Source organism: Triticum urartu, chromosome 1 (assembly GCF_003073215.2).
Source record: "Triticum urartu cultivar G1812 chromosome 1, Tu2.1, whole genome shotgun sequence".
NCBI lineage: Eukaryota > Viridiplantae > Streptophyta > Magnoliopsida > Poales > Poaceae > Triticum > Triticum urartu.
In genome coordinates this window covers 579,296,246-579,361,746 of record NC_053022.1, presented here as the reverse complement: position 1 = coordinate 579,361,746, position 65,501 = coordinate 579,296,246, and the positions used below count along the sequence as shown (strand labels likewise).

At 45.2% G+C, this 65,501-nt stretch overlaps 2 pseudogenes; one reads left to right on the top strand and one right to left on the bottom strand.

The window, feature by feature from the left end:
* The first annotated feature begins 5,470 nt into the window (after positions 1-5,470).
* LOC125533244 lies at positions 5,471-16,810 on the top strand (annotated as a pseudogene).
* Positions 16,811-17,339: 529 nt separating this feature from the next.
* On the bottom strand, positions 17,340-18,374 carry LOC125533243 (annotated as a pseudogene).
* Positions 18,375-65,501: the final 47,127 nt, after the last annotated feature.

Below are 65,501 nucleotides of genomic sequence, written 5' to 3'. Positions count from 1 at the left end.
AGATTTGAGAAATGGTTCCTGGAAGTAGATGGCTCTAGGGAGGTAGTTCATAAGGCCTGGAACACTAAATGTTACTTTACTAAAGCTATTGATATTTGGCAGTTTAATATTAGAAATACCAGGAAAGCCATTAAAGGCTGGTGTGCTAATTATGAGGCAGAGCAAAAAAGGCAGAAACAGGCCCTGGTGGCTGAATATAACTGCCTTGATATTCTTGTTGAGTCTCAACCTCTATCACCTAATTCTAAGCTGAGGATTAAAAACATTGCAGGTGAGCTGAATGATATCTGGAAAAAAGAAGAGATTAAAGCCAGACAGAGGTCCAGGGAGAGGGAGATCCTGGAAGGTGATCTCAACACTGGTTATTTTAAAGCTGCGGCAAGCCAAAAAGGAGGAAGAAATAGATCCTGTTACTGGAAAATGATGAAGGTATTGTCATTGACCCAGAAGGCATTATGAATACTGATGTTAATTACTATAAAAAGTCATTTGGCTTTGTAGATAAAATAGATATCACTCTGAAAGATGACTTTTGGAGTGAGGGAGAATTAGTTTCAGAAGCTCATAACAATATCTTAGATGCTGCTTTTACTAAGAAAGAAATTAAGGCTGCTGTTTTCATCTCATATGCTGAAGGAGCACCTGGCCCGGATGGGTTCCCTTTTTTTATTTTATCAGCAATTCTGGGACCTTATTAAAGGTAACCTATTTGCTTTATTCCAGGATTGGGAGAAGGGAGATTTAGACCTGTATAGACTTAATTTCTCCCTCCTAACCCTGGTCCCTAAAGAGGCTGAGGCAGTTAGAATGGAGAAATTCAGGCCTCTTGCCATGATTAATTGTAGCTTTAAAATCTTTGCAAAATGTGCCACAACAAAATTTGGCCCCATTTGCAATGATTTAATAGCTCCTAACCAGACAACCTTTATTAAAGGGCGTTTCATTGGTGAAAGTATTATTGCTGCACATGAAATTATCCATTCTGTGCACTCTAGCAAGCAGTCTGGCTTTGTTTTTAAGTTGGACTATGAGAAAGCTTATGACATGATAAATAGAGAATTCCTTATGGATATGATGAAGAGGAGGGGTTTTAGTAAGAAGTGGTTGGATAAAGTAGAATCTCTTATCTTCAAAGGCTGTGTTGGTATCAGGATAAATGACAGCAACAGTGAGTTCTTTGTTCCTGTCAAAGGTGCCAGACAGGGAGATCCCTTTCCCCCTCTCCTATTCAACCTAGTTGCTGATGTATTTACTAGGTTTTTAATTAAGGCCTCTGTCAATAACAAAGTTGAAGGTCTTTTCCCTGTTTCAAATCCCGCGGGCATCATTAGTATGCAGTATGCAGACGACACTCTGCTTTTTTGGGGCAAAAACCTTTCTTTTGCTAAAAACCTTAAGTGGTTACTTTGTTGTTTCGAACAGTTGTCTGGGATGAGGATCAACTTTCATAAGTGTGACCTAGTCCCCATTAACATTGACCGTGAGGAAGCAAATTTATTTGCTCAGGTCCTGGGTTGCAAGCTTGGAGATTTTCCTATTAAATATTTAGGAGCCCCTCTTCACTATAATAAGCTTAGAAAAGAGGATTTACAACCCACTGTAGATAAAATTATTAAGAAAGGAGCCGGCTGGAGAGGGAGATTACTTTCTTCTGGTAAACGTCTTACCCTTGTCCAGTCTTGTCTTTCTAGTGTCCCCCGCTATCTTATGGGAATTATTAAATTCCCTAAGTGGGCTATTAACATGATCAACTCTCAACTTGCTCACTGCTTTTGGGATGATTATGAGGGCCATCATAAATACCACCTAGCTGCTTGGGGCAATATTGCCTTGAAAAAACAGTATGGTGGTTTGGGCATTCCTAATATAGCCGATATGAACCTCAGCCTGTTAGCTTTGTGGGCTAAGAGATATTTCAACGATGATGGTAAAATTTGGAAACAAATCATTGACGCTAAATATAAAACTTGCAAACCTAACATTTTTGCTTGCCCTGATAATGGTGCTTCCCCCCTTTGGAAAGGCATTCTTTGGGCTATTAAAGCTTCAAAAATTGGCTTTTCCTGGAAGGTGGGTAATGGCAAGAGTGTTAGGTTCTGGGAAGATAGGTGGACTGGCAATGCTACACTTGCTACTAGCTATTGGAAGTTGTATAATATTGCCAATACTACCAATGTCTCCATCAGTGAAGTGTGGGATGGTGTGTCTCTGAAAATTAACTTTAGGAGATGTTTCTCGCCAGACATGCTTACTGCATGGAATGAGCTTTTTGGTGTAGTCAAGGATCTAAACTTTAATGATAGTGAGGACACTATTATTTGGGATTTGGAGCCTAAGGGCATTTACACTGTTAAATCTTATTATAATTTTGTGAATTTTAGAGGAGTGGCTCAAGACAACATCATGTTGATCTGGAAAGCTAATGTTCCTCAGAGGATCCAGATCTTTCTCTGGTTGGTTGTGAGAAACAAACTACTCACCAGAGACAATCTTCTGAAGAGACAACGTGTGGATGACCCTACCTGCCTGTTTTGTAATGAAGCAGAATCAGTTTATCATCTTTTTTTGATTGTATTGTTGCGAGAGAAATCTGGAGAGAGATTTTTAGCCCCTTGGGATGCACCGTTGAGCTTAACTCGAATGTGCTCCTTGAGTGGTGGGCGAGAAATGACAACAAATCTGCAGATATTATGCTTCATGCAGCTGCATTATGGGCTCTCTAGAGGTGTCGCAACGATATTTGCTTTAATGCTGTGCCATGGCTTGGTATGCAGGTTTTGTGGCAAAAAACAGCTTCCTTTTTAACCTTGTGGGAGATAAGGTGTGCGGATGCAGTCAAGAGGAGAGTTTGACTCCTGGTACAAAAGATGGAGCATTTGGCGCGAGCACCACCTCTTCTCCTCTGGTCAGACCCTGGCTAGGTCTGAACCAATGCGGTGAAAGAACCCCTTGCTGCTGAGGTGGCTTTTCGCTCTGAAGACATGGGAGTGATCCTTCTTCTCTGGAAAACTATGCTGGTTGTAGCCTGTAATAGGAGGGTCTTTCCCGCTATGTGTTTCCGTGTGCTCCTTCAGGGAGTGTAGACTGTGTGGTGTTTTTTCCTTTGTGCTGCCCCTTCCCCCCGGCGTGCTTTGTAGCTCTTAAGAGCATCTCCAACAGCCGCCCAATGCGCGGCGCCCAAAAAACAGGTTTACAGCGCGCAAGTAAATTTTTTTAGGGCGCTAGAAGACGTTTACTCCAACAAGCGCTGCAAAATATGCTGCGCGCGCGAGTCCAACGGTCCCAATCAAGCGGTCCCATCTGCAGCAGCACAGAGTTTGCAGCGCGCGCGACCGGGCGCACTAAATATGCTGCGCGCGATGCCTTTTTGATGCGTGCGCTGCATTAGTTATAGCGTGCACGCGTTTTTTGTGCGGCTTCTGGAGATTTCAAACCAGGTCCGCGCGCGCTAAAAGCAGCTTTTATATCGCACGGCGCTCGTATAACGCTTCTGTTGAAGATGCTCTAACAAAACGGTTTCGGTGGTTTCGTTATTTGCAATGGAACCGGGGCGTTTTAGCCCTTTTTCCTCTAAAAATGATGGGTTTGGCCCCCCTACGTCCTGCGATGGCGGGGCTAATGCAAGCCAGACTCGCCGTCGGCGTGACGGGTGGACGCTGGCGACCAAGGAGGAGTGGAGGCGGTGGTGGATCCTCGGCCGGGCAGGGCAGCGACGTGCCGGTGCGGGAGGCGGCGCAGGCGCTGTTGGTGCAGGAGCAGAGAGTGGAGCGCGGCGGCCCACCATCACCATGTCCATGCGCGAGGTCGTACGTCCACATGCTCCAGCAGGCCAAGCTGCCGCCTCCATCCCTGCACCTGCACGCTTCTCCACGCGGCGCCATGCCTAAGCCGCCTCCTCCTCCTGCTGCTGCTGCTGCTCATGTCCACGTCGTCCAGCTGCCGTAGGTAGGGGGATCGGACAGTGAATGTGAAGGCCGATGAATGAATGAATCGCAGCGCAGGAGCTGTGATGGAGACGGGACGTCACCTCGCCGGTCGGCCTGGACCAACTCCGGCCATCTGCATGTATGCACCCTGTATCGAACGTACGTGTCGGGTGGGTGTCGATGAGCGCTCTCACGATCGACAGCCATGCATGAATGCCAAATTAATCTCAGTTAGATTAGACTAGATGTCGTTGGACACATGCATGACTCCTACAGTACGGATGCTTGCATGGCTACTTTTCCATCAATTTTGGAACGGAGGGAGTAGATGCAAACTTTGTCCATCTGTATCTGCATCTCGCCATCTCCGTATATATATATATATATATATATATATATATATATATATGTATATATATATATATATATTCAGTGAGACACTTGGAGATTTCCAACAGAAAGTGTGTTGATGAACTAATAGATCATATACCAGATGAGCCGTCGTGACGTACTACGTAGAAAGACAAGACCGAAAGAGGCAAGAGATGTACGTACTACGTACTACCCCAGTTAGACATATGTTCGTATGTGTCTGTGGAATGCGATGGATGGATGTGACGGAGACGGGACGTCAGCTGGCCCAGACATGTGCATGCATGCACGCGTACGTGTGGTGTCGGGTCGATGTCGCGCACGCGGTGGTCGTCCATGCAACTCAAGCCCAGCAGCTCTACGACGATGTTCCCCTCAAAAAAAAAAAAGCTCTACGACGATGTTCATGCTGCCGCCCAACCGGCCGGCCAGCCGGATCATCACGCACGAAACGCATGCATTGCATACACACCTGACCTGCACTGCACTGCACAGCACAGCACACGGCAGGGTGACCGCCGGATCATTACAATCTACAAAACGCATGCATGCATGCATGCATTGTGGAGTGGGGACGGGGCTTGCCTGCGCCCCGGCGTGCGCCCATCTGTGCGCCGCTGACACGCGTCACCCATCCATGCCTCCCCCTCTCGTGGCCCTTTTTAGCCGCAGAAAAAAACCCCGAAATACCCATCGACTAGTACACCGCTGCCCCGTCGTATTCCTCACCTCTTTCACTTCCCGTAGAAAAAATGCTACTGTAGTACTACTGCCTTCTTTCCCCTCGAGAACTCAGACATGGAACAAGCATGGAGGACGGAGAGGATGAAGCCGTCGGATGTCCTCCCCCTGCAGCTGCGCCCCTTTCCCTCTCACCGGATGGCAATTCCCCCCGCCGGTGGCCTCATCCTTGTCTCGCCGGACGCGCAGTGGATCACCAGCTCGAGCGCTCCGTCCCGGACATGGAGGAGCTGGATCCTGGGAGCTGAGCTCCGCGACGCGCCTGACCAGCTCGAGCGCTCCAGCCCGGGACCGGGAGGAGGTGGATCCTGGGTGGCGCAGCTGCCTCAATTAGCTCGAGCGTGGCAACCCGTACCCGTACATGGAGGCGGTGGATCCCGGGTGGCGCAGCCGCTGCCTTGAGCGTGCTGCAGGTCAGCCGGAGGCGGCGGACCTGGATGCTGGAAGCTCCTCCGGCTCGCGATGGAGTGCTCCGGCCGTTCGTTTGTCCGTTCGGAAGGATATTCAGCTCTACCTCCACGGCAGACACGACACATCCACACAGGTATACTCTCTTGTTGCTTTGTTGCTCTCGTGAGCTCTGATTTATTGCTTGTTTATAGAGGTAATCTGATTACTATCCCACGGGAGACAAGCACCAACTATGCTTATGTGCATAGAGATAATCTGATTACTATCACATTCAATCCATGGTGAATAACAAGTTAAAAGTAGTGTCAACTATGCATTTGATTAAATCGACTTCAATGCATAGGGATAATTGATCGATTTCTGTTTCAATCCATGGCCAATAACAAGAAAATTAGTGTCAACCATGACATTGATTAAATCGACTTCAATACACGAGACAAAAGTTTGTACACAACAAATTGAGTATCTTATGGAGCGAATGTGAGAAATCTTGTCTGGTGTGAGCAGTCATTTTTCGTTCGATCTGCCGTAAGCACGTAGGGTGATGACGGGGTAGGAAAGGTGGACCAAGATGGCAGAAGGACGGCAGCCACGCCATAGCTACAAATCGTTCATAGCAAATTTATTAACTTGGCTCCGGTTCATGGAAGAAGACTTGATTCTGCTCTGTCATCATAGTAGAGGTAGAGGTTCCAATGCTCTGTTGCTGCAGAGCTGAGTTGTGCAGTTGGAATTCAATGCATATGTGATTTTCTGGATGGCCCTATGTGCAGAAATGTAGCAAAGTTCAATGATGCAGAAGTTTCAAAATGATAAAAAAAGTTGACAATGTAGAATGCTTATACCATTAGTGTATTGTATTGTTGGTATCCTGCCAGCATTCTTGGGTTCTGTGGCATCGAGATTGTATTTCCAAGTGACGATTGAATTGAAGGATTTAGCAATGGGTTGTACTGCAAGTACGGTGCAACCATTTGATTTGTCATAAACTCCAAATGACCCTATAAAAATGATAGATACATGTCAGTAAAAGTAAATTTTCTATGTGAAACAAGCAAGATCATTTTATACTCTCGATATGCTTTCAGGTTGTACTCGTAAAGAATCACTGGCCTTCTTTTTCTGCGTTGTTTTTGCTATCTCAAAGCCACCAGTTGGTTGCAGTGACATTGAGACTGTATTACCAAGTGATGGCTGCACTGAAGCATTTAGGAATGGGTTGTACTGTAGTTGCGGCACACCCATTTGATGTGCCATAGTTTCGAAATGACCCTATAAAAAGTGATTGATGAATGTTAGCAAAATTTATTTCTATGTGAAACAAGTGTGACAGTTTTATACCGTTGATGTGCTTGTAAGTTGTGCCTGTAGAGAATTGTTTGTCTTCTTTTTTGTTTTTCCTTTCACCAAGCCACAAGTGGGTTGTGGTGACATCAACATTGTGTTACCAAGTGATTGCTGCATTGAAGCATTTAGGAATGGGTTGTACTGCAATTGCGGTGCACCCATTTGATTTGTCAGAAGCTCCAAACGACCCTATAAAAAGTGATAGATAAATGTGAGTAAAATTAAATTTTCTATGTGAAACAAGTGGGACAGTTTCAGACCATTGATGTGCTTTCATGTTGAACTTGTAAAGGATCATTTTTCTTCTTTTTCTTCTTTGTTATTGCTTTCTCCAATCCACCAATGGGTCTTGCTGATCCTCGTGCAGTCTTCTCCTTCTCCTTAATACCTCTCGGCTTGGCAAGCCCCTCGTTGTGTTTTGAAACTCTACTAGAGTCGATAAGTGGACCTGCAACTATAAAGTGAAATGCAAGTCTTATACAAAACTGTATGCAATTAGTAGTACAATATATACCTTGTGAAACAGACGAGTTGCCCAAATCTGGATCAGGAGGGTCAGGATCAGTTCTTATTTTCAAGTGTTTCTCCACAGCTTGTGCTAGCTGCTCTGCGCATTTAGCAACCATATCATATGTTTCGTCGGATTCAGAGGCACGAGCAGCTATTTTCACAAACATTCTGCACAACTCCTTGTAGTAGTTTGACATTTTTGCTTTTCGATCCTCATGCAGATTGCGATTGCTTGTTATCTCTAGAACTTTGGCATCTATTGTCCACCTTTTCAATATATATTGTTCAGGGATATGCTTGATATTATTGATATCAAGTACCTTTAAGCAATGACGGCACAAAATTCCAGCGAATTCAAACTTCTTACAACTACAATTCACCTTTTGTTCATTTGGAGCAAATCTAACAACATGCTCACGTTTTGTGTCATGAAATTTTACCATATAAACCTTCTGCTCTGTATCACTGTCATCACAAAGGAATGTGTCATAGTTCAGGGTCAGAAGCACTTCCTCCTGAAATATCTTGAATATTGCTGGAGTATATGTAGTTACAGCTTGCCTTAATATATAGCTTGATTCTGCCTTCATCTTGGGAGTAGTTTGTGATGCCTTGAAGTCACACTTCACTTCTTCAAATCTTTTATCTGCAACAAGCCGTTCGAAATGCTCGAAAAAAGTAAGCATGTCATACTTAATACTGATGTAACGCTTCAGTTCATTGTTCATGCTTTCACTTCTTTGGGTAGTGCTCATGTGGGCAGAGAATGTATTTCTACCATACACTAGTGCCCACTGTTCCCTTTTCTCGAACAACCTTTGAAGCCATGTATTCTCACGTAGTCCATGCTTATCAAGCATATCATTCCATGCACTTATAAATTCTTCTTCTTCCTCTATGTCATAGATACAATGCTGGAAATCACTATTGAACTTCTTATATTCTGGAACAACTCCACCAAGGTGCTTGCAAGCATTTTGATTCATGTGCCACACACAAAGTCTATGGTGAGAGTGAGGTAGGACTTCACTGATTGCCTTGGCCATTGCTGCATCTTCATCAGTTAGAATTGTCTGTGGATGTTTCCCTGACATAACTTTTAGAAAAGTTCTAAAAAGCCAACCAAAACTTTCAGCAGTTTCATCATAGAGAAGTGCAGCACCAAACACAATAGTTTTCTTGTGATTATTCACCCCAACAATCAAACCAAATGGACGCCCATCATTTAGTTTCCTATATGTGGTGTCAAAGCTTATGACATCACCGAAAGTTGCATAGTCTGAGACCATTTTGGAGTCAGCCCAAAAAATATTAGTTATCAAATCGTCCTCATCTACTTGAATTGAATAAAAAAACTTGACATCTTCTGCTACCTTCTTCTCCATGTATTCTAACACTCCCCCTGTATCACCTTTCGCTGCTTGTAATGTTCTTTTCGAGTACAACCGATTTTTCATGTCTTGCGGGATAAAACCAAGGTTCTCCTGTCCACATGCTTCTTTGGCCATAAGATCAATAGTTGCTTTATTTGAAATGCCTACAGACTTTGCGACCTCTGCAGCCGCTATCTGTGCATCGGTAACTTTTCTGTGAGATCTCAAGTATTGGGCCATGGTTCCAGTAGCAAGAATGTGGTTATGTGTCTCCTCAAATTCATACACCTGATAAAATCCATTCCTAAGACTTATTTTCATATGTGCATTACATCCACATCGTGATTCAGGCCTACTATAACTGAATGTATCTTCTCTCTTATCTTCAGCTCGAGTTCCTAGTAGTTGAAAATATTGTCTTAGTGCATCTAAAAATTATTATACTCCAAACAAATTACAAGTGGTCAATACCTTGACGAGAACAGAAAAATGTCCTCTGTTGTATTGTATTAGAGTTCTTTACTTTATGCTTACTGCCTCTCCGGACGCTAAAACCCATAACTTCAGCATACTTGTTATAAAAGGAATAAGCCTCCTCATCAGATAAAAAATTCATTCCAATCTTTGGTACTCTTTCATTAATACGATCTTTCGCATTGGTAGCTGCGGTTTCTTGCACATCCTGTATCAATTAATATACATTTTTAGTTAATACACAGATGTAAAACAACCATGTTTATTTGCATTGCAAGATGGAGACTAGAAAGATGAAAGGAGGATATGAAGAATACAAGTGAGAATCTCACTTTTGGTGTTTCTGATCCATTATCATCATGGTTCCCATGACCACTCCCTGGAGAAGCCATCAGGGAGGACAAGAAGATCCTTCTTCAATCTCTAGGTCGCTCCAGACTCGAGACGTTGCATCTGCTTGACGCCACTGATTGATGAATGATAAGAGTCAGCTAGTTGTTTCAGCAGTCTCTGTTAATCTTTGTATTTTCTGATTGATTCCAATGCAGCAGCGTGAGATTTGGAGACAAGGATGCAGTCCTCTGTATCCCTGATTATTGGCGGGATTAAGAGATTTGATTTGACGGGATTAAGAGATCTGATTGGGTGGGATTATTTCCCTCCATTTTTGTATTCAGTTTTGGTGATCTGCAAGTATTACGGGTCCAAGTGAAAGAGGTGAGGAATACGACGGGGCAGCGGTGTACTAGTCGATGGGTATTTCGGGATTTTTTTTCTGCGGCTAAAAAGGGCCACGGGAGGGGGAGGCATGGATGGGTGACGCGTGTCAGCGGCGCACAGATGGGCGCACGCCGGGGCGCAGGCAAGCCCCGTCCGTGGAGTGGAGTGGTACACCTGACCTTTGATTGCTTGTCTCCTCTCCTACCACGACGCCTGCCTGCCTGCTACGTACTAGTACTCGATTGTCCACATTATTAACTGCACCCGAAAGTAATAATAACATTCCAATCTCTTCCAGGGAAGAACAAGTAATGAAGCAACGATTCTCGTAAATGTCTTGATGGATTGGCTATCTACGAGCACTCCAAATCGCCCAAAGTAGGACAATCATCTGCGGACACATGCATCTTCATGCATCGCAAAAAGCCACTTCTTGCCATTGGGAAGCAGTAGCACATCATATTCCCCGTGTAGGTTGTGGGATAGTGATCCAACGCGCACCCTCGCCCGCGGGAATGGGCCAGCCTGTTCGTGTGTTCTGCATTTTTTCTGTTTGGCTTTGTTTCATGTTTATTTTTCTCTTAAAATTCATCAACTTTTTCTAAATAATCCTTCGAACTTATGATTTGTCCAAAATGTTGAACAAATTTCAAATTCATGTATTTTTTTTAAATTAGTGAATATTTTTTGAATCTGAAAACAACTTTGGAAATTCATGAATATTTTATCAAACTCGTCAACATCGTGTTTGAATCTCAAGTTCATGTTTTTTATTTAGTGATTTTTTCTGAAATTAGTGAAAAAGTGAACTCACAAATAGTTTTTAGAATTCTGAATATTTTTTGTATTCGCCAACATTTCTTGAAAGTCATGAACAGTTTTTAACACACATTTGTTTAATTCATATGTTTTTTTCGAATTAACATTGTTTTGAAGTGACAAACACTTTTAGGGAATCATGAACATTATATAGTTCAGGAATCGTTTTCCAAATCTATGAACATTTTATAAATAGCAAACATTTTTTGAAGTCACGAACATTCTTCAGAATTAACAAACTCTTTTTAAAACTAAGAATTTTTTTCAAAAACATATTTTTTTATATCTGCAGCATCTGGTTTTTTAGCCCGTTTTTGAAAAAGAAAATAAAAAATTCTCTAAACCGGCCAGACCTTTTGGAGGAGAAGCAACAAAATGGGCCGGCCTACAAAGCGGCGTCTCGTCCGGCCGTTACCGAGGAGGACTCTTGTGGCTCGGTTTCTGCGGCGCAGCCGCAAGCAACCGATCGAGGAGGCCGCCGCCCCGACCCTGCTGCCTGCTGCCTCCACAGAAACCCCGACACGATCAGGCGACTTGGTCAGGCCTCCAGAGAAACTCCGACTCAAAAACCCACACCCTGCTCCCTCCAAAGAAAGAAGGAAAGTATCTCTAGCAGATAAAGCTTTCAATCTGCTGGAAGATCGCCGGAGGTACTAGGTAGTAGTACGTTACAAGCGAGTCTTCTTTGCTGCTCCTCGTCCTCATCCTGTACGTACGTGTCTAGTACTAGTACTAGTAATATTCTTCATTAATTCTTAATAATTGTTTTTGTGTTCCATTTGATTCCTTTTCAGCTTGTTGCATACTTACATTTGTTGCCTGAATGAATGGCTTCCTTACATTCGTATCATCATTCATTCATTCATTGAAACACAGGGATTTCTTCTTCTTGCAACTTGCAAGTTAAGGATGACGGCATCCAACGCAAATTCCTCATGTAATTGGTAACTCATTCTGCTTTTTGCCTATTCTATTTCTATTCTCCACACCTTACATATATCTATATGCTCAACCCTTCGGAATTTTTTTTATACACAAGTTCGAATACCCAGTCCTCGGAGGGGGCAGCTGACCAGGGTGATAACCTTTCGAGGCTGTTCACGGACTTCGCCGTGGACAACACGTTCGCAGAGGCGCGTATCAGGGCCGCTTTCTACCCCAAATTCAAAAATGACAAGTCCGATCAACAGGTTTTTAATCAACGCTTACTTTCTAAATCTTCCACTGCTTAATTAATTGCACTTTGGGACTCCCGGCCCATTTAGATTTTGGGAATGGGGTTTTAATTAAAAACCTTTAGTGGGAACCCAACCTTACCCCCCCTGTTTTGTGATGGCAGACACGGACTCGGATGATTGAGATGGTGTCGTGTGGCTCAGCTACCATGGAGGTATGTTTGATTTCTTCTTCTTTTGCCGTTTGGTTAATTAATTACTGGTTTTATTTTAGCTAACTGCTTGCAGTGATGACGGTTAAAATGTGTTCACCCTACAAAGATAACTTTTTCTCCAGGTTACGCTCAAGCATTCAGGATCTCTATTCATGTATGCCGGTCACCTTGGTGGAGCATATTCCAAGAACAGCTTTGGAAATATGTAGGCGCCGCTAGTTTGTCTTCTTGTTCTTTGTTTGTTGAGCTGTTTATTTAACCGAATGAAGGTGTAATTCCTTACTTCTTTGGGGATATGTAGCTACACTGCTGTGGGCGTTTTTGTCCTGGACCGTATGTTTCGTGAAGCTTGGGGGAACGAAGCACCTAGAAAGCAAGCCGAATTTAACGATGTTCTTGAGGTATCCCATGCATGCCAGTGCAACTTTCTCAACAACTACATGCCTTTTTGCTCTCTAACCTTTCTTTGATACATACTAGTTTATTGGAATTTTAAACACTCATCAAGAATGTTAAGTTTACTATTAGGGCTTTTCATCGTTTGCATTTCTGCTTGTCAGCTGTTTTCTTAAAATTACTGATTTTGCCGCCGTTCTGTGCTTCTAGAAAAAACGGATAAACATTTCAATGGAACTTGTGACGGCTGTATTAGGAGACCATGGGCAAAGGCCAAATGATGATTATGGTATGATGCCTGATTACTTCACCTATTTAACCGTGACATCAATTTTCAGTCCATGAATTTTACCATTCTTGCTAGTCCTTTTTTTGCACAAAATCTCTTTTGAATGCATATTTATATCTTTTATGTTGGCCTTTATGCAGCCGTGGTTATAGCTGTAACAGAGTTAGGTCATGGAAAACCAAGGTTCTATTCTACTCCACAAGTGATTGCCTTTTGTCTAGAATGGCGCCTACCAACAAATCATGTGTGGCTATTTTCCACAAGGTGGTCATCTGACAAGTTTATGTTTCCTACGCCGAAGTATTTGACTGCCTTGCTTGATATAAGTTTCCATTCTGAAGCTGTTTGAGATGAGATGCATCTTCATAATTGTTCTTTTAATGAGACTACAAGAGGGTTAAACAGTTTGTTGCCACTAATTTAGTTATTAATATTCCTTGTGTATGAGCCATTATTATTGCCGTGCCCTAAAAAAGTGCATATCTCTTCAGTCTTCACTGCTGGGTCTTCTCCTAATATTATTATTCTTTATCTTTACATCTTTGCAAGGAAATCTCAAAGTAGGAAATGCATACTAGTAGGAAAAGTTAATATCTCTAAAGCAAGGCCGCTCACATGTAGGATGTGGTATTCAAGAATTTTTCTGCCATGTGAAATATGTGTAGTTTTGTCAATTGTGACTAGTTTAAGTTTAAATTGTGGTTGGTGCTCTTGTATTAAATTGTGGTTTGCTACCTCTGACATCAATGGTCCTGAATGTGTTAATAGCCAAATGGAGAATTGGGGAACATCAGTAAGTAAACAGAAAGAGCTTTGCAAACTGTTGGATGAATGGTATATTACTAACTTCTTTCTCTTCGTTCATAGGAGTTTTTTTTTACCAAACTACATATGTTTCTTTTAATTTTATTGGTTTGCCAAACAAAATAGGGCTGTGTATATTACAAGCAAGTGCGGAAATAAGCCACCCTCGTCCTCGACGTATCTTAGCGAGGCAGAGCCTTTCCTTGAACAATATGCTAAAGCAAACCAGGATTTGATAGGGGCTACCGGTGACTTGGTTCAACCGTCTAGTCCTACTACGTCCCTTCAATGGTGTTTCAAAACCCGAGGGCCTTATCGTCTTCTTTCCTGGTAAATTCTGTTTTTCCTTATAACAGTTTTTAAGGTTTACGTTTCATCTTGAGTTGCTTTCAGTCATTAGAATAACTGAGGATATTGCTCTCAAGCAAGATTAAAAAACTTGATGAATCATCATTCGTATAGGTCATCTTTTCACTGCCAAGTTTCAATTTAATGATGATTTTCTAATTCCCATTATGTCCTTGTTATATTATTTTGTTCTCCGTCAGGTATACCTGGTTGTGCAAAGTCTGCTCTATGCAAGGAACTATTGAAAATGCCTGGTGGCCTTGGTGATAATCGCCCTCTTCATTGTTTGATGGGAGATCTTATTAAAAAACGTATGCAGCATTTGGCAGTATTCTTTGGTTGATATGTTTATATCATAGGACCAAAATATAGATTCAATACACTTCTATTTTGCCCTTTTTGCAAACTATCTGCCCTTACAGGATACTGGCAAAAGGTTGCTGACGACCAGAAAAAGGAACCATTTACAATAACCCTCGCTGACAAAAACGCACCAAATGAGCAAGTGTGGAGGCAGGCAAGATTGCTACTTTCAAATTACAAGATGGAGTCAATGTTATTTCTTTCACATGCTACATACAGTTTAGAAAGAAAGAACTGAACTTGTGGTCCATTTATATATTGTAGATTAACGATATGTGTGGGACCACAAAAGCGGCTGCTGTTCCTGCTGTTCCTGATTCTGAAGGTAATTAGTTATCTGTATTCTTTATAAAAAAATTTTATTTCATGCTTTTTCTGCCACTTGACATAAAAAAACAAACCCCAGATTATTTAGATTCTACTAGAAGAATGTTATTCCCGTCTTCACTGTCTATATCTCTATTTATGAAGCGTTTGTAATTTTTCTTCATTTCCTTGAAACTGCAGGCACCGATACAAATCCATTTTCTTTTGAGGCTCTTGCTGTTTTCATGTTTCGTGTACTCCAGCGGGTCAATCATGAGGTATACAAATCCATTTTCTCTTCAAGCTCTTGCTGTTTTCAAGTTTTCTGTATATTGTAAATTGTCCTCTAACATGTTATGACTACATATCTACATATAAAGGGAAATCTGGACAAGGCATCACCGGATGCTGGTAAGGTTTTGCTAAGGTTTTACAACCTCTATGATGGCAAGGTATGCCCTTTCCTAAAAATACAGTTTGAGATCATATTGGAATGTTATACCATGTTATCAGTGTTGCATTCAAGAAAAATGCACTTCCAGAATCGACGAGAATTCGAAGGCCAACTGTATGAGCGTTTCGGCTCCTTGGTTAAGATGCCTCTCCTCAAGCCAGATAGGTAGAGATTTTTACATATTCCTGAAGCCAGAGAAACATGCCATTTTTGTTGGTCTTAAAAAAACTTGTATTTACTGAACTGCTACCTGGTTCTCCTATTTTTAGAGCTCCATTGCCTGGTGATGTCAATAGTATCTTAGACGAGGGGCTTAGCGGCTTAGCTTATTCATATTGCATCGAAGCAGGCATTTAAGAAGGTATGGAACTGCTACCTCTTAACCCCCGAGTACAAATTAAGCTACTGCTGTGTCAGCTGATAATGTTCGCAGAACTAGTGTGGAATAGTCAAATAGTCATCAAAATCATGATTCTTTATAATCTGGCTGATTTGATCAATAATGTCGAATCAGAGTGGAGCCATCGGAATGGGCACAGTGGGGGGAGAGGTTGCGCGAGATCTTGTTTGAGAATGCTGATTATCTTAAATCCATTCAGGTAAACATATCTCATGTATTTATTTGTCAGTGAAAATCTGTATTCTTTTCAGGAAACACTTAACTTTATGGACTGACGTGTTGTATTGATTTGAGTCGAAGTACATACAGTAGGCTTACAAGAGAACATACACAAACCCTAAACTTGGTTGGAAACACCATATATTAATTGTACCACCGTCTCTACTTTCGGGCACCTACACTCACACATTTGGGTACCAACCTAATCCATTGGGTAATAACTAATAACACCCTTTTTACAGTCACAAGTTTGGAATATTAGCCTTAACATTTAATCTCATCTCTGATTTAGCAATAGCAATTGAGATGACTTTACATTGCTATGTGAGGTGCTTTGATCAGGAGGGAGTTATTGGCTAGCAATAGCATTCACCGATCCTGCCTACCAAAAGTCTGAAACCATCAAAGTTTACAATTTCAGCGCACAGAAAGATGTTCCCTGAGGAAAAAGATAATTGATTTCTTTGGCTCTAATGTCTAGGTTCCGTTTGAGGCTGCGGTGAAAGAAGTAGTGGAACAGTTAAAGGCTGTGGCAAAAGGTGATATCAAACCACCTGATATTGCCAAGCGGAGGTTGGGCAATATCGTTTTTGCTGCTGTTACATTATCCCTGGCAGACGTATTGGGCCTTGTCCGGAAGGTAACAAGTGTATGCTCATCTTATATGGTATATTCTCCAATAAGATGTATTGGACGATGCTCTGAATCTAACCGGATCATGCATATTGCACAACTGAACTCAACAGGTTGCAGAGAAGGACACTGATGTCAACAATTTTCTCAACGGCCTAAAATTAGAGGATAGCCTGAAGAACAAGGTGCATGTCACCCTCGCCCACAAAAGGGCCCATGGTGTAGCCGCGGTTGCAAGTTATGCGGTCTACGAGAAGCAGGAACTCCACGTATCGTTTAATGCTTTCTTCTACACCGAGAACATGGCTGCCCTCGAGGCACAGATCGGAACGGTAAATGGTGAGACTATTGTCTGCAGAAATGATTGGCCACATGTTACTCTATGGACAGCCGCAGGCGTGGCACCAAAGGAAGCAAACACACTGCCACAGCTGGTTTCCCAGGGAAAAGCAAAGCGGGTGCTGGTCGACCCTCCTATCACCATCTCTGGAGTTGTCGACTTGAACTGTTCTTAGATTAGATATATTTGTGGTGCAAAAGTGAATATAAGAGTCAGGAGTCATTAGGTAGCTGATGGTGGTGACGGCTTTGTCAATGTTAGTTTAAATTTCATGCCACAAAGTCCTCCATATTACTGTTCACAATTTGTATGAGGCTTTTGGAGCTTGATCTCTAAACACTTGAGCAGTGAATGCATTACCACAACCTCGTTTCCTTTTGATAGTATCGACATATTTATGGACTTCTTGGACCACATAAATATGAAAATGAGTCTTGAGGCTTGACCAACACTTATCCTCGGCATCTTGAAGGGTAGTTGAACTTTCCTAAAATATACTCAAGCAAAACATTAGTCCAACAATATGTATGTTGACATGATACCAAAACCATAAAGGGAGTGGATGTGCTTTCACTCTTGTTCCTTGACTTGACAACAGATCAAGGCTCCTGCCCTAGATCTTCCCCCTCAAGAACCGTTACGCTAGATCATTGCACATCCTGAAACACTCCCAAAGGCATTCATATGTAGTCATATTATTCAGTTTATCGGGTGGTGCACTTATCCTTCTTGAACCGGAGCTTCCCCTTGAGGTTATCGAACTCCCAAATGTGCTCTTGCATGTGCACGTTACCCAAAATGGACGGCCCCACCTCCCGACCCCAAAAGCCGAGGCACGCAAATCTGGGCACCACCTCCGGCATGAGCATGCCTGTGGGGCTTGGCTCCAGCCTCGCGCCGCCCTGTAACACCAGCACCAACTTTGGCACAATTACTTCGGGCGCCAGGTTCACGCCGTCCCACTTGTAGCAGTGTTCAAACCCGGTCACCTCGTCCACCTTCTCCAGCATTGGGTCTAGGTGCCTCGCGAGCACCCGCGTCACTACACCGTACGCTAGCTCCATCACCAACGTCATGGAGGTGCCCATGTCCGTGTTCAGTCCGACGTGAATGCGGTAATCCCACGCCTCTGACGGGATGTTGTCTAGGCACTGCCCGTTCTTGAACACGCTCGTGACTTGCGCGTCCAAGGTAGGCGCATTCATCAAGTACACGATGTTCGTCTCACTGGCCCCTTCGCCAGCCTCCATGGTCATGTTCGGCCCGAAGATCAGGTAGCTGGAGGACTCACACCCGTTGTGCGTCGCCAGCACGCACAAGGAGAAGAGGCCATGGAAGCTCTTCCTAGCGATGGTGCGGAATGACATGGCCTAGTTGCCCAGCGTCAGCATGCCGTCGTGCGTCACCACGCTCCCGCTAGCCTCGTACGTAGAGCACCCCAACACCAGCCCCGACAACCGCGCCTGCCGCCCGCCCGAGACCGCCACGTCGTCGTCTCATGCCCGCAGATGTCGCGGGTCACCGTGCTGTCCAACACCATCTGGTCGTAGCTTCATGACTCGTTGTGGTCAGGCGTCTTGCACGCCACATGCGGAAAATGGCCGCAGTGAGAAAATTTTGTTACGATGGGAAAATTTTGTTTTTGCCATTCTAGATTTTGCCAATTTTCCTTATGCCACTCTAGATTTTGACATTTCAGTATTGCCACTCTTAGCTTTTGAAAATATCACAATTGCCATTATGTGGCAATAGCAAATTAATTTTATTTCACTTTTGCCACTCTAGCTTTTGACAATGTATCACAATTGCCACTCTAATTTATTTTGGTTTTGCCACGGAATGGCAATTGTGATAATTGTCAAAAGCTAAGAGTGGCAGAACTGAAATGTCAAAATCTAGAGTGCATAAGGAAAATTGGCAAAATCTAGAGTGGCAAAAACAAAATTTTCTCTATTACGATCGTCACCGAACTTTAAGCGTGCGGACCCTACGGGTTCGAGAACTATGTAGACATGACCGAGACACGTCTCCGGTCAATAACCAATAGCGGAACCTGGATGCTCATATTGGCTCCTACATATTCTACGAAAATCTTTATCGGTCAGACCGCATAACAACATACGTTGTTCCCTTTGTCATCGGTATGTTACTTGCCCGAGATTCGATCGTCGGTATCTCAATACCTAGTTCAATCTCGTTACCGGCAAGTCTCTTTACTCGTTCCGTAACACATCATCCCGCAACTAACTCATTAATTGCAATGCTTGCAAGGCTTATAGTGATGTGCATTACCAAGTGGGCCTAGAGATACCTCTCCGACAATCGGAGTGACAAATCCTAACCTCGAAATACGCCAACCCAACAAGTACCATCGGAGACACCTGTTATAACGCCCTCGATGCGGCTATATCTCCCACGTGTCGAAGCACGACTTAGAGGCATAACCGCATTGAAAGCAATGTCGCAAGTGAGGTAATCTTCACACAACCCATGTAATACATAAGGGAAAAAGATACATAGTTGGCTTACAATCGCCACTTCACACAATTACAGGAATAAAGCATTACATCATTCAAATACAATCAGGGTCCGACTACGGAGCCAAAATAAAAGAAGACTACCCCAGATGCGACAAGGTCCCCGATCGACCCCAACTGGGCTCCACTACTGATCAACTAGAACGAAACAACACAAAGGACAAGATCTTCAAAGAGCTCCTCCTTGAGCTTGGTTGCGTCATCTGCACGGACTCATCGGGACCTGCAAGCTGGTTTTGGAAGAATCTGTGAGTCACGGGGACTTAGCAATCTCACACCCTCGCAATCAAGACTATTTAAGCTTATGGGTAAGGTAAAGGTATGAGGTGGAGCTGCAGCAAGCGACTAGCATATATGGTGGCTAACAAACGCAAATGAGAGCGAGAAGAGAAGGAAAAGCACGGTCGAGAAACTATGATCAAGAAGTGATCCTAGAACGACCTACGTCAAGCATAACTCCAACACCGTGTTCACTTCCCGGACTCCGCCGGAAAGAGACCATCACAGTTACACACACGGTTGATGTATTTTAATTAAGGTCAACTTCAGGTTTTCTACAACCGGACATTAACAAATTCCTATCTGCCCATAACCGCGGGCACGGCTTTCAAAGTTCAAATCCCTGCAGGGGTGTCCCAACTTAGCCCATGACAAGCTCTCACGGTCAACGGAGGATATTCCTTCTAGCAGGAAGACCCGATCAGAATCGGAATCCCGGTTACAAGACTTTTCGACAATGTAAAACTAAACCAGCAACACCACCCGAATGTGCCGACAAATCCCGATAGGAGCCACACATATCTCTTTCTCAGGGCACACTCAGATTGTCCTAGGTACGGGTAGGCCAGCCCAGAGTTTCCCCTGGTGGCCACCGGCAGCTGACAGGTTGGACCAACACTCAGAGAAGCACTGGCCCGGGGGGGGGGGGTTAAAATAAAGATGACCCTTGAGTCTGCAGAACCCAAGGGAAAGAAAAGGCTAGGTCGCGAATGGTAAAGCCAATGTTGGGCATTGCTGGAGGAGTTTTACTCAAGGCGAACTGTCAAGGGGTTCCCATTATTACCCAACCGCGTAAGGAACGCAAAATCCGGGAACATAACACCGATATGACGGAAACTAGGGCGGCAAGAGTGGAACAAAACACCAGGCATAAGGCCGAGACTTCCACCCTTTACCAAGTATATAGATGCATTAATTATATAAGATATATTGTGATATCCCAACAAGTAAACATGTTCCAACAAGGAACAACATCTCCATGTTCCAACAAGGAACAAACTTCAATCTTCACCTGCAACTAACAACGCTATAAGAGGGGCTGAGCAAAGCGGTAACATAGCCAAACAACGGTTTGCTAGGATGAGGTGGGTTAGGGCTTGGTTCAACAATATGGGAGGCATGATAAGCAAGTGGTAGGTATCGCAGCATAGGCATAGCAAAAGAGCGAGCAACTAGCAAACAAAGATAGAAGTGATTTCGAGGGTATGGTCATCTTGCCTGAAATCCCGCAAGGAAGAAGAACGAGTCCATGAAGGAGACAAACGAACGTAGATGAACGGGTCCACACAAACGCGACGTTATCGAATCCAACCCGAAGAAGCAAACACCGGAAAGAAGCACACAACATAGTAAACAACCACCACATAGACATGGCATGATGCACAACCAAGTATGATGCATGTCCGGTTTAAAGAGGGCATGGCATGGCAAAGTGCACAAGCAATCCTACAAATTAAGTGGAGCTCAATATGCAACGGAGTTGCATATTGAAGAAAACACCACATGACTTATTTAGTTCTCTCTCGTTTATGTACCCAACAAGATTAAATGTTGTTAGCATGGCAAGAGATGAAGCATAAAGAAACTATCTATCTAGGCAAGTTTAAATGAGGCCGGAAATAACAAACAACAATTCCGGAAACTCCTCATGTGCATATTTTTAGGTTTGGTACTGTTCTGTCCTAAACACAATTTTAGAGGTATTAAACATGCAAAACAAGTACACCATGTTAAACTACGCATTTTTCTACCCCATTTACATATAAAGTTTATTAAAAACCGAGCTACGGTTATTTAGTTATGAATTTAATCATTTTAACATGGCAATAGGCAAATATAAGCAAACATCATTTTAATCATTTCAAACATGCAAGAAAGTTGGATATTATTATCCTACACAAAATTCTAAGCAACTTTCATATATTAAGTTTTTACATATGATGCATGGTTTGAGAGTTATAATATGCATGAAGTATAGAGTTCAATCTGTAAATATGCAGTGCACTGGTAATTAGGAAATTCGCAGGTCAGGGAAAAAAATGCTATCGGGCCGAAACTGCAGGCTGGCCCAACAGTAGAAATAAGACAAAAGGAGGGGCGCTGTGGGTGGCCTCACCCATGGGCTTCAGCCCGTTTGAGGGGGAGGGGGTAGGCCGGCTCGCTCGGGCGGAGTTGGGCCAGGGTACTGAAGATGCGGGGCAGAATGAGGCCGAGGAGAGGTGGGCCGCTGGGCCTGGAATCGCGACGAGGCCGAGTCCAGGCGCCGTGGATCTGGCGGTTGACTCGATCGAGTCAACGTGGTCGAGCGGTCGCTGGCGCTGGTCGTCGTTCTGAAAGAGAAAAGGCAGCGACGGGTACAGGGCGCCGCGGGAACAGGCAAGGGCGGTGCAGGGCCGGGACGGCGCGGGATCCAGCCGTAGAGACGAGCTGGCGTCAAGGTGCGGCGGCGCTCGCGGGGTCTAGCGAGGACACGTCTTGAGGCGGGGTCGTGGGGCTCCGGCAGCAGGGAGGTCGCTGGCGGTGGGACTCCTCCTGTTGACGACCCAAGACAGAGGGAGTGATATGAGAGCGAGCGAGAGAGAATAAAACGCGGGGAAGGAGGACGAGAAGGGCGACAGAGCTCCGGCCTAGTAGCAGCGGTGGTCGACGGGCGCGCTGAAGCGATGGATCGAGCCTTGCTCGGGCGGACAGGGTCTCAGGCGAGTCGAGGTGGGGTTGAGGGCGACGAGGAGAAGCACGAGGTGCTCATGCGGCCGGAGTGGCACCGGGGCTGGTCCTGGTGGTGCTCGACGATGCAAGGGCCCCGGTGGTGCTGCTTCTTGCCGTGGCGCGTGAGGAAGCAGAGGAGCTTGTGCGTGAGGCTGCAGGTGCAGGGTCCTGGTGAAGCGGTCGCTGGTGACGGGAGGAGGCGCTGACTTGCTGGAAGAGCAAGGTAAGGAGTAGGAGGCGCCAGGGAAGGAGAGGAGGCCGAGGGGATCGGTCCAGTGGCTGGTGGCAACGACGATTTGGTGCGGATCTGGATTGGGAGGAGTTGGTGAATCGAGAGGGGAGCGAGGGGTGCAGTGGTTGGTTTGGAGCGGATCCCGATGGGAGAAGTGGGTGGCAGCGCAGCGACGGGACAGGAGGAGGATTTCTAGGGTTTTCCAAATTAGGTATGGGATGACTATATATATAGCAGGGGAATTTTGGATAGGGGCTAAACCGTCCCTCCGATCGTAATCAGACGGTCAGGAAAAATAGGCTAGGGCGTCCAAATAAGAAAACGGAGACATTTTATAGATGTTTGGGGATGATCCGGACACAACGGTAACGACTGTCCGGGTCGGGTTCGGGACAACTTTTCGGACACGCGCGCGAGGAGGGTCGCAGGCTGACGAGAGAGGTTAGGTAGGGCCTAGCGGTGAGAGGTAGTGCAGAAGGCAAAGGGCTGATAAGAGAGAAGAGGAGAGGCCCGGCGACTGTTTCCGGAGACCGAAAACGTCCGACGTTAGACCGGCTATACTTCCGCTGTAGTTAATCGTTGGGGCGTCAAACGAACTCCGATTGCGATGAAACTTGGCAGGCGGTCTACCTACACTATAACAAGACCGCACGCCAACTCTCATCCCATTCCGAGAATATTTTCCGGCCACTTATAAAATACTATTTTGGACATGTCGCGGGCGCGTGCAAGTGTGTCTGGGCTCAGAACGGACAACATACGGACTGGGGGAACCCGAACGAATACAAGTTTTGAAAACATGATGATGCAATGCACATGATGACATGACAAAGATGCAACACGTAAGTGAATTACATGGCAAGGACAACGAATAACTGGAGGACACCTGGCACATCGGTCTCGGGGCGTCACAACACTCCACCACTACGAGAGGATCTCGTCCCGAGATCTAGAATGGCACCGGAGGGAAAACGGAGGAGGAAGAGGAAGAGAGGAGGTAAAACTAAGTTGCTCCTTTGACAAACGAGTGAGACCAAAGAACCTTGAAAAAGGTTAAACCATTTCGAGAAAAGAATACAACGGAGATAAATGAAGTTGAAAACACTCTATTAGCAAAGAGGAACAAGGAAGAACAACTTTGGGCAGCACTCCGGTTGAGAAGAAAAGGAATAGAATATGAACTTGGTAAGATGAGGAGATACTTGACGAAATCACAACATATTGCCTTCAGAACAAAAGAATAGACGATAAATAATTGAAATAGGAGAACGGAGAAGAAAATGCCAACTTCTGCCACAAAAGAGCTTGAAAAGGCATCCTTAGGGGAAGGGTCGAACGAAATTGTTGGAAAACCAACAACGAAAAGAATAAGCTTGAAATGGTCTTATGCAATACATCTCAAATTATGAGGTGACAACCTGCCACTCACGGGAAAAATAATTGGATTGATATGAACAAGGAGACGAGAAAATATTTCACCGGGAGGGTAAAAGAAGAACTTGGGTCACTTATGAGCACCATAGATAGCAACAATCCTTAGGGAAGGCTTTAGGTGAAACATGACACAAGATAGCTCCAACTAGTTGGTTGGTGGATTTAAAATACCTCATTCTTAATAACATGTGAATCATGAAACATGAACTCAAATTATCAAGAATGACATAATACCACCTCCAATGATAAGGTAGAAAGAATTGTACTCCGGATTGCAAGATGAAGAATGCTTGAGCTCCTCTGAAAAGAATGTCGATGAACCCTTTGAGAAGGAATTAAATCTTTGATGAACCATCATGTTGAGCCTCCATGAAGACCTCCGAAAAACAAAAGGAAGATCAAACGGAAGGAAAGAGAAGTTGAAAACACAAGGTGAAACCTTGCGATGATTTAGATGAATCTTCGTGGTGGCATACTTGAAAGAGCTTGGAACTCCGGGAAAAGAAAGGAATAAAGCATCTCAAGCCGAGAATGTGATATGATGAACCACTCCGAAAAGAAGAAATTAGAATGCTTGGATGAAACAAGAATAAGAATTATGTTATGCGTATCCTTCACCAATTTAGATTGATGACAAGCAATGGATTTGGCATACTACTTATTCTCGTAGAAAGGATTAAGATAGATATGGAGCAAACTTGAGAAGGTATTGAACGAACCACCGGAAGGGTCGAAACAACGAATAAATTGAGATGGTGACCAAGGAAGAGAACTCTTGAACGGACCACCGTAAGAATTGAAAATGATCGAAGTAGGGGTGAATCACCGGTAAGAATTAGCAAATGAACGAAGGTGCTTGAGACAAACTAGATACATGAGAATGAAGGGATCACGAACTGAATAGAGAATATTTGAATGATGCACCGGTAAAATTGGAGAATGTCAACTGAAAGCTGAGAATGAATACACCTGAATTGATGGACTCCAGATAATCAAACTGAGAAGATTCTTGAATTGCCCCGGATAGGTGAAAAGAATTCTCACAATCAAACAATTATGAGAGGATGGCCTCGAACTAGAACCACGAATCTCTGAGAGAACGGATAAGATTTTGAGGAAAACTCTTCTTCAGTCTTCAAAATCTGAGAATAACCACGAGAAACACCACCATGAATCGTTGAGACACTCCGGAATGATTAAAAGAGGAGAGGTTGAGCCAAAGATGAAAATAATTTGAAAGATCTTGGAGAAAAACATATGACAGATGATGAATCATTCTTACGTCAAACTTTAAAAGAATTTGAGGACAGCTCCGGACAAATAAGAAGAGTCAGGTAAGATCCTGGGAAAAGACCTGTGGGTTAGGGCCCACTGAAAAGATACACCGTAGAACGATTTTGAAAAGGGATTGCACCGGTTGATATAAAAGGCTTGAATGAGATAACATCCTTGAAAGATCTCGAACGAAAGTAGAGTGGAAACATGAATCTTCGAGATATCTGAGCACTCCGGAACAAATGATTAGCTAGAAATGGATGATTGAGAGGTGCACCGGCAAGAAAAACATTTGAAACGAGTTAAAGGATATGATCAACACCAAAAGCTTGAATTGAATCCACCGAAAAAGAAAAGGAATGAGGAATGACGAACTAGAAGCTCCGTTAGAATCTTCATGAGAAACAGCGGGTAAGAACATTGACGGAAAAGAATGGAAACACTTCACATCAATAAGATGGTACTTGATAAAAAAATTTTATCCCCAAAAAAAGGGGGGGGGGGGGGGGGAAAAACAAAGGCAACTTGGAGATGGATGAAACAAACACTATTGAGAAGAACTGATCATTGATCTTGCGGAAGTTGAAATGATCGGATCCACTTGAAGAGAAGCACACCGGTTAAAAAAGGATTGACATAACAATCTCGATTATCAAGGAAGGATTTAGTATCCACATCGGAGTATGTGAACACCACTTAGACAAGGGATGGAATCAACATTTGACTTCGAAGCAACTCGAATACCACAACTAAAAACAAAACAAGGATTGGCTTGCAGAATAAGCCGGAACAAACATATGATAGAGATTTCGTTTGAAGTTTTCATGGTGGGGCCTACACAGGCTCGATCGTACAACACCATCATGTACAAGGCAATGCACATGACATACGAAGCGTCCCCAAGTCGGCATAGCCAAGGACTCTTTAAGACACAACGAGACCACTGTAAAACCAACCGTGAATAGGCGGACCACTAGACGTCGAACCCCAATTTCATATCATACATCTGTCGGAAAGATATCCTAAGAGCTACTTGAATTCCCACTTATAAACTCCCGAAATTTTCCGGTTATGCAATCAGGTGTTGGGGATACAGGGGAAGCATAATATCTCACCCAAACTAGCAAATCCTACATCCAGCTGTATCCGTCCTTCAACACATAACCAAGAAACCTTCGGAAATCTTCTACCTCAACCTTCGAAAAGCATCCGTTATACGAGTTATGGAAATACTCCCGAACTCCCGCCCCAATACTAGGTGGCGTCGAGGTTATCTCACCAACAACTGCATAAAAGAGATTTTCGATGTCGGCGAAATGAAACTCAGGTATTCCAGAACTGCAATGATAAAATTGCGACGACAACACCTCGGAGCTCAACTCCCGGGACACTTCCACAACCCCTAAATGTTAGGAGGCACCAAGAACAATGTTCTCGTCACAAAACCATCGAAACGATTCCAAGATACCTGCGTGATCCTAAATTTTTTTAGTGAAATTTGAGAAGAGAAGAGTCAAAACTCTATGTCAGGATGCCTTACCAGAGCGATGAGGAGACTGGGGAGTAAAAAGAATTCCTAAACTCTCCGATATATAATTCCTAAATGACTCAAAACATTTTTCTAGACTCAACAACGGCTGCTAAAAACGATCAAGCAATGGGGGCTCCTAAGGTCGGGGAAGGCTCTGATTACCAACTTATAACGCCCTCGATGCGGCTATATCTCCCACGTGTCGAAGCACGACTTAGAGGCATAACCGCATTGAAAGCAATGTCGCAAGTGAGGTAATCTTCACACAACCCATGTAATACATAAGGGAAAAAGATACATAGTTGGCTTACAATCGCCACTTCACACAAGTACAGGAATAAAGCATTACATCATCCAAATACAATCAGGGCCCGACTACGGAGCCAAAATAAAAGAAGACTACCCCAGATGCAACAAGGTCCCTGATCGACCCCAACTGGGCTCCACTACTGATCAACTAGAACGAAACAACACAAAGGACAAGATCTTCAAAGAGCTCCTCCTTGAGCTTGGTTGCGTCATCTGCACGGACTCATCGGGACCTGCAAGATGGTTTTGGAAGAATCTGTGAGTCACGGGGACTCAGCAATCTCACACCCTCGCAATCAAGACTACTTACGCTTATGGGTAAGGTAAAAGTATGAGGTGGAGCTGCAGCAAGCGACTAGCATATATGGTGGCTAACAAACGCAAATGAGAGCGAGAAGAGAAGGCAAAGCACGGTCGAGAAACTATGATCAAGAAGTGATCCTAGAACGACCTACGTCAAGCATAACTCCAACACCGTGTTCACTTCCCGGACTCCGCCGGAAAGAGACCATCACGGTTACACACACGGTTGATGTATTTTAATTAAGGTCAACTTCAGGTTTTCTACAACCGGACATTAACAAATTCCCATCTGCCCATAACCACGGGCACGGCTTTCAAAAGTTCAAATCCCTGCAGGGGTGTCCCAACTTAGCCCATGACAAGCTCTCACGGTCAATGAAGGATATTCCTTCTAGCGGGAAGACCCGATCAGACTCGGAATCCCGGTTACAAGACTTTTCGACAAGGTAAAACTAAACCAGCAACACCGCCCGAATGTGCCGACAAATCCCGATAGGAGCTGCACATATCTCTTTCTCAGGGCACACTCAGATTGTCCTAGGTATGGGTAGGCCAGCCCAGAGTTGCCCCTGGTGGCCACCGGCAGCTGACAGGTTGGACCAACACTCAGAGGAGCACTGGCCCGGGGGGGTTAAAATAAAGATGACCCTTGAGTCTGCAGAACCCAAGGGAAAGAAAAGGCTAGGTTGCGAATGGTAAAACCAATGTTGGGCATTGGTGGAGGAGTTTTACTCAAGGCGAACTGTCAAGGGGTTCCCATTATTACCCAACCGCGTAAGGAATGCAAAATCCGGGAACATAACACCGATATGACGGAAACTAGGGCGGCAAGAGTGGAACAAAACACCAGGCATAAGGCCGAGCCTTCCACCCTTTACCAAGTATATAGATGCATTAATTAAATAAGATATATTGTGATATCCCAACAAGTAAACATGTTCCAACAAGGAACAACATCTCCATGTTCCAACAAGGAACAAACTTCAATCTTCACCTGCAACTAACAACGCTATAAGAGGGGCTGAGCAAAGCGGTAACATAGCCAAACAACGGTTTGCTAGGACAAGGTGGGTTAGGGCTTGGTTCAACAATATGGGAGGCATGATAAGCAAGTGGTAGGTATCGCAACATAGGCATAGCAAAAGAGCGAGCAACTAGCAAGCAAAGATAGAAGTGATTTCGAGGGTATGGTCATCTTGCCTGAAATCCCGCAAGGAAGAAGAACGAGTACATGAAGAAGACAAATGAACGTAGACGAACGGGTCCTCACAAACGCGACGTTATCGAATCCAACCCGAAGAAGCAAACACCGGAAAGAAGCACACAACATAGTAAACAACCACCACATAGACATGGCATGATGCACAGCCAAGTATGATGCATGTCGGGTTTAAAGAGGGCATGGCATGGCAAAGTGCACAAGCAATCCTACAAATTAAGTGGAGCTCAATATGCAATGGAGTTGGATATTGAAGAAAACACCACATGACTTATTTAGTTCTCTCTCGTTTATGTACCCAACAAGATTAAATGTTGTTAGCATGGCAAGAGATGAAGCATAAAGAAACTATCTATCTAGGCAAGTTTAAATGAGGCCGGAAATAACAAACAACAATTCCGGAAACTCCTCATGTGCATATTTTTAGGTTTGGTACTGTTCTGTCCTAAACACAATTTAGAGGTATTAAACATGCAAAACAAGTACACCATGTTAAACTATGCATTTTTCTACCCCATTTACATATAAAGTTTATTAAAAAACGAGCTACGGTTATTTAGTTATGAATTTAATCATTTTAACATGGCAATAGGCAAATATAAGCAAACATCATTTTAATCATTTTGAACATGCAAGAAAGTTGGATATTATTATCCTACACAAAATTCTAAGCAACTTTCATATATTAAGTTTTTACATATGATGCATGGTTTGAGAGTTATAATATGCATGAAGTATAGAGTTCAATCTGTAAATATGCAGTGCACTGGTAATTAGGAAATTCGCAGGTCAGGGAAAAAAATGCTATCAGGCCGAAACTGCAGGCTGGATCAATAGTAGAAATAAGACAAAAGGAGGGGCACTGTGGGTGGCCTCACCCATGGGCTTCAGCCCGTTTGAAGGGGAGGGGGTAGGCCGGCTCGCTCGGGCGGAGTTGGGCCAGGGCACTGAAGATGCGGGGCAGAACGAGGCCGAGGAGAGGCAGCCCACTGGGCCTGGAATCGCGACGAGGCCGGGTCCAGGCACCGTGGATCTGGCAGTTGACTCGATCGAGTCAACGTGGTCGAGCGGTCGCTGGCGCTGGTCGTCGTTCTGAAAGAGAAAAGGCAGCGACGGGTATAGGGCGCCGCGGGAACAGGCAAGGGCGGTGCAGGGTCGGGACGGCGCGGGATCCATCCGTAGAGACAAGCTGGCATCAAGGTGCGGCGGCTCTCGCGGGGTCCGGCGAGGACACGTCTTGAGGCGGGGTCATGGGGCTCCGGCAGCAGGGAGGTCGCTGGCAGCGGGACTCCTCCTGTTGACGACGCAAGACAGAGGGAGTGATATGAGAGCGAGAGAGAGAGAGAAGAAAACGCGGGGAAGGAGGACGAGAAGGGCGACAGAGCTCCGGCCTAGTAGCAACGGTGGTCAACGGGCGCGCTGAAGCGATGTATCGAGCCTTGCTCGGGCGGACAGGGTCTCAGGAGAGTCGAGGCGGGGTTGAGGGCGACGAGGAGAAGCACGAGGTGCTCGGGCGGCCGGAGTGGCACTGGGGCTGGTCCTGGTGGTGCTCGACGATGCAAGGGCCCCGGTGGTGCTGCTTCTTGCCGTGGCGCGTGAGGAAGCAGAGGAGCTTGTGCGCGAGGCTGCAGGTGCAGGGCCTGGTGAAGCGGTCGCCGGCGACGGGAGGAGGTGCTGACTTGCTGGAAGAGCAAGGTAAGGAGTAGGAGGCGCCAGGGAAGGAGAGGAGGCCGAGGGGATCGGTCCAGTGGCTGGTGGCAACGGCGATTTGGTGCGGATCTGGATTGGGAGGAGTTGGTGAATCGAGACGGGAGCGAGGGGTGCAGTGGTTGGTTTGGAGCGGATCCCGATGGGAGAAGTGGGTGGCGGCGCAATGACGGGACAGGAGGAGGATTTCTAGGGTTTTCCAAATTAGGTATGGGATGGACTATATATATAGCAGGGGAATTTTGGATAGGGGCTAAACCGTCCCTCCGATCGTAATCGGACGGTCTGGAAAAATAGGCTAAGGCGTCCAAATAAGAAAACAGAGACATTTTATAGATGTTTGGGGATGATCCGGACACAACGGTAACGACTGTACGGGTCGGGTTCGGGACAACTTTTCGAACACGCGCGCGAGGAGGGTCGCAGGCTGACGAGAGAGGTTAGGTAGGGCCTAGCGGTGAGAGGTAGTGCAGAAGGCAAAGGGCTGAGAAGAGAGAAGAGGAGAGTCCCGACGACTGTTTCCGGAGACCGAAAACGTCCGACGTTAGACCGGCTATACTGCCGCTGTAGTTAATCGTTGGGGCGTCAAACGAACTCCGAGTGCGATGAAACTTGGCAGGCGGTCTACCTACACTATAACAAGACCGCACGCCAACTCTCATCCCATTCTGAGAACATTTTCCGGCCACTTACAAAATACTATTTCGGACATGTCGCGGGCGCGTGCAAGTGTGTCTGGGCTCAGAACGGACAACAGACGGACTGGGGGAACCCGAACGAATACAAGTTTTGAAAACATGATGATGCAATGCACATGATGACATGACAAAGATGCAACAGGCAAGCGAATGACATGGCAAGGACAGCGAATAACTGGAGGACACCTGGCACATCGGTCTCGGGGCGTCACACCTGTAGAGCACCTTTATAATCACCCAGTTACGTTGTGACGTTTGGTAGCACACAAAGTGTTCCTCCGGTAAACGGGAGTTGCATAATCTCATAGTCATAGGAACATGTATAAGTCATGAAGAAAGCAATAGCAACAATCTAAACGATCAAGTGCTATGCTAACGGAATGGGTCAAGTCAATCACATCATTCTCCAATGATGTGATCCCGTTAATCAAATAACAACTCATGTCTATGGCCAGGAAACTTAATCATCTTTGATTCAACGAGCTAGTCAAGTAGAGGCATACTAGTGACATACTGTTTGTCTATGTATTCACACATGTATTATGTTTCCGATTAATACAATTGTAGCATGAATAATAAACATTTATCATGATATAAGGAAATAAATAATAACTTTATTATTGCCTCTAGGGCATATTTCCTTCAGTCTCCCACTTGCACTAGAGTCAATAATCTTGTTCACATCGCCATGTGATTTAACATCAATAGTTCACATCACCATGTGATTAACACCCATAGTTCACATCGTCATGTGACCAACACCCAAAGGGTTTACTAGATTCAATAATCTAGTTCACATCGCTATGTGATTAACGCCCAAAGAGTACTAAGGTGTGATCATGTTTTGCTTGTGAGAGAAGTTTAGTCAACGGGTCTGCCACATTCAGATCCGTAAGTATTTTGCAAATTTCTATGTCAACAACGCTCTGCACGGAGCTACTCTAGCTAATTGCTCCCACTTTCAATATGCATCCAGATTGAGACTTAGAGTCATCTGGATTAGTGTCAAAACTTGCATCGATGTAACCCTTTACGACGAACCTTTTTGTCACCTCCATAATTGAGAAACATATCCTTATACCACTAAGGATAATTTTGACCGCTGTCCAGTGATCTACTCCTAGATCACTATTGTACTCCCTTGCCAAAAACAGTGTAGGGTATACAATAGATCTGGTACACAACATGGCATACTTTATAGAACCTATGGCCAAGGCATAGGGAATGACTTTCATTCTCTCTCTATCTTCTGCCGTGGTCGGGTTTTGAGTCTTACTCAATTTCACACCTTGTAACACAAGCAAGAACTCCTTCTTTGACTGTTCCATTTTGAACTACTTCAAAATCTTGTCAAGGTATGTACTCATTGAAAAACTTATCAAGCGTCTTGATCTATCTCTATAGATCTTGATGCTCAATATGTAAGTAGCTTCACCGAGGTCTTTCTTTGAAAAACTCCTTTCAAACATTCCTTTATGCTTTGCAGAATAATTCTACATTATCTCTGATCAACAATATGTCATTCACATATACTTATCAGAAATGCTGTAGTGCTCCCACTCACTTCCTTGTAAATACAGGCTTCACCACAAGTCTGTATAAAACTATATGCTTTGATCAACTTATCAAAGCGTATATTCCAACTCTGAGATGCTTGCACCAGTCCATAGATGGATCGCTGGAGCTTGCATATTTTGTTAGCACCTTTAGGATTGACAAAACTTTCTTGTTGTATCATATACATTTTGGGGAACGTAGCAGAATTTTAAAATTTTCTACGCATCACCAAGATCAATCTATGGAGTCATCTAGCAACGAGGGAGAGAGGAGTGCATCTACATACCCTTGTAGATCGCGCGCGGAAGCGTTCAAGAGAACGGGGTTGATGGAGTCGTACTCGACGTGATCCAAATCACCGATGACCTAGTGCCGAACGGACGGCACCTCCGCATTCAACACACGTACGGTTGGGAAGACGTCTCCTCCTTCTTGATCCAGCAAGGGGGAAGGAGAGGTTGATGAAGATCCAGCAGCACGACAACGTGGTGGTGGATGCAGCAGGATCCCGGCAGGGCTTCGCCAAGCGTAAGCGGGGAGGAGAGGTGTTACGGAGGCAGAGGGAGGCGCCAAGAGCAAGGGGTGCGGCTGCCCTCCCTCCCCCCTCTTTATATAGGGGCCTTGGGGGGGGGGGCGCCAGCCCTAGGAGATGAATCTCCAAGGGGGGGCGGCGGCCAAGGGGTGGCTTCCCCCCCAAGCCAAGTGGGGGGCGCCCCCACCCCTAGGGTTTCCCAACCCTAGGCGCAGGGGAGGCCCAAGGGGGGCGCACCAGCCCACCAGGGGCTGGTTCCCCTCCCACTTCAGCCCATGGGGCCCTCCGGGATAGGTGGCCCCACCCGGTGGACCCCCGGGACCCTTCCGATGGTCCTGGTACAATACCGGCGACCCCCGAAACCTTCCCGATGGCCGAAACTGGACTTCCTATATATAAATCTTTACCTCCGGACCATTCCGGAACTCCTCATGATGTCCGGGATCTCATCCGGGACTCCGAACAACTTTCGGGTTACTACATACTAATATCTCTACAACCCTAGCGTCACCGAACCTTAAGTGTGTAGACCATACGGGTTTGGGAGACATGCAGACATGACCGAGACGCCTCTTCGGTCAATAACCAACAGCGGGATCTGGATACCCATGTTGGCTCCCACATGCTCCATGATGATCTCATCGGATGAACCACGATGTCGAGGATTCAATCAATCCGTATGCAATTCCCTTTGTCAATCGGTACGTTACTTGCCCTAGACTCGATCGTCGGTATCCCAATACCTCGTTCAATCTCGTTACCGGCAAGTCACTTTACTCGTACCATAATGCATGATCCCGTGATCAACCACTTGGTCACATTGAGCTCATTATGATGATGCATTACCGAGTGGGCCTAGAGATACCTCTCCGTCATGCGGAGTGACAAATCCCAGTCTCGATTCGTGCCAACCCAACATACACTTTCGGAGATACCTGTAGTGTACCTTTATAGTCACCCAGTTACGTTGTGATGTTTGGCACACCCAAAGCACTCCTACGGTATCCGGGAGTTGCACAATCTCATGGTCTAAGGAAATGATACTTGACATTCGGAAAAGTTACAACAAACGAACTACACGATCTTTGAGCTATGCTTAGGATTGGGTCTTGTCCATCACATCATTCTCCTAATGATGTGATCCCATTATCAATGACATCCAATGTCCATAGTCAGGAAACCATGACTATCTTTTGATCAATGAGCTAGTCAACTAGAGGCTCACTAGGGACGTGTTGTGGTCTATGTATTCACACATGTATTACGATTTCTGGATAACACAATTATAGCATGAACAATAGATAATTAACATGAACAAAGAAATATAATAATAACCATTTTATTATTGCCTCTAGGGCATATTTCCAACAGTCTCCCACTTGCACTAGAGTCAATAGTCTAGTTACATTGTGATGAATTGAACACCCATGCAGTTCTGGTATTGATCATGTTTTGCTCTAGGGAGAGGTTTAGTCAATGGATCTGCCACATTTAGGTCCGTATGTACTTTACAAATCTCTATGTCTCCATTTTGAACACTTTCACGAATGGAGTTGAAGCGACGCTTGATATGCCTGGTCTTCCTGTGAAACCTGGGCTCCTTGGCAAGGGCAATAGCTCCAGTGTTGTCACAGAAGAGTGTCATCGGGCCCGACGCATTGGGTATGACTCCTAGGTCGGTAATGAACTCCTTCACCCAGACTGCTTCTTGTGCTGCCTCCGAGGCTGCCATGTACTCCGCTTCACATGTAGATGCCGCCACAACGCTTTGCTTGCAACTGCACCAGCTTACTGCCCCACCATTCAAAATATACACGTATCCGGTTTGTGACTTAGAGTCATCCAGATCCGTGTCGAAGCTAGCATCGACGTAACCCTTTACGACGAGCTCTTCGTCACCTCCATAAACGAGAAACATATCCTTAGTCCTTTTCAGGTACTTCAGGATATTCTTGACCGCTGTCCAGTGTTCCATGCCGGGATTACTTTGGTACCTTCCTACCAAACTTACGGCAAGGTTTACATCAGGTCTGGTTCACAACATAGCATACATGATAGACCATATGGCCGAGGCATAGGGGACGACACTCATCTTTTCTCTATCTTCTGCCGTGGTCGGGCATTGAGCCCTGCTCAATCTCGTACCTTGCAATACAGGCAAGAACCCCTTCTTTGACTGATCCATTTTGAACTTCTTCAATATCTTGTCAAGGTACGTACTATGTGAAAGACCAATGAGGCGTTTCGATCTATCTCTATAGATCTTGATGCCTAATATATAAGCAGCTTCTCCAAGATCCTTCATTGAAAAACACTTGTTCAAGTAGGCCTTTATGCTTTCCAAGAATTCTATATCATTTCCCATCAACAGTATGTCATCCACATACAATATGAGAAATGCTACAGAGATCCCACTCACTTTCTTGTAAATGCAGGCTTCTCCATAAGTCTGCGTAAACCCAAACGCTTTGATCATCTCATCAAAATGAATGTTCCAACTCCGAGATGCTTGCACCAGCCCATAAATCGAGCGTTGGAGCTTGCACACCTTGTCAGCATTCTTAGGATCGACAAAACCTTCCGGCTGCATCATATACAATTCTTCCTCAAGGAAATCATTAAGGAATGATGTTTTGACGTCCATTTGCCATATCTCATAATCATAGAATGCGGCAATTGCTAACATGATTCGGACGGACTTCAGCTTCGCTACGGGTGAGAAAGTCTCATCGTAGTCAACCCCTTGAACTTGTCGATAACCCTTAGCGACAAGCCGAGCTTTATAGATGGTTACATTACCATCCGCGTCCGCCTTCTTCTTAAAGATCCATTTATTTTCTATGGCTCGCCGATCATCGGGCAAGTCAGTCAAAGTCCATACTTCGTTTTCATACATGGATCCTATCTCGGATTTCATGGCTTCCAGCCATTTGTCGGAATCCGGGCCCGCCATCGCTTCTTCATAGTTCGAAGGATCACCGTTGTCTAACAACATGATTTCCAAGACAGAGTTGCCGTACCACTCTGGTGCGGAACGTGTCCTCGTGGACCTACGAAGTTCAGTAGCAACTTGATCTGAAGTTTCATGATCATCATCATTAACTTCCTCTCTAGTCGGTGCAGGCACCTCAGGAACATTTTCTTGAGCTGCGCCACTTACCGGTTCAAGAGGTCATACTTCATCAAGTTCCACTTTCCTCCCACTTATTTCTTTCGAGAGAAACTCTTTCTCTAGAAAGGATCCATTCTTGGCAACAAAGATCTTGCCTTCGGATCTGAGGTAGAAGGTATACCCAATAGTTTCTTTAGGGTATCCTATGAAGACGCATTTTTCCGACTTGGGTTCGAGCTTTTCAGGTTGAAGTTTCTTGACATAAGCATCGGATCCCCAAACTTTTAGAAACGACAGCTTAGGTTTCTTCCCAAACCATAATTCATACGGTGTCGTCTCATGTAACATCCCAAATTTTCAATTTGGAATGTTATACAGTAGATCATCATGCATATCATATTTTCTTGCATTTTGGTCGATCCTAGAAATTTCACGCAACTCAAGGACCCTCGGAGAGAGTTGGAGATTTCGTCATTTTCATATTTGAGTTTTCTCAAATTTTGAAAAAGGATCATTTGATTTATTTATTTCATCTTCAATTATTTTTCCAATATCAAAATATGAGAGAGGGAAATAATATGACTTTTCCCAAATCTAGGAAAAATGAAGATTTAATAAATAAATCAAATTTTGGATTTTCCGGTGTTTATTTGCATTTTATTTGGATTAGGGAAAAAAATGCGTTTTCAAAAATTGCATCTAGGCCCCGAGAAAAGTTCATTTTGTTCGACTCATTTTTAGGAGTCGGGGAAAATTTACTTCGGGAATTTTGGAGTTCGTTTAGATCTTCTTTTCTCTGTTTTTCTGCGCGCGTAACTATTTAAAAAAAATACCGCAGCGCCCCGCCTGGGCCAAGGCCCAGCCGGCCTCCCTCCCGCGCGCCGCCGCGCCGCCGCCGCCTCCGAGTCCGGATCGGACTCCACCGCCGCCGCCCCTTGCTTGCCCCCTCCCCCAAGCCACCCTCCCCCCTTTTAAATACCTAGCCACCCCTCTCTCCTCCCCACACCAGCCCGCCGCCCCGCAGCAAGCAGCAGCAGCAGCAGCCGCCGCCTGCCCGCACCGCCGCCTGCCGCCGCCGCCCCGCGCCAGCGCCGCCGCCCGCCGCCTAGCCCCGCCCCGTCGGAGCCCCTCGCCGAGGTAGCGCCGCGCCGCGCCACCCCTCCCCTCGGTTCGGTTTTTTTTAAAAACCATTCCGGTTTCTTTCCGTTCGTTGTTTCGGTTTTTTCCCGAAACCCTAGGATCGGTTTTCGTTTTTCTTTGGTTTAGTTGTTTAGCGAGCGTTCGCCGGACCGTTCGTCCTAATGAACGTGATCACCGGTTATTCTCGGTTAGCAAACGTCCGCTCATTTAACCATTCGTCGTTTCTTTTTGTCGGATTTATTCCGCGATTTTCCGATCGCGATTTCAGATCCGATCTTCGTTCTAGTTTATCTTCTCGCTCGTTTATCGGAATCGGGGATTCAAGCGCCTGGTGTTTCGTTTCGAAACCGCCGTTCCGACTAATCAACTTAAACAAGTTTTTGCTACGGTAAAATTTGACCTAGATTTAACTAGCTAGAACCGAGTTGTTTTCTTCCGCCGTTTGTTTTCCGTTGCTTTGTTCGGTTCGTTCTTTCTTTGCAACCGGAGTTCTTAAGTTGAACTTTCTGGTTCGATCTCTTGTTCGAGTTTTACCTGTGCATTAGACGAGTACTTATTGTATGCTTGTTGTTTGTCTGCGATAGATTACCCGGAGTGCGCCGCCTGTTACTTCGAATCTCTAGGTTTCGCGGATCATCAGCAAGGCAAGTAACACTTTGATCATACCTTTTCTACAGCCCAGTTTTATTGCATTAGATCAATCCTCACACATTGCATGATTAGGATCTAATTAAATTGTGGGATGGGAAGTAGATGAGGTAGTACCTATTACCTGTTTATTATGAAACCTTTGGGAGTTACTTCTACGTTTGCTTATTATGCCATGCTATGCTAGTAGACGTGGATTGGGTGAGTGATATCCATGACAGATGTGAGTATTGTTAATTAATGGTTTATCTAAGGTGGCAACTTAAACACACATCTGGGTGGATTGAGGCACCTGATTTCTATCAGGACTTGCCTGTTTTTCTTTGGACCGCCACCCAGGCTCAAAGGGATCATAAGATCATTCATGCTAGTAACTTCCGTGTGCAGCCACAAGCCATTATGGGCTCTGGCATAGTTGACTAAGTCGTGCGAACTCTTACAGTGGTAGACTAGCAGATGTAGGGGATGTAGGAGGTACGGTCTACCCGATCGTAAGGTGCTAGTGCTTCTGAAAGACTATGTCTCGGTCATCCGTTTCTCAAACACCATGTAGTGCGAGAAATCCAACGGAGGCGATCGAGTCTTGTGGGGAAAAGTGCGCAAACCTCTGCAGAGTGTAATAAACTAATCATGATTAGCCGTGTCCCCGGTTATGGACAGCTTGAGTATCTAGTACTTGAATATCGTGTGAATCTCATCATGTTACTTCTAATTAATATTGTTGGGTTTAATTGTTCACTTAATTGGGATCGGAATGCTGTCAACCATTCTCGATGTTCAACTACCATGATAGTTAAATAAATTTATTCCTTTGCAGTAGGGAAAAACTGGCTTGACGCAAAACTGTAGCCATAGAGCTTTACACCAGCCATACATGCATATAGTATAGCTCATTACTGTTCATTACTCTCTATGTGTTACATTGCCAGCATATTCCATGTGCTGACCCGTTTTCGGGCTGCAACTTTCATGTTGCAGACATTTCAGACGACGAGTAAGGTGCTTTTAGGTCGTGGTTCTATACTCAGTGATGCCGTTGGAGTCGATGGACCCATTCATCTTCCAAGTCTTCCACTGTTATCTTTATTAGATGGCCTTAAACCATATTTATTGTAATAAGTTCTCTTTGAGACATCGATGTAATAAGTGTGTGATTTGCCACTCTGCTATAAATCCTTCGAAGTACTGTGTGGTGTCAGCATTACTAATCCAGGGATGACACCGGAGCACAGAGACTTGATCCATTCAGGTCTGGTCGCTACAGAGATGGTATCAGAGCACACGCTGACTGTAGGACACGACCACTAAGTTAAAGCCATAGACCACTATTCTCTTCTCATTTTCTAACTCCTCATCTTTTCTACTCTTTTAGGATGACGAACGCGAAGATTAAGTACGCTCAACCGGATGAAGGCACACCTTTTGGATTTCACTTGAAGGAAGTCACTAAGTACCTGAACATTGGACTACCAAGCTTCACCGGGACCTTCAACGCCACTCTGCCTGAAGAGGAGCGCTGGAAGATTCAAGCTCACGTTCCGGGAAGAACATTCACGCCAATCACGAAGCCCATAGATAGTGTTTTCAATGAACCAACCTGGAGTCTGGGGAAGAGCATGGCAGCTCATATCACCATAGGACGCATTGGAGAAGTTTACCAAGAAGACCTCAAGGACACTATCTACCAGATTTGCTGACGCCGAGATGAACAATGGGAGTTAGCCAGCACCAAGAAGGATAGATCCATTGCAGCTTTCATCCAGGAGTTAAACCAGCACATTCGACGCCACGAGAACCAGATGTGCAATGATATGATAGAGTTGAAGAATGCGAAGGCAAGGATCATCGAGTTAGAAGGAGAACTGAAGGCTACACGCAAGGACTACATGGACGAGATCGTAGCTCTAGCAAGACACAATGACGATCTTAAGCAGGAGATTGAAGAACTCAAGGGGAAGTTAGCATCCAGGAAGGAAGACATGTACGTCGCATGTCCGGACAACTACATCATCATTGACGACACCGTTTCGGATCCAAGTGAACCCGACTTTGAAGACGAAGCTGGAGCAGACATCATGGAGTCTTCCACCGATTCAAATTTCTAGATGACCCCAAATATTAGCAGTATTTTCCCCATGTATACATTATAGTTCGAGCACTTTTGCGATAGCTAGATCGATTGTATGCTCTTGTTGATTGAATGAAGTGATTTGGTGTGCATTTGCTTATGTGCATTGGGGTAGTGTTATCTCTTAGACCTCACTCTATTCTTAAATCTCGTCTTTTCTAAACCCTCAGATGCCTCCGAGACGTGACAATGGATTTTCCACCGGAGCTCACTCAGTTGATCCAGCAACAGAATCAATTGATGCAGATGTTAGTCCAGAACCAGCAGAACAACAACAACAACAACCCACCACCACCACCGCCACCTGTTGACCACTTAGCCCGTTTTCTTAGGCTGAATCCGCCGGTGTTTTCCAGTAGCACCGAGCCGATAGTAGCAGACGATTGGCTCCGCAAGATAGGAAGGGAGTTGACCACTGCAGGATGCACAGATGGTGAGAAAGTGAAGTTTGCCGCACATCAGCTTGACGGACCCGCATCAGCATGGTGGGAGAATTTCACATCCACTTACCCAGTTGACACTGTCACATGGGATCAGTTTCAGCAAGCTTTCCGCACTGCCCATGTTTCAGCAGGAGCTATGGCCATGAAGAAGCGTGAGTTTCGCAACTTACGCTAAGGAGGAAGGACAGTTGGCCAGTACGTTGATGACTTCAGCAAGTTAGCACGTTATGCCCCAGATGACGTTGCTACAGATGCAACTAAGCAGGAGAAATTCCTGGAAGGACTGAATGATGAGCTAAGCATGCAGTTGATGGTAGCAAGTTTCAACAACTACCAGGAGTTGGTAGATCGTGCCATCATGATTGAAGGGAAGCAACAGCAGATTGAGAACCGCAAGAGGAAGTATGGACAGGGGAAGTATAACTCTGGAGCCCAGCAGAAGCCCCGCTTTACCCCTAAACCGGGAGTGCATTTTCAGCATACCCATGGAGGAGGTAGTTCGCACAACCATAATGGCCACAAAAATGGTAACGGGAATGGAGGAAGCAACGGCCAGGATCGGACCATCCCATCAACCCCAACCAAGAGAGATCTGAGTCAAGTCACCTGTTTCAAGTGTTCCAAGACCGGACATTATGCCAATGAATGTCCTGAAGGCCAGAATGGAAATGGCAATGGAAGCTCTGGGAAGAAGCCGAACCCTTTCAACAGGGGACAGGTGAACCACGTTAATGTGGAGGAGGTTGAAGATCAGCCTGATGCAGTAATCAGTAAGTTTCTGGTTAAGTCATTTACTGCACTTGTTCTTTTTGACACTGGTGCATCGCATTCATACATATCAAGGGGATTTGTGGATAAATATAACCTGCCAACCCAAGCCCTTAGGTCACCCATGTTAGTAAGCTCACCAGGAGCGGAGTTTATGGCTAGACGATGGTGTGATCGGTTACCATTAAGGATTGGAAACTATATTTTTCCCTCAGACCTAATAGTATTGGAATCTAAAGGATTGGATGTGATATTAGGCATGGATTGGTTATCAAAGTATGAAGGGAATATTGAGTGTGCTAGTAAGTCAATTTTGCTTACCACACCAGAAGGACGAAGGATCAAGTATGTATCCCGGCATGTGCCAAAAAGGACACAAGTAAATTGCCTAACAGGAGTCGTGCAGGAGGAAGTACCGGTGGTAAAGGATTTTCCTGATGTATTTCCAGAAGAGTTGCCAGGCATGCCACCGGATAGAGACATTGAGTTTTTGATTGAGTTATTGCCAGGTACAGGCCCAATATCGAAGCGGCCATACCGGAGGCTAGCAAAGGATTTGGTAGAAATTAAGAATCAGATTAAGGATTTACTGGAGAAAGGTTACATTCGCCCAAGTTCTTCGCCTTGGGGATCACCCATACTTCTAGTGGAGAAGAAGGATGGATCATTAAGGATGGTTGTTGATTACCGTGGATTAAATGAAGTAACCATCAAGAACAAGTACCCACTGCCAATGATTAATGATCTGTTTGATCGTTTGCAAGGAGCTAAAGTGTTTTCCAAGATCGATTTGCGATCAGGGTACCATCAGTTGAAGATTCTAGAGCAGGACATACCTAAGACAGCATTCACCACAAGATATGGACTGTATGAGTATACCGTTATGTCATTTGGACTGACTAACGCACCTGCCTATTTTATGAACCTGATGAACAAGGTATTTATGGAGTTTTTGGATAAGTTTGTCGTAGTGTTCATTGATGACATTCTGATTTATTCAAAGAATGAAGAGGAGCATAAGGAACATTTGCGTTTGGTTTTGGAGAAACTAAGGGAACATCAGTTATATGCCAAATTCAGCAAATGTGAGTTTTGGTTAAAGGAAGTTGGATTTCTTGGAAATGTTATATCCGGAGAAGGGATAGCAGTTGACCCCACAAAGGTTGAGACCGTAACCGAATGGGAAGCACCAACGACCGTTGGAGAGATCAGGAGTTTTCTTGGACTCGCAGGATACTACCGGAGGTTTATTGAGAATTTCTCAAAGATTGCGAAGCCTATGACGGAGTTGTTGAAGAAGGATACTAAGTTCAAATGGACTGAGGAGTGTGAGGCTAGTTTCCAGGAGTTGAAGAAACGTTTGGTCACCTCACCAGTATTGATTTTGCCAGATCAGACCAAGGATTATGAGGTGTATTGCGACGCTTCACGTCGAGGACTTGGAGCAGTGCTTATGCAGGAAGGGAGAGTTGTTTCGTATGCTTTACGACAACTGAAGCCTCATGAGTTGAATTATGCCACACATGATTTGGAGTTAGCAACCGTAGTGCATGCATTGAAGACGTGGAGACATTTCCTCATTGGAAATCATTGTGAGGTGTACACGGATCACAAGAGTTTGAAGTACATTTTCACGCAGAAGGAGTTGAACCTCAGACAGAGGAGATGGTTGGAGCTCAACAAGGATTATGATATGAGATTGCATTACCATCTCTGAAAGGCTAATGTAGTAGCTGACGCATTGAGCCGTAAGGGCCATGTCAATACGTTAATGATGGGAGGAATACCCAAGGAGTTAGTAGAAAACCTTCGTGAGCTATGTTTGGAAATAGTTCCGAGAGGCTATGTAGCAGCATTGGATATTCAGTCAACATTGATGGATAAAATCAGAGAGGCTCAGAAATCTGACAAGGAGATTGCTTCTATAAAGGAGAAACTGAGAAAAGGAAAAGCTAAAGGATTTCGTGAGGACGAGCACGACACCCTATGGTTTGAAGACCGTGTTTATGTGCCAAATGACCTGGAGATCAGGAAGTTGATTCTACAAGAGGCACACGATTCACCGTATTCGATTCACCCAGGAAATACCAAGATGTATTTGGATTTGAAGGAAACATTCTGGTGGACCGGAATGAAGAAGGATATTGTAGCATATGTAGTAGTTTGTGATGTGTGTCATAGAGTAAAGGCAGAACATCAGAAGCCAGCCGGATTGTTACAACCTTTGTCGATACCCGAGTGGAAGTGGGATAAGATAGGCATGGATTTTATCACAGGACTACCCAGGACAAAGGCAGGCTACGATTCGATATGGGTAGTAGTTGATCGTTTGACGAAGGTAGCACATTTCATTCCAGTTAAGACTACTTACACCAGTGCTAAGTTGGCAAAGATATACATGACTAGAATCATTTGTTTGCATGGAGTTCCGAGGAGTATTGTATCAGATAGAGGAACCCAATTTACCTCAAAGTTTTGGAATCAGTTGCATGAAACTTTGGGAACCAGACTAGAGTTCAGCACAGCTTTTCACCCACAGACGGATGGACAGACTGAGAGAGTCAATCAGATTTTGGAGGATATGCTGAGAGCTTGTGCACTAGATTATGGATCTAGTTGGGACGATAACTTGCCGTATGCGGAGTTTTCCTACAACAATAGTTATCAAACCAGTTTGAAGATGGCACCTTTCGAAGCTTTATATGGAAGGAGGTGCAGGACACCGTTGTCATGGGACGAAATTGGAGATCGTAAATTCTTTGGACCGGATTTGATTAAGGAGTCTGAACGGAAAGTTAAGTTGATTCAAGATAGGCTCAAGGTAGCCCAGTCCAGGCAGAAGATTACGCAGATTCTAAACGCAAGGAGACAGTTTACGAAACCGGAGACAGAGTTTATCTTCGAGTATCCCCACTTCGAGGAGTTAAGCGCTTTGGAGTTAAGGGAAAATTAGCACCGCGTTTCGTTGGACCGTATAAGATCTTGCAACGTATGGGAGAAGTCGCTTATAAGTTGGAATTACCAGAGGGACTGTCAGGAGTTCATGATGTATTCCATGTTTCTCAGCTGAAGAAATGTCACGCCGAAATGGCGGAGGTACCGCTAAGAGATACAGTGCCACTTAAAGCAATTCAGTTGAAGGATGACTTAACATATGAGGAGAAACCAGTCAAGATTCTTGAGTTTGCCAGCAGAGTTACTCGCAGCAAGGTTATCAAGTTTTGCAAAGTTCAGTGGAACCACCACTCAGAGGATGAATCCACCTGGGAGAGAGAAGAAGATTTGCTCAAGGACCACCCTCACCTATTTTCTAGCCAACCCGAATCTCGAGGGCGAGATTCATCTTAAGGGGGGTAGGTTTGTAACATCCCAAATTTTCAATTTGGAATGTTATACAGTAGATTATCATGCATATCATATTTTCTTGCATTTTGGTCAATCCTAGAAATTTCACGCAACTCAAGGACCCTCGGAGAGAGTTGGAGATTTCGTCATTTTCATATTTGAGTTTTCTCAAATTTTGAAAAAAAGGATCATTTGATTTATTTATTTCATCTTCAATTATTTTTCCAATATCAAAATATGAGAGAGGGAAATAATATGACTTTTCCCAAATCTAGGAAAAATGAAGATTTAATAAATAAATCAAATTTTGGATTTTCTGGTGTTTATTTGCATTTTATTTGGATTAGGGAAAAAAATGCGTTTTCAAAAATTGCATCTAGGCCCCGAGAAAAGTTCATTTTGTTCGACTCATTTTTAGGAGTCGGGGAAAATTTACTTCGGGAATTTTGGAGTTCGTTTAGATTTCTTTTTTGTTTTTTTTCTGCGCGCGTAACTATTTAAAAAAAATACCAGCGCCCGCCTGGGCCAAGGCCCAGCCGGCCTCCCTCCCGCGCCCGCGCCGCCGCCGCCTCCGAGTCCGGATCGGACTCCACCGCCGCCGCCCCTCTTGCCCCCTCCCCAACCACCCCCCCTTTAAATACCTAGCCACCCCCCTCTCCCACACCACCCGCCCCACAAGCAGCAGCAGCAGCAGCCGCCGCCGCCGCCGCCGCCTCCGCCGCCGCCCCGCCCGCCGCCGCCCGCCGCCTAGCCCGCCGGAGCCCCCGAGGTAGCCCGCGCCGCGCCACCCCTCCCCTCGGTTCGGTTTTTTTTAAAAAACCGTTCCGGTTCTTCTTCGTTGTTTCGGTTTTTTCCGAAACCCTAGATCGGTTTTCGTTTTCTTTGGTTTAGTTGTTTAGCGAGCGTTCGCCGGACCGTTCGTCTTAACGAACGTGATCACCGGTTATTCTGTTAACGAACGTCCGTTCGTTTAACCGTTCGTCGTTTTCTTTCGTCGGATTTTTCCGATCGTGATCTCAGATCCGATCTTCGTTCTAGTCTTTCTTCTCGCTCGTTTATCGGAATCAGGTGATTCAAGCGCCTGGAGTTTCGTTTCGAAACCGCCGTTCCTAATCAACTTAAACAAGTTTTTGCTTGGTAAAATTTGACCTAGTTTCAACTTGCTAGAACCGAGTTGTTTTCTTCCGCCGTTTGTTTTCCGTTGCTTTGTTCGGTTCGTTCTTTCTTTGCAACCGGAGTTCTTAAGTTGAACTTTCTGGTTCGTCTCTTGTTCGAGTTTTACCTGTGCATTAGATGAGTATTATGCTTGTTGTTTGTCTGCGATAGAATTACCCGGAGTGCGCCGCCTGTTACTTCGAATCTCTAGGTTTCGCGGATCATCAGCAAGGCAAGTAACACTTTGATCATACCTTTTTACTACCCAGTTTTATTGCATTAGATCAATCCTCACACATTGCATGATTAGGATCTAATTAAATTGTGGGATGGGAAGTAGATGAGGTAGTACCTATTACCTGTTTATTATGAAACCTTTGGGAGTTACTTCTACGTTTGCTTATTATGCCATGCTATGCTAGTAGACGTGGATTGGGTGAGTGATATCCATGACAGATGTGAGTATTGTTAATTAATGGTTTATCTAAGGTGGCAACTTAAACACACATCTGGGTGGATTGAGGCACCTGATTCTATCAGGACTTGCATGTTTTATTTTGGACCGCCACCCAGGCTCAAAGGGATCATAAGATCTTTCATGCTAGTAATTTCCGTGTGCAGCCACAAGCCATTATGGGCTCTGGCATAGTTGACTAAGTCGTGCGAACTCTTACAGTGGTAGACTAGCAGATGTAGGGGATGTAGGTGGTACGGTCTACCCGGACGTAAGGTGCTAGCGCTTCCGAAAGACTATGTCTCGGCCATCCGCTTCTCAAACACCATGTAGTGCGAGAAAACAAACGGAGGCGATCGAGTCTTGTGGGGAAAAGTGCGCAAACCTCTACAGAGTGTAACAAACTAATCATGATTATCCCGTGTCCCCGGTTATGGACAGCTTGAGTATCTAGTACTTGAATATCGTGTGAATCTCATCATGTTACTTCTAATTAATATTGTTGGGTTTAATTGTTCACTTAATTGGGATCGGAATGCTGTCAACCATTCTCGATGTTCAACTACCATGATAGTTAAATAAATTTATTCCTTTGCAGTAGGGAAAAACTGGCTTTACGCAAAACTGTAGCCATAGAGCTTTACACCAGCCATACATGCATATAGTATAGCTCATTACTGTTCATTACTCTCTATGTGTTACATTGCCAGCATATTCCATGTGCTGACCCGTTTTCGGGCTGCAACTTTCATGTTGCAGACATTTCAGACGACGAGTAAGGTGCTTTTAGGTCGTGGTTCTATACTCAGTGATGCCGTTGGAGTCGATGGACCCATTTATCTTCCAAGTCTTCCGCTGTTATCTTTATTAGATGGCCTTAAACCATATTTATTTTAATAAGTTCTCTTTGAGACATCGATGTAATAAGTGTGTGATTTGCCACTCTGCTATAAATCATTCGAAGTACTGTGTGGTGTCAGCATTACTGATCCAGGGATGACACCGGAGCACAGAGACTTGATCCATTCGGGTCTGGTTGATGAAGATCCAGCAGCACGACGGCGTGGTGGTGGGTGCAGCAGGATCCCGGCAGGGCTTCGCCAAGCGCAAGCGGGGAGGAGAGGTGTTACGGAGGGAGAGGGAGGCGCCAAGAGCAAGGGGTGCGGCTGCCCTCCCTCCCCCCTCTTTATATAGGGGCCTTGGGGGGGGCGCCGGCCCTAGGAGATGAATCTCCAAGGGGGGGGGCGGCCAAGGGGTGGCTTCCCCCCTAAGCCAAGTGGGGGGCGCCCCCACCCCTAGGGTTTCCCAGCCCTAGGCGCAGGGGAGGCCCAAGGGGGGGGGCGCACCTGCCCACCAGGGGCTGGTTCCCCTCCCACTTCAGCCCATGGGGCCCTCCGAGATAGGTGGCCCCACCCGGTGGACCCCCGGGACCCTTCCGGTGGTCCCGGTACAATACCGGCGACCCCCGAAACCTTCCCGATGGCCGAAACTGGACTTCCTATATATAAATCTTTACCTCGGGACCATTCCGGAACTCCTCGTGACGTCCGGGATCTCATCCGGACTCCGAACAACTTTCGGGTTACTGCATACTAATATCTCTACAACCCTAGCGTCACCGAACCTTAAGTGTGTAGACCCTACGGGTTCGGGAGACATGCAGACATGACCGAGACGCCTCTCCGGTCAATAACCAACAGCGGGATCTGGATACCCATGTTGGCTCCCACATGCTCCATGATGATCTCATCGGATGAACCACGATGTCGAGGATTCAATCAATCCGTATACAATTCCCTTTGTCAATCGGTACGTTACTTGCCCGAGACTCGATCGTCGGTATCCCAATACCTCGTTCAATCTCGTTACCGGCAAGTCACTTTACTTGTACCGTAATGCATGATCCCGTGATCAACCACTTGGTCACATTGAGCCCATTATGATGATGCATTACCGAGTGGGCCCAGAGATACCTCTCCGTCATGCAGAGTGACAAATCCCAGTCTCGATTCGTGCCAACCCAACAGACACTTTCGGAGATACCTGTAGTGTACCTTTATAGTCACGCAGTTACGTTGTGACATTTGGCACACCCAAAGCACTCCTACGGTATCCGGGAGTTGCACAATCTCATGGTCTAAGGAAATGATACTTGACATTCAGAAAAGCTGCAGCAAACGAACTACACGATCTTTGAGCCATGCTTAGGACTGGGTCTTGTCCATCACATCATTCTCCTAATGATGTGATCCCGTTATCAATGACATCCAATGTCCATAGTCAGGAAACCATGACTATCTATTGGTCAACGAGCTAGTCAACTAGAGGCTCACTAGGGACGTGTTGTGGTCTATGTATTCACACATGTATTACGATTTCCGGATAACACAATTATAGCATGAACAATAGATAATTATCATGAACAAAGAAATATAATAATAACCATTTTATTATTGCCTCTAGGGCATATTTCCAACAGTACAACTCTTCTTTAATAAATCCTATTAAGGAATGCAGTTTTGTTTATCCATTTGCTAGATTTCATAAAATGCGGCAATTGCTAACATGATTCGGACAGACTTAAGCATAGATACGAGTGAGAAACTCTCATCGTAGTCAACACCTTGAACTTGTCGAAAACCCTTTTTGCGACAATTCTAGCTTTGTAGATAGTAACACTACTATCAGCGCCCGTCTTCCTCTTGAAGATCCATTTAATCTCAATGGCTCACCGATCAATGGGCAAGTCAATCAAAGTCCATACTTTGTTCTCATACATGGATCTCATCTCAGATTTCATGGCCTCAATCCATTTCGTGGAATTTGGGCTCATCATCGCTTCCTCATAGTTCGTAGGCTCGTCATGGTCAAGTAACATGACCTCCAGAACAGGATTACCGTACCACTCTGGTGCGGATCTCACTCTGGTTTACCTACGAGGTTCGGTAGTAACTTGATCTGAAGTTACATGATCATCATCATTAGCTTCCTCACTAATTGGTGTAGTAGTCACAGGAACAGATTTCTGTGATGAACTACTTTCCAATAAGGGAGCAGGTATAGTTATCTCATCAAGTTCTACTTTCCTCCCACTCACTTCTTTCGAGAGAAACTCCTTCTCTAGAAAGGATCCATTCTCAGCAATGAATATCTTGCCTTCGAATCTGTGATAGAAGGTGTACCCAACATTTTCTTTTGGGTATCCTATGAAGACGCACTTCTCCGATTTGGGTTTGAGCTTATCAAGTTGAAACTTTTTCACATAACCATTGCAACCTCAAACTTTAAGAAACGACAGCTTAGGTTTCTTGCCAAACCATAGTTCATACGGTGTCGTCTCAACGGATTTAGATGGTGCCCTATTTAACGTGAATGTAGCTATCTCTAATGCATAACCCCAAAACGATAGTGGTAATCGGTAAGAGACATCATAGATCGCACCATATCTAATAAAGCACGGTTACGACGTTCGGACACACCATTACACTGTGGTGTTCTAGGTGGCGTGAGTAGTGAAACTAATTCACATTGTTTTAACTGAAGGTCGAACTCGTAACTCAAATATTTTACTTCCGCGATCATATCGTAGAAACTTTTTTTACGATGATTCTCCACTTCACTCTGAAATTCTTTGAACTTTTCAAATATTTCAGACTTGTGTTTCATTAAGTAGATATACTCATATCTGCTCAAATCATCTGTGAAGATCAGAAAATAATGATACCTATCGCGAGCCTCAATATTCATCGGACCACATACATCAGTATGTATGATTTCCAACAAATCTGTTGCTCGCTCCATTGTTTCGGAGAACGGAGTCTTGGTCATCTTGCCCATGAGGCTGTTGGGGAACGTAGCATAAATTCAAAATTTTTCCTACGTGTCACCAAGATCTATCTATGGAGTCATCTAGCAACGAGGGAGGAGTGGATCTACATACCCTTGTAGATCGCGCGCGGAAGCGTTCAAGAGAACGGGGTTGATGGAGTCGTACTCGTCGTGATCCAAATCACCGATGATCCAAGCGCCGAACGGACGGCACCTCCGCGTTCAACACACGTACGGAGCAGCGACGTCTCCTCCTTCTTGATCCAGCAAGGGGGGAGGAGAGGTTGATGGAGATCCAGCAGCACGACGGCGTGGTGGTGGAAGTAGCGGGATTCCAACAGGGCTTCGCCAAGCGCTGCGGGAGGAGGGAGATGTGTCATGGGAGGGAGAGGGAGGCGCCAGGGCTTCGGTGTTGCTGCCCTCCCTTCCCCCCACTATATATAGGGCCAAGGGAGAGGGGGGGGGGGCGCAGCCTTGGCCCTTCCTCCAAGGAAGGGTGCGGCCAGGGAGGAGTCCATCCTCCCCAAGGCACCTAGGAGGTGCCTTCCCCTTCTAGGACTCTTCCTTTCCCTTATCTCTTGGCGCATGGGCCTCTTGGGGCTGGTGCCCTTGGCCCATATAGGCCAAGGCGCACACCCCTACAGCCCATGTGGCCCCCCGGGGCAGGTGGACCCCCGGACCCCTTTCGGCACTCCTGGTACAATACCGATAATGCGCGAAACTTTTCCGGCGACCAAAACAAGACTTCCCATATATAAATCTTTACCTCCGGACCATTCCAGAACTCCTCGTGACGTCCGGGATCTCATCCGGGACTCCGAACAACTTTCGGGTTACCGCATACTAATATCTCTATAACCCTAGCTTCACCGAACCTTAAGTGTGTAGACCCTACGGGTTCGGGAGACATGCAGACATGACCGAGATGACTCTCCGGTCAATAACCAACAGCGGGATCTGGATACCCATGTTGGCTCCCACATGTTCCACGATGATCTCATCGGATGAACCACGATGTCAAGGACTTAATCAATCCCGTATACAATTCCCTTTGTCTAGCGGTACGATACTTGCCCGAGATTCGATCATCGGTATCCCGATACCTTGTTCAATCTCGTTACCGGCAAGTCTCTTTACTCGTTTCGTAAGACATCATCCCGTGATCAACTCCTTGATCACATTGTGCACATTATGATGATGTCCTACCGAGTGGGCCTAGAGATACCTCTCCGTTTACACGGAGTGACAAATCCCAGTCTCGATTCGTGCTAACCCAACAGACACTTTCGGAGATACCCGTAGTGCACCTTTATAGTCACCCACTTACGTTGTGACGTTTGGCACACCCAAAGCACTCCTACGGTATCCGGGAGTTGCACAATCTCATGGTCTAAGGAAATGATACTTGACATTAGAAAAGCTTTAGCATACGAACTACATGATCTTGTGCTAGGCTTAGGATTGGGTCTTTGTCCATCACATCATTCTCCTAATGATGTGATCCCGTTATCAATGACATCCAATGTCCATGGTCAGGAAACCGTAACCATCTATTGATCAACGAGCTAGTCAACTAGAGGCTTACTAGGGACATGGTGTTGTCTATGTATCCACACATGTATCTGAGTTTCCTATCAATACAATTCTAGCATGGATAATAAACGATTATCATGAACAAGGAAATATAATAATAACTAATTTATTATTGCCTCTAGGGCATATTTCCAACAGTCTCCCACTTGCACTAGAGTCAATAATCCAGTTCACATCGATATGTGATTAACACTCAAGGTCACATCCCCATGTGACTAACACCCAAAGAGTTTACTAGAGTCAATAATCTAGTTCACATTACCATGTGATTAACACTCGATGAGTTCTGGGTTTGATCATGTTATGCTTGTGAGAGATGTTATAGCCAACGGATCTGAACCTTTTAGATCCATGTGTGCTTTACAAATCTCTATGTCATCTCCTAGATGCAGCTACCACGTTCTATTTGGAGCTATTCCAAACAACTGTTCTACTATACGAATCCAGTTTACTACTCAGAATAATATGGATTAGTGTCAAAGTTTGCATCGGCGTAACCCTTTACGACGAACTCTTTTACCACCTCCATAATCGAGAAAATTCCTTAGTCCACTAGTTACTAAGGATAAATTTGACCGCTGTCCTGTGATCCATTCTTGGATCACTCTTGTACCCCTTGACTGACTCATGGCAAGGCACACTTCAGGTGCGGTACACAGCATAGCATACTGTAGAGAGCCTATGATAAAAGCATAGGGGACGACCTTCGTCCTTCCTCTTTCTTCTGCCGTGGTCGAGCTTTAAGTCTTAACTTCATACCTTACAACTCAGGCAAGAACTCCTTCTTTGACTAATCCATCTTGAACACCTTCAAGATCATGTCAAGGTATGTGCTCATTTGAAAGTACCATTAAGAATTTTTGATCTATCCTTATAGACCTTGATGCTCAATGTTCAAGTAGCTTAATCCAGGCTTTCCATTGAAAAATACTTTCCAAATAACCCTATATGCTTTCCAGAAATTCTACGTCATTTCTGATCAACAATATGTCAACAACATATATTCATCAGAAATTCTATAGTGCTCCCACTCACTTCTTTGGAAATACAAGTTTCTCATAAACTTTGTATACACCCAAAATCTTTGATCATCTCATCAAAGCATATATTCCAACTCCGAGATGCTTACTCCAGTCCTCAGAAGGATTGCTGGAGCTTTGCATACTTATTAGCATCTTTCAGGATTGACAAAACCTTCCGGTTGTATCACATACAACCTTTCCTCAAGAAAAACATTGAGAAAACAATGTTTTTTGACATCCTATCTGCAAGATTTCATAAACAATGCAGTAATCGCTAATATAATTCCAACAGACTCTTAGCATCGCTATGAGTGAGAAAGTCTCATCATAGTCAACTCCTTGAACTTGTCGAAAAAATCTTAACGACAAGTCGAGCTTTCTTAATGGTGATACTTACCATCATTGCCTGTGTTCCTTTTAAAATCCATCTATACTCAACAACCTTACGACCATCGAGCCGTTCTGCCAAAGTCTACACTTTGTTTTCATACATGGATCCTCTCTCGGATTTTATGGCCTCGAGCCATTTATCGGAATCCAGGCCCACCATCGCTTCTCCATAGCTCGTAGGTTCATTGTTGTCTAGCAACATGACTTCCAAGACAGGATTACGTACCACTCTGAAGTAGTACGCATCCTTGTCATCCCACGAGGTTTGGTAGTGACTTGATCTGAAGTTTCATGATCACTATCATAAGCTTCCACTTCAATTGGTGTAGCTGCCACAGGAACAACTTCCTGTGCCCTGCCACACACTAGTTGAAGAGATGGTTCAATAACCTCATCAAGTCTCCACCATCCTCCCACTCAATTCTTTTGAGAGAAATTTTTCCTCGAGAAAGGACCCGATTCCAGAAACAATCCCTTATTGCTTTCGGATCTGAGACAGGAGGTATACCCAACTGTTTTGGGTGTCCTATGAATATGCATTTATCCGCTTTGGGTTCGAGCTTATCAGCCTGAAACTTTTTCACATAAGCCTCGCAGCCCCAAACTTCTAAGAAATGACAGCTTAGGTTTCCCTAAACCATAGTTCATATGGTGTCATCTCATCGGAATTACGTGGTGCCCCTTTTAAAGTGAATGTGGTTGTCTCTAATGCCTAACCCATAAACTATTGTGGTAATTCGATAAGATACATCATTGTATGCATCATATCCAATAGGGTGCGGTTATGATGTTCGGACACACCATCACACTATGGTGTTCCAGGCTGTATTAGTTGTGAAACAATTTCCACAATGTCTTAATTCTGTGCCAAACTCGTAATTCAGATATTCATCTCTATGATCATATCATAGATATTTTATCCTCTTGTCACGTCGATCTTTCAACTTCACCCTGAAATTACTTGAACCTTTCAATAATTCAGACTCGTGATTCATCAAGTAAATATACTCAACATCTACTCAAATCATCTGTGAAGTAAGAACATAACGATATCCACTACATGCCTCAGCACTCATTGGATTGCACACATCAAAATGTATTACTTCCAACAAGTTGCTTTCTAGTTCCATTTTACTGAAAACGAGGCTTTCAGTCATCTTGCCCATGTGGTATGATTTGCATGTCTCAAGTGATTCAAAATCAAGTGAGTCCAAACGGTCCATTTGCATGGAGTTTCTTTATGCATATTGAAGGAAATATGCCCTAGAGGCAATAATAAAGTTATTATTTATTTCCTTATAATCATGATAAATGTTTATTATTCATGCTAGAATTGTATTAACCGGAAACATAATACATGTGTGAATACATAGACAAACAAAGTGTCACTAGTATGCCTCTACTTGACTAGCTCGTTAATCAAAGATGGTTATGTTTCCTGACCATGAAAAATGAGTTGTTATTTGATTAACGAGGTCACATCATTAGTTGAATGATCTGATTGACATGACCCGTTCCATTAGCTTAGCACCCGATCGTTTAGTGTGTTGCTATTGCTTTCTTCATGACTTATACATGTTCTTATAACTATGAGATTATGCAACTCCCGTTTACCGGAGGAACACTTTGGGTACTACCAAACGTCACAACGTAACTGGGTGATTATAAAGGAGTACTACATGTGTCTCCAATGGTACATGTTGGGTTGGCGTATTTCGAGATTAGGTTTTGTCACTCCGATTGTCGGAGAGGTATCTCTGGGCCCTCTCGGTAATGCACATCACATAAGCCTTGCAAGCATTACAACTAATATGTTAGTTGGGAGATGATGTATTACGGAACGAGTAAAGAGACTTGCCGGTAACGAGATTGAACTAGGTATTGGATACCGACGATCGAATCTCGGGCAAGTAACATACTGATGACAAAGGGAACAACGTATGTTGTTATGCGGTCTGACCAATAAAGATCTTCGTAGAATATGTAGGAGCCAATATGGGCATCCAGGTCCCGCTATTGGTTATTGACCGGAGACGTGTCTCGGTCATGTCTACATTGTTCTCGAACCCGTAGGGTCCGCGCGCTTAAGGTTACGATGACAGTTATATTATGAGTTTATGCATTTTGATGTACCGAAGGTTGTTCGGAGTCCCGGATGTGATCACGGACATGATGAGGAGTCTTGAAATGGTCGAGACGTAAAGATTGCTATATTGGAAGCCTATGTTTGGATATCGGAAGTGTTCCGGGTGAAATCGGGATTTTACCGGATTACCGGGAGGTTACCGGAACCCCCCAGGAGCCATATGGGCCTTCATGGGCCTTAGTGGAAAGGAGAAAGGGGCAGCCCAAGGTGGCTGCGCACCTCCCCCCTCCCCTAGTCCTATTAGGACTAGGAGAGGTGGCCGGCCCCCCTCTCCCTCTTTCCCCCTCGGGGAATCCTAGTCCAACTAGGATTGGGGGGGGAGTCCTACTCCCGGAAGGAGTGGGACTCCTCCTGCGCCCTCCTCCTGGCCGTCGGCCCCCTCCCCCTTGGCTCCTTTATATACTGAGGCAGAGGCACCCCAGAAACACACAAGTTGATCCACATGATCTATTCCTTAGCCGTGTGCGGTGCCCCCAGCCACCATATTCCTCGATAATACTGTAGCGTAGTTTAGGCGAAGCCCTGCTGCTGTAGTGCATCAAGATCGTCACCACGCCGTCGTGCTGACGGAACTCTTCCCCGACACTTTGCTGGATCGGAGTCCGGGGATCGTCATCGAGCTGAACGTGTGCTCGAACTCGGAGGTGCCGTAGCTTCGGTGCTTGATCGGTTGGATCGTGAAGACGTACGACTACTTCCTCTACGTCGTGTCAGCGCTTCCGCAGTCGGTCTGCGTTGGGTACGTAGACAACACTCTCCCCTCTCGTTGCTATGCATCACATGATCTTGCGTGTGCGTAGGAATTTTTTTGAAATTACTACGAAACCCAACACATATACACCAATAGACATGGTTCGCATGTCTCAAACCTTTCAAAACAAGTGAGCCCAAAGATCCATCAACATGGAGCTTCTTCATGCGTTTTATACCGATATGACTTACGTGGCAGTGCCACAAGTAGGCGGTACTATCATTACTATCTTTTGGCATGAACATGTGTATCACTACGATCGAGATTCAATGAACCATTCATTTTAGGTGCAAGACCATTGAAGGTATTATTCAAATAAACAGAGTAACCGTTATTATCCTTAAATGAATAACCGTATCGCGATACACATAATCCAATCATGTCTATGCTCAACGCAAACACCAAATAACAATTATTTAGGTTTTAATACCAATCTCGATGGTAGAGGGAGCGTGCGATGCTTGATCATATCAACCTTGGAAACACTTCCAACACATATCGTCAGCTCACCTTTAGCTAGTCTCCGTTTATTCCGTAGCTTTTATTTCGAGTTACTAACACTTAGCAACCGAACCGGTATCTTATACCCTGGTGCTACTAGGAGTACTAGTAAAGTACACATTAACATAATACACCAATATACTTCTATCGACCTTGCCAGCCTTCTTATCTACCAAGTATCTAGGGTAATTCTGCTCCAGTGGCTGTTCCCTTTATTACAGAAGCACTTAGTCTCGGGTTTGGGTTCAACCTTGGGTTTCTTCACTAGAGCAGCAGCTGAATTGCCGTTTCATGAAGTATCCCTTCGTGCCCTTGCCCTTCTTGAAAATAGTGGTTTCACCAACCATCAACAATTGATGCTCCTTCTTGATTTCTACTTTTGTGGTGTCAAACATCGCGAATATCTCAAGGATCATCATATATGTCCCTGATATATTATAGTTCATCACGAAGCTCTAGCAGCTTGGTGGTAATGACTTCGGAGAAACATCACTTTCTCATCTGGAAGATCAACTCCCACTTGATTTAAATGATTGTTGTCCTCAGACAATCTGAGCACAAGCTCAACAATTGAGCTTTTCTCCCTTAGTTTGCAGGCTAAGAAAATCGTCGGAGGTCTTATACCTCTTGACGTGGGCACGAGCCTGAAATCCCAATTTCAGCCCTCGAAACATCTCATATGTTTCGCGACGTTTCAAAACCGTCTTCGGTGCCTCAACTCTAAACCGTTTAACTGAACTATCACGTAGTTATCAAAATGTGTATGTCAGATGTTCGCAACATCCACAGACGACGTTTCAGGTTCAGCATACTGAGCGGTGCATTAAGGACATAAGCCTTCTATGAAGCAATGAGGACAATCCTCAGTTTACGGACCTAGTCCGCATAATTGCTACTATCAACTTTCAACTAAATTTTCTCTAGGAACATATCTAAACAGTAGAACTGAAGCGCGAGCTACGACATAATTTGCGAAGACCTTTTGACTATGTTCAGGATAATTAAGTTCATCTTATGAACTCCCACTCAGATAGACATCCCTCTAGTCATCTAAGTGATTACATGATTCGAGTCAACTAGGCCGTGTCCGATCATCACGTGAGACGGACTAGTCAACATCGGTGAACATCTTCATGTTAATCGTATCTTCTATATGACTCATGCTCGACCTTTCGGTCTCTTGTGTTCCGAGGCCATGTCTATACATGCTAGGCTCGTCAAGTCAACCTAAGTGTTTTGCATGTGTTCCGAGGCCATGTCTGTACATGCTAGGCTCGTCAACACCCGTTGTATTCGAACGTAAGAATCTATCACACCCGATCATCACGTGGTGCTTCGAAACGACGAACTTTCGCAACGGTGCACAGTTAGTGGGAACACTTTCTTGAAATTTTAATGAGGGATCATCTTATTTACTACCGTCGTTCTAAGTAAAGAAGATGCATAAACATGATAAACATCACATGCAATCAAATAGTGACATGATATGGCCATCATCACTTTGCTCCTCTTGATCTCCATCTTCAGGGCTCCATGATCATCATCGTCACCGGCATGACACCATGATCTCAATCATCATGATCTCTATCATCGTGTCTTCATGAAGTTGTCTCGTCAACTATTACTTCTACTACTACAGCTAACGGTTAGCAATAAAGTAAAGTAATTACATGACGGTTATGTTGACACGCAGGTCATAAATAAATTAAGACAACTCCTATGGCTCCTGCCGGTTGTCATACTCATCGACATGCAAGTTGTGATTCCTATTACAAGAACATGATCAATCTCATACATCACATATATCATTCATCACATCCTTTTGGCCATATCACATCACATAGCATACCCTGCAAAAACAAGTTAGACGTCCTCTAATTGTTGTTTGCATGTTTTACGTGGCTGCTATGGGTTTCTAGCAAGAACGTTTCTTACCTACGCAAAAACCACAACGTGATATGCCAATTGCTATTTACCCTTCATAAGGACCCTTTTCATCGCATCCGATCTGACTAAAGTGGGAGAGACAGACACCCGCTAGCCACCTTATGCAACTAGTGCATGTCAGTCGGTGGAACCAGTCTCACGTAAGAGTACGTGTAAGGTCGGTCCGGGCCTCTTCATCCCACAATGCCACCAAATCAAGATTGGACTAGTAATGGTAAGCATATTGAACAAAATCAACGCCCACAACTACTTTGTGTTCTACTCGTGCATAGAGACTACGCATAGACCTAGCTCATGATGCCACTGTTGGGGAACGTAGCATAAATTCAAAAATTTTCCTACGTGTCACCAAGATCTATCTATGGAGTCATCTAGCAACGAGGGAGGAGTGGATCTACATACCCTTGTAGATCGCGCGCGGAAGCGTTCAAGAGAACGGGGTTGATGGAGTCGTACTCGTCGTGATCCAAATCACCGATGATCCAAGCGCCGAACGGACGGCACCTCCGCGTTCAACACACGTACGGAGCAGCGACGTCTCCTCCTTCTTGATCCAGCAAGGGGGGAGGAGAGGTTGATGGAGATCCAGTAGCATGACGGCGTGGTGGTGGAAGTAGCGGGATTCCAACAGGGCTTCGCCAAGCGCTGCGGGAGGAGGGAGATGTGTCATGGGAGGGAGAGGGAGGCGCCAGGGCTTCGGTGTTGCTGCCCTCCCTTCCCCCCACTATATATAGGGCCAAGGGAGAGGGGGGGGGGGCGCAGCCTTGGCCCTTCCTCCAAGGAAGGGTGCGGCCAGGGAGGAGTCCATCCTCCCCAAGGCACCTAGGAGGTGCCTTCCCCTTCTAGGACTCTTCCTTTCCCTTATCTCTTGGTGCATGGGCCTCTTGGGGCTGGTGCCCTTGGCCCATATAGGCCAAGGCGCACACCCCTACATCCCATGTGGCCCCCCGGGGCAGGTGGACCCCCTTGGTGGACCCCCGGACCCCTTTCGGCACTCCCGGTACAATACCGATAATGCGCGAAACTTTTCCGGCGACCAAAACAAGACTTCCCATATATAAATCTTTACCTCCGGACCATTCTGGAACTCCTCGTGACGTCCGGGATCTCATCCGGGACTCCGAACAACTTTCGGGTTACCGCATACTAATATCTCTATAACCCTAGCGTCACCGAACCTTAAGTGTGTAGACCCTACGGGTTCGGGAGACATGCAGACATGACCGAGATGACTCTCCGGTCAATAACCAACAGCGGGATCTGGATACCCATCGAAGACGGGGCACGCAGCAGAGACTTTAATTATCCCTGCAGTCGACATAGCTAAAACTCCAGGTGGTTAAACCGAATCACACAGAACAAGGGAGCACCTTGCTTTGATACCAATTGAAAGTGTGTTTTATATCGACTAGAGGGGGGGGTGAATAGGTGATGGAAAGTCTTCAAAACATGGAAGTTATGAAGACAAACAGTAGAGATATGCCTATTACTATGCAGCGGAAGTTAGACTACACTAGGCAAGCCATGGTCAAGTATCAACAGAGTGAAAGCACAGTGACAAATAGCTGTAGTGTAATTAGGATCAGGTAGGAAGATACTATGAAGCCAAACAGATCATACACTCACGTTGTGAAGACAAAAGATAAAATAGACATGCAATGACTTCACAATGAGTGATCAGTAAGTAAAAGGAAGTGAAGATGAAACCAGTGACTCGTTGAAGACAATGATGTGTTGGACCAGTTCCAGTTGCTGTGACAATTGTACGTCTGGTTGGAGCGGCTAGGTATTTAAACCTTAGGACACACAGTCCCGGACACCCAGTCCTGAACACGCAGCTCGGGACACCAAGTCCTCACCGTATTCTCCTTGAGCTAAGGTCACATAGTCCTCGCCCAATCACTCTGGTAAGTCTTCAAGGTAGACTCCCAAACCTTCACAGACTTCGTTCACTGGCAATCCACAATGTCTCTTGGATGCTCTGAACGCGACGCCTAACCGTCTGAAGGATGCACAGTCCTCAAGTGTAATAAGTCTTCAGATCACACAGACAAGAAGACTTAAGTGATGCCCAATTTTCTCTGGCTCTGGGTGGTTAGGGCTTTATCCTCGCAAGGAATTCTCTCTCTCAAAGGCTTTGAGGTGGGTTGCTCTCAAACGACAAAAGCCGTACTCTCAATCTGAGCAGCCAACCTTTTATGGTTGTAGGGGGTGGGCTATTTATAGCCACTTGGCAACCCGACCTGATTTGTCCGAAATGACCCTGGGTCACTAAGGAACTGACACGTGTCTCAACGGTCAGATTTCAAACTCTCATGGCAACTTTACTTGGGCTACAAGCAAAGCTGACTTGTCCAGCTCTGGACAAGATTCGCTCTCATTGTCTTCACTCGAAGACATAGGTTTTTGGTTTAGGCATCACTTCAGTCATTCTGACTTGTTCTCCTGGACCCCACTTAACAGTACGGTGGTTCCTATGACTCAACACAAAAGAAAAAGAACTACGAAAGATCTAAGTCTTCGAGCTCCATAGGCTTCATAACGTGTCTTCTTTTGCCATAGTCTTCAATGTGAATATCTTCATATACCACCTTTGACTTCAATGTCTTCATACATTTTTAGGGGTCATCTCTGGTAGTAAAACCGAATCAATGAGGGACTTCTACCTGTGTTATCCTGCAATTCTCACAAACACATTAGTCCCTCAACTAGGTTTGCCGTCAATACTCCAAAACCAACTAGGGGTGGCACTAGATGCACCTACAATCTCCCCCTTTTTGGTGATTGATGACAAACTAGTTGAAGTTTTCAACGGGGAATATAGTCTGTGAAATTGTAAAGGATAAGGAATTGTCTTCATAAGTTGCAAGGGGTCCCCCCTGAAGATGTGCATATAAGTTAATTTGCTTTTGGAATGCAAATGCACATGGCAGGTTGTACTTGTGGAGATCCACTTCAGCTTATGATGACAATCCACTATGCATGTGAAAGTATATGAAGATAATGACATGCATAATGGAAAATGGACGTCTGCAAAATGAGATAAGTGCGGAATTTATCGTCGCACATGCGGAATTTATCTTCGCAAAACAGGGTGGCAAACAAGTAGCAGACGACCATCTGGTTTAAGTGTTACAACTCATAAGAACCAAATGTAGCAAAAACGAGAGTTGTAAGCACGAAGCAAGATATAAGGCACCCGCCCATATGAACCCTCTTGAAGACTATCAATCTCATATGCTTCTCCCCCTTTTGTCAGTAATGACCAAAAAGGTTTGAAGACATAGAGCCTCTACTCGTTCCCATGAGGAGTAGATGAAGTAGCAGGGTTGTTGATGTTGTTTGGCGGTGCAGAAGAGCTTGGAGGTGCTGAAGCAGATGGTGGTGAAGTAGCATCGTCTTCTTCCTCAATGATTCTGGCAGTGACTGTGGCAGCAGAGGAAGAGAACTTAGAGTCTTCAAGAGATGGAGTCCCCAGCAGCACAGCTCTTCGAGGCGGTGTGGAGTCAAATTTGAATCTCTCAGTGAAGCCATCCTCTTGAAGATCAGCTTCAGAAAGCATCATTGTTAGCCCTTTCCATGTGCGGCGACAGGTTTCATGGGCAACGAAAGCGTTCTTGGTGGCAAGATTTTGGATGCGATTTACATCCACCAAGAGGCTTTTCATCTGTCTCTTCAACCAGTCATGATGCCTATCCTGCTTTTGATGAAGGGCCACAAGAAGCTCTCGGTCATTGAGAACACGAGTGCGCTTCTTGGGTCTTGAAGCAGTGGCACTGTCAGTGGCTTCAGTTGAAGTAGGGTGTGGTGCATGTGTAGTGCCAGCCAAAGGATACACCCTGGAGATTGCTTCAACACCTTCAACGTTTTGAGTGAATCTCTGGTGTTCTGCATTCTGAAGACTCAGAGGTTGCATGGCAGGTTCAGGATAGATGGCTTCAGCAGAGGTATCCATATCAGGCAAGAAGATCCGATGGTTGCGGGCTGAGGGCTGATACGAGATGGCAGAGTGAAGTTTGATCAGCCTCATTACCCAAGGAGCATAGAACTTTAAACCAAACAGATCTGAGCCTGATGCAGCTAGTTGGCGTATGAAGAAATCCTGTGCGTTGAAGCATTTTCCATGAAGGATACAAAATATCAGAGTCTTCATTGCACCCTCGATCTTGGCATTTGGAGAGTGTCCTTTAATGGGCCAGAGAGTCCGCCGGATGATGTGATAGATGATCCTGGGCAGGTTCTCAAGGTCTTCAACGAAGAACTCTATGGGATAAGGAGCATCGTGGGGCAATGGCTTCATCATGGAGAGCATCTGACTCATATTTGGTTCAGGCCTCTGAAATATGCTCTCAATAGCTTCAGTGTGTAGCCAAAAGCCTTGCTCGAAGAATTCGCCTGGAGTGGGCAGGCCTGTGAGCTCAATGATATCAAATGCATTGGCTTCGTGATGAACGTTGCCGGTCATCTACTCCAGGACCCAAGTCTTCGGATCTCTGTTGTATCCTTTGATGTGCAGTGTGGCATAGAATTGTAGCAGGAGCTCTTCGTTCCAATGCTCTTCATCAGTAACAAACTGTAGCAGACCCACTTGTTTGAAGCAATCCAACGCTTCCTCTAGACAGGGCAGACCAGCAATAGCTTCAACATCAAGGCGCTTGTGCAGGAAAATGCGACCTTGGTTGTACAGTATGCAAGAGTAGTAGCTGCGCTGAGGATAGCTCCAGAACCTATCTGATGAAATCCTTTCCCTTGAATAGGGGTTCTTGGAGCTATTGAAGAAGGTATTATCTGCCCTGAAGCCATTGATGTTGAAGGAGCCAGGTGCTGATGCAGGACCTGGAAACCTTGGCAGTCTGGGGATTGGCTTCTGGACCTCAGGCCTGTGCTCAACATGATAGTTGAATCGGGGACCTGCAGCAGACTCAGGAACAGAAGTTGTGGGTTCAGTGGCTTCGCTGTCTTCTGAAGCTTTTGCTAGGGAGGGCTCCACGTTAGCTTCGTCGTTGGTTGTGGCAGCCTCAAGATTTTCATCCTCCGCTTGACTAGCTGGAGGGTCGGTCACAAGCACGTTCTCCTGGAGAACTGCTTCTTGGTGGAGTAGAGGAGTGGGCTCTTGTGGTGCTTCTTCTATGGCTGATGCAGCCGGAATGTCTTCAGCATAGACTTGAGGCCCTGGACCTTTGCGAAGCCTGCGGAACGCAGACGACGCCTGTGGGGTTGGAGTGGGCTGGGCCTCATAGTCTTCTTCCTCTTGAGGGCGATCCGCCCATGAAGCATCCTGTGCAATTGGCGTCAGTGGACGACCAATGCTGATGAGTTCGCTGTGTTCTAACTGAGGAAGGGCTGCATCATCTTCTACATTATCACGATGACCAATGTCTTCAGCAGCGATGGGATCAGCTGCTGGAATGTCTTCAGCTTCAGGAGCCTCTGTGGAAGCAGGCTCATGAACCGTCAGTTGACGTTCTGCGTCAGGGTGAACCATAGAAATGGGTTCAACTATCAAGGGCTCTGTGGGAGCAGCCCGAGATTTCTTGGTCTTTCTCTTTTTCTTGCTGGGGGCAGTAGGAGAGGCTTCAGAGCTTTTCCTCTTCCTGGCTTCAGCCTCAGCAGTTCTTGTCTTCTTGAGCTCTGAAGCTGTTGACCGGCTCTTTGGCTTCGAGCCAGTTGTTGCAGTTGGGAAGACAAGCGGAACTGCTTCCTGCCTTGGTGCCTCTGGTTCAGCTGGAACAGTCTTCTTCTTTTTCTTTGCGGCCATCTTGGGGTCGATGCCAGGACGACCAAGTGCCTTGCGCTTCTCAGCCTCATTGTAGGCTTGCACACATCTGTCAGCCAGAGACTTCATCCACTCACGTGAACCCTGAGCTTCTGCACGCTTCTTCAGAAAGTTTTCCTTTAGCTCATGCAACATGATCTTGAAGCTCTTCACTTCTTGCACGCCGAGCTTGGCCATATTCTTCTTGAACTGAGCCTTTTCATGATCAATTTTCTGCTTCAGTTCAACAATGCGCTGGGCAATAGCAAGTTCTGAAGCAATAGCGCCTTGGAAAGCGACGCTGAGGCCAACGGGCAGCTGTAGATCTTCAAAGCTGATGTTTGGTGTGGCAAACCACTCGTCAATGAAGTTGTGGATGATGGCGACATCAAAGAGAGGCAGATTGTTGATGATTTCCGCTTCTTCTTTGCTCTTGATGAGTTGCTCAAGAGCGTCATCTCCAAGATCTTCATCACTTGACAGATCAATGGCTTCACTGCGCAGGATGGTAGCAGCTGTGAGCTCTTTGCCAGTGTGAGACAGAGGCATCTTGGCCTTCTGGTGCCTTGAGACGCGTGATAAGTCTTCAGACTGCACACTGTCTTCAGGAGGTGCAATCTCCAATGGCTTTGCCTTTGAGACTTTTGGTGAAGGGGCTGGCTTTGAGGCTTTTGGCTTCTTCAACTGCTTCGGCTTCGGCACTGCAGGCACTGCAGGCGCTTCATCAGACTCAGTGTCAGCTGCAGGCTCATTCACTGCAGTCCCTTGAACCAAGATGTAGGTGATGAGGCCTTCAAGGTTGGCATATGGACCGATGACATTGGGTTCTGCTTCTCGTGTGCCATCTGCCCTTGGTGCTGAGGGACCAGGGTTGAAGTCTAACCCAAATTTCTTCTTGTTCTGCTTCGCTGAGTTTTGGGAAAACTGGAAGTTGTGCTTGAATAGATTGTCGTCATGACACCAGAGTAGTGACGACGGATGTGCATCATCAGGCTGTGGCCCACGGACCATGCATGGATTGAAGCTTTGGGCAATAGCTTCATCTCTGGACCTGGGTACAAGATTCTTGTATAAGATGTCTCCCCATAGTCTTTTTATGGCACTTTTCTCAGCATACTCTTGGGTTGTGAAGCGGTATTTGAACCATTGTTCTGCCCAATAGCGTCGAATCCATTGGATTCGGGTCTTGCGCTGACCATAATTCTCTTCAGGATCTGTTTTATACATTTCTGCCAGTTCATCAGGCAGATCTTTGGATGTTCCTCCACGTCGCTGTCTGCCCCCCTTCCTTGCTGCTGTTTCTGAAGCCATAAACCTTAACTTGGAAGGCTTCAAGACGTTCAAAGGCTTCAAAGGCTTTCTTTTGCTGGACCAACAGGAACTGGCTTCAGGAGAATTTATGTGATGCTGTAGGAATT